This window comes from Lathamus discolor, chromosome 2, assembly GCF_037157495.1.
Source record: "Lathamus discolor isolate bLatDis1 chromosome 2, bLatDis1.hap1, whole genome shotgun sequence".
Lineage (NCBI taxonomy): Eukaryota > Metazoa > Chordata > Aves > Psittaciformes > Psittacidae > Lathamus > Lathamus discolor.
Window position 1 is genome coordinate 44089060 of NC_088885.1, and position 72089 is coordinate 44161148.

The window sequence follows — 72089 nt, forward strand, 5'->3', positions numbered from 1 at the left end:
AAATATTCAACTCCTCAGAACAACAATATTTAGCAGCTCTAAGACCATAGTATGAACTTCCCCAGGAAACACCTCGTCACCTTCTGCCCTCAGTATAAACTCTGTTTCTTTGATGTTACCTTCTCTTAAATGTATAATAACATGTGTGTATTGTTAGAAAATTCAAATCATTGTATGCATTGGAAGAGAGAGTAAAAGAAAGCAAGCATATGAGAAGCTAATCCCAGCAGGGCATCGGGAGAGAGGCATGCTCAGATGTGGTGATGGAGTGTCTAAGTTTCAGTGTAGGAAGGACAGAGCAGCAGAAGGGCTTGCCAGGATGAAGAATGACTTTGTACTGATGTGGGACTGGACCCCAGAAACTCTGACTCCAGGCTCTTGGCTTGAGAGGGTTTTGCAATTAAGAAAAGATACCCCATATCTTCCTGCTATAACAAGCATTATTCAGGATAAGACAGTAATAACAAATGCAATAGCATGTGCCACAGCCTAATCCGAAGGTAAGGGAAGAGGTAATACTATTCCTGCAGTACTTCGTGGTCAGCTCTTGGCCAAGTGCAAGGCTCCTTAATGATGACAGTGGTAACTCCAGGACTTGAAAAATTGTCTTTATCTGTGAAGTCAGAGCATGTTATTAGCAAGTGTTTATGAATTCCGCATTCTGCTACAGCACATGTGTGCATAGCGTTTTCTGACAGTTAAAGATCTGCTAAGTTTCCTTGACAGAAAACAGACATTTTAATAAAAAGGCTGCCATTTAACTAGAAACTCCTGGGCAGAACTATATAGGAAACAGTTCCCATGACCTTCAGGGGGAAAAAATTTTTTGTCTTTTAATAGGTCTCCATACTGCAAAAGAAATCCTTACTCTGCAGTATAGAGGCTTTTTTAACACAACCCTAATGATGCAAGTCCTGAGGAACTGCATATGCTGTTTGCAGAAACATATTGCAGATTGCACTCTACTGTCAGAAAAAGAAACTTTGAAATGTTGTTTCAGAACAATGAGCTTGGAAAAGAGTAAGGCTGAAGGAGGATCTTCTGTAATTTCATTACATTACACATTTTAATCCTGAAATGACAATTGCTTATTTATTTAGTTATCCTGTTTAAGCAGCTGACTGCTAGTCTTGTGTTTCTGGGAATTCATACTTCTACTCAACATGGGCTTTGTTCTGGATCATATCTAAGTTTACATTTAATATATATGTATTTTAATTTAAAGCATGTTTTGTGAAAGTAGCAAAACCTATAACCCAGCTGTCTTTATTCAGTATATTCAGTTCATGCTTAAGGGTCAGCAGTTTGAATTAGCCCCTTATTCAACATTGCTGGATTGTTTATAGGCCGCACATGTCACTGAGCAATTGTAGGGAAAGATTTATTTATGAGCTGCCCTACCTGGGAGTGCTCCCCAGCGGCAAGACTAGAAGCGAGCAATGGGAACTGTAGCTGCAAAGGAAGTTGCACCATCTGTCTTAGAACAAGACATGGGTGAGGGACGCAAGAGGGATGAAAAGAAGCATTCATAAAAAGCTGATTCATCATTAATCTGATTGCACTCAAACAGACAATAGGTTGGTTTATGATAAGGTGCTGCCTTTCCAAAGCTGCAGTCCACTCTGGGTGTGAGAGTATACTGTATGCCGTGAACTTGGGGTGATTGGCTTAATTTCACCAAAGAGCTTGTGTTGAAACTCCACTTCTCGTTTGTGGTTGACAGACGAACAAAATGTGTCTTCTGGGGCAGGCAAGAAAGGAGAGAAACTCTGCATCATCCACCTAGCCTGAAGGTTGTTCGTTGGCTGAGCTGAATGGATGGGGTGCCCACCCCAGCCCTGCTCAAGCCACCTGGATGTGAAATCCATGTATTTGCTGTAGGCGGTGTTGGCTCTGAGTCCACCAAGGGTCCCTGCTCACCCCTTCAGCACTGACACTGCCTCTCCACATCTCACACTCAGTCCCACAGCCTTATTTATGTATATGTTGTAGGGCCTGTGGTTTTGTGCTGCGTGTCGTGCACCCACACTTTACAACTAAAAGTTGATCAGGGTTATAAATAACAGCAGATTTCTGTCCCTTTCTTGCATACCTACAAATAAAAAGTTTTGAGGTAAAAGTACAGCATGGTCCCTCCTGCCTGGGAAGGGCGAAGCCCCTCTGGCAGGTCGTTTTGCAAGCAGTATGCAATACCCTGGCATTTGTGGCAACAGCCTTTGGTTTTCTGAAGAAGCAGCAGCTTTTCTTACAGTTTTCATGAGCCGGGTGGTAGGCTGGGCCCTGGGCACAGACCCTAGATGGGGTACTGATGCGCTGCTGCACCCAAGGACAGGGAGCCCATCACTCCAGCAAAGGCAAACACCTTCACAGCTGCTGTCCTGTCAGAGCAGCATCCAACCACATTTCAGTCCTGAATTCCTGGTTCAAGCCAGCACATAATGCCTATGTATAATGAGACTTGAATATGCACAGAAGTGCTCAAATGGTAAAGAGGAGTCCGAAAGAGCTGAAGTTTTCTTTAAGCTTCTAGCCGCTGCACAAAAAAATATCTCCACAAAAAACAAAACAAGGTCTGTACTCTTTTGGCCGAGCCTGCTTTACAAAGGAAATGAGGCTCATGTGGTTGCACTCTGCCTGTCAGACTCCCTTCCTCTCTTCCAGCCAGTGCCTTTTCCAGCTTGTGTGCCAATTCAGTAGATCGGGGCAGCATGAGGGTTCCAGAAAGGCTCTGCCTCATCATCCCCTAAGACTTAGGGGCTGCACAAAGGATGGAGACCCAGGTCAGTGCTCCAGCAGTTATCTGCTCTGTTTAGGTTGCTTGTTGGTGGATTAGCTTATGATTATCTCTGCAAGTGGACACCTGATATTTACACCAGAGAACATCTATTTCAGTCATGGGTCATAAGAGGGGAACAGGGGGTTGACTGGACTTCACAGGGTGACACCAGGCTGCTCAGCTGTTGTATTTTCTGTATTAGAGTTAAACATGGGGAAAATCCCAGCATTTTAATGGATTTTAGTTGCTGAGCAAAGCACAAAACCAAACAAGGGTCTCAATTTTTCATCACACTTTTCCCATCTGAAATGAGTTTCAGTGGGGCTTGAGGATTTGCTAGTTAAAACATGATAATATTGCAGAACTTTGTTTTTAGAGAAGGAAGTCAGGTAGGAAAATGGCATGCATGAGAGAAAATTTCTTGCTGGGTGTGTAAATAGAAAATGCTTCATACATTTGGTGACAGGTTTTCTTGCAAAGGCTGCATGAATCTTCTGTGCAGGGAGTTGTAAGGATATGCAACATGGGGACGTTCTGGTGTCTCAAGACACCAAAGCCAAAAGCTAAAAGCTATCAGTATGGAACAGATAGTGGGAGCCGTGATGCCAGTCACACAAGCAGTGCAGAGGAAACAGAGCCATGACAAGAGGAAAATTACCCAAGACTGGGTCTAAGCACCTTGGGTTACTCAAGTTACCTCTCATGTAAATTGTTGTCATGATAGTGACTGCTGCCATAACATCCTGGACCTGTCAAGAGACATACAAGTCTCTTGACAGTTCTTTTGTCTGTCTGCTCTCGAAAACAGGCAAAAGAAATTTGCACTGCTGAAAATAAGTGAAGAAATAATTTTGTATGGATAATGAAGGATAGTAACAATTGTCATTTGGCTTATTTTTAGTATTACGGGAGAGGCTCTTAAAGAGCTATTAGTGAACTGTCATGTTTCACACTATATGTACAAGGAACAGAGACCAAAAATTGTCAGCAGATTCTTTCATCTTGATTTTAATTCTTATTTTTCAAGTATAATGTCAAGACACAGAAGATGAAAAGCAATATCATCCCATGTAAATATTAGCTTTCAAACACCTGGCTGTACATTTTCATTTCAGCAAACAAAATTTTATTCATCAATTCAACCACTTTCATGGAAAAAATGTTGACAAAAGATTGAAAGTGAATTACCAAGCAGGCTTTGCATGTTTAAGGAGAGTTGTACTAGGAAGTGGATTAAGCTCTATCTTCAGAGTCATATTCTTCAATTTGTTAAAATGCACTGAGTTTATTGTGCCCTTTTCCTCTTCATATACAGAAATGAAAAGAATATTTTCCTTGCCTAAACAGGCTGAAGTAGATATCTACATACAAGGTTTTATGAACTGATTTGGAAAAAAACCCAACCAAACCCATGAACTAAAACTATCTATAAGTAACTATCTATAAGTGCTATCTTAAATAAGAAAACTCAAATTAGCTATTGAAGGGCAGTACCAATGTATACTTAAGAGGAAAATGCATTATTTCAGTAAGGCATTTGATACTGTCTCCCACAGCATCCTCATAGATAAGCTAAGGAAGTGTGGGCTTGATGATCAAGTAGTGAGGTGGATCGAGAACTGGTTGAAAGGAAGAAGGCAGAGAGTTGTGGTCAATGGCGCAGAATCTAGCTGGAGGTCTGTGACTAGTGGAGTCCCTCAGGGGTCGGTGCTGGGACCGGTGCTGTTTAATATTTTCATCAATGACCTGGATGAGGGAACTGAGTGCACCCTCAGCAAGTTTGCTGATGACACAAAACTGGGAGGAGTGGCTGACACACCAGAGGACTGTGCTGCCATTCAGCGAGACCTGGACAGGCTGGAGAGTTGGGCGGGGAGAAACTTGATGAAATTTAACAAGGGCAAGTGTAGAGTCTTGCATCTGGGGAAGAACAACCCCATGTACCAGTACAGGTTGGGGGTTGACCTGCTGGAAAGTAGCGAAGGGGAAAGGGACCTGGGGGTCCTGGTGGATAGGAGGATGACCATGAGCCAGCAATGTGCTCTTGTGGCCAAGAAGGCAAATGGCATCTTAGGGTGCATTAGAAAGGGAGTGGTTAGTAGGTCAAGAGAGGTTCTCCTCCCCCTCTACTCAGCCTTGGTGAGGCCGCATCTGGAATATTGCGTCCAGTTCTGGGCCCCTCTGTTCAAGAAGGACATGGAATTGCTTGAAGGAGTCCAGCGCAGAGCCACAAAGATGATTAAGGGAGTGGAACATCTCCCTTATGAGGAGAGGCTGAGGGAGCTGGGTCTCTTTAGCTTGCAAAAGAGGAGACTGAGGGGTGACCTCATCAATGTTTACAAATATGTGAAGGGTAGGTGTCAGGATGATGGAGCTAGGCTTTTTTCAGTGATACCCAGTGATAGGACAAGGGGCAATGGGTGTAAACTGGAGCATAGGAAGTTCCACGTTAACATCAGGAAGAACTTCTTTACTGTAAGAGTGACAGAGCACTGGAACAGGTTGCCCAGGGGGGTTGTGGAGTCTCCTACACTGGAGATATTCAAGGCCCGCCTGGACAAGTTCCTGTGTGATGTACTGTAGGTTACCCTGCTCTTGCAGGGGGGTTGGACTAGATGATCTTTTTAGGTCCCTTCCAACCCTTGGGATTCTGTGATTCTGTGATTCTGTGATTCTGTGATTATCTCTGACGGAAACAACTGCTCCATTTTACAAAGAATTGTTCCACATTTGTGTCTATTTGCAACCAATACAAGCTGTGGTACCAACCACTTTGTTGCCAGATACAAACCTTCACAGCAGCTACAAAAGGTATTTGCTTGCTGACAGCCACAGTCACCCCAGCCTGTATCTGGGGAACATGGGTAGGAAGTGAGGGGCCCAAAGGTGGTCCAGAGGGTGGTGGGCTGCGGGGCTGGGAGGCATGATAGAAAGAACAAAATTCAGGAAAAGGGAAGTATGAGGGGATAGAAGAAATAAAGACCACAGCTCAGGAAAAGAGATCCCGTAAGCAGCTAAAGGGAGTAAAATAGATAGATAGATAGATAGATAGATAGATAGATAGATAGATAGATAGATAGATAGATAGAATGAAAGGAAAGTGGAAGAAAAAGAGAAAGCTGGTATATGGGACGGCTAAGTAGTGGGCCGTGAATGTACCATGGGATGCTGCAAACCAGCAGACCATGTGTAATTCAGCCAGTTAGTCTGATATTTCTCGTGTCTCACCCTAATACACTGCAAATCACAACGTTTGCCAACTGCAATGCTAAGTACCAAGTACCAGTGGTTATCAGCCTATGGATTACAGACCCGGGGCTTGTAGAAAGTAACAAAGGAAGATTGTTATAAGAGGTTTCACCTATCTAGAAGGTTCCTCTCTTCAAAAATATTAGAGCAAAACAAGCCAAAAAGGGTTCAAAGACAGTGCAACGTATAATATCCAGTGGTGGTGTCACCTGTTCAGTGTCAGAGTGTTCAGTAGTCTGCTGGATTTTAAATCACTAGTAAAAACGGATGTGCAATTTCCATGCAGCCAGAGATGAGATTTTCCAATGACCATCTTAACCGCAAACATGAGGGAAGAGAAGAGGCTGCTTCAGAAGTTGCTGCCATGCCAATTTTGTGTTGTCAGTCTTCATCTTTCAGTGCAGGCATTGCAGGAGATTTTGTGCTCACATGCAATAGCAACACCTGGATGATGATGATGGTGCCAAAGTGAAAGGAGGATATATATGAGGCACAGTCCACTTACTGGGGTCTGTTCTCTTCCAGTTGAAGTATTTCTGAAACTCATTCAACAGCCTAACATCAGCGGGTATAGTTTCATTTTCCACAATCAGATGTAGTTCACTGACATTACTAGCAGTGTTGTATCATTGTACAAAAGAAAATTCAGCAGTCTCGATGACAATTAGACAAGCTGTAACCTCTTTAAGCCTCTGTGGTATGAAGGCTCGTTATACTGTCTATAGCTGTAGAATATCTCCCTCTTCCTTTCGCTGGTCGTGACTCCATCAGGTTCTTGTGAATAGCTTCACACAGTGAATACCTCCACACAGTGAATAGCTCAGCTGGCCACTTCATGGAGATACAACTGCAGCTGCAGGACTGAAGAAACCCGACAAACCCTTATCTGATTATTGCTGTACTATGAATGTTGCTTCTGGATAACAATTATCTCCCTAATATCTTTTTAGCTTCCATTTTAAGTCTTGCTCTAAGTGTGTTTGTAAACTTAAAAGGAAACTCTTGAAAAGGTTAAAAAAGCGCTTTGATTACACCCTGAGGTGCCAATACAAGAAGATGAGGTACCAGACGCCTTGGGCATTTATTACATGCCTTTACCTCCCTTTAGGAACATGCATTTTCTCAGATTCATCCAGATAGTATAAGGAAGGACTTTGGAATAACTTGCTATGTTTCTAGTCATATCCCTGGGGCTTTACAGTAGCATCAGTGTCCCAGCACCAAAACTAGAGGATGAGACACAGAGAACAGAGCAAACAGGGGAGTTCCAGTCCAATTAAACCCCTATCTCAGTGATAGCTGTCCCAGCCAGATCACATGTAGAGTATATGTGCACAGCTGAGTCCCACAGCACGCCAGCTTACAGCCATGCTCAGATACCACATATCCTACACAGCTGGTTCACGTGCTCCATCACTGACCCACTGCATCTGTAAGGCTGGGTCATGAAACAGAAAAGGCTGTGGTGGCAATGCCACAGCCTGGAGTTCTGCTGCACAGCAGATACTTTGCTCAAAACCAGCAACCACCTTCTGTTGCTTCAGTATAGTTACACAGGCTCCCATCATGTCGTAAAACATTTCCCCCATGGGATCCAACATGGGCATGTCCCATGTGTCAGAGAAATGACTATTAGTGTGGCTCATAGCCTAGTATTCCATGTTGATAAAGCCCAGGACTAAAATACATGCTTCATCCTTCTCAAGTCCCCATGCAGCACCTCGGGATGCAACAAACTTAATCCCTACCACAGCTCTAGCTAGAGAAGTCTCTTTTTTTTCCAAAGAGCAGAACCCTGCTGCTGGCGCTGAGGAGCTGATGCAAGAGTTGGCCATAGCAATGGGAGCATGTGTCCCCATGGCTCCTCTCAGCTGCCTTCAGCAGCTCCAGAACCCTATGAGGAAGGAAGTGAGGCAAGAGCAGGAGCAATGAGACTCCATTTTTCAAAATCCAGGTTAATCTTCATAAACAGTGGTGAAAAAAAACAACAAAGTAGCTTCCAACTCATGTGCTAACTGAGAATCATATGCAGCCCATCATGTAGGGGCTTATTTCTTTTACTCTAGCTGCTCTTCACTGAGGAAGGAACGTCCATCCAGAGGACTTGTGCTTTGATAATATACTCTGTTGTGTTCCCCCAAATCCCCTTCTCTCTGTAGTCAGACTGTCGGTCACTACAAAGGATCAAAACTGCTACATTTAAATGCTATTCTGCTTGTAAGAAACTAACATCTGATCAAAGTTTAACAGTGTGAAATAAGTTTCTTGTTTTTGCAGTAAACTTTCGTGTCCCTTGTTGTTGGTCCAAGTTCATGGAGGTTTATTTTCAAAGCAAATCTCCTGTTTTCATTCCACCACAGAGCTGTTATAAAGCCAACTATTGTCACTGTAGAGTATAACTTAATTTTTTTTTCAGTCTAACTGCTAGAAGCAAATGGTTTTCATCAGGTAAAATGTCACTGTATACATGTATTATATAGACAAGTCTTGGACACAGCAAGCAGTTGATGGTTTCTAATTAAGTAGAGTGAGACAGGACACTGAAGGAGTGACCGAGTGTAGAGGAAGTTTCTCTCATGACTAGTAGTGACTACAGACAAGATGGGGTATTACAATAAAATTCTACTGCTGACAAAAATATTAACAGTAAACGACGACAGAGCTTTCTTCTGGCCATAGGAGAACATCTGGAACATATTAAGACTCTAAAAATTCCCTTTGAGTATGGATGGCTAAAGTTAAAGCCAGCCACCCAGAAACCATGGCACTCAGAGTAACTCAATATGTTTTTTCATTAAAAATTACTTAGAGAGATTTACATCTTCCCTTGGTTGACATCGTGATGTTCTGCTTGCCCAGGCTTTGAGTCCTGAAAATGTGTATGTGAGGAGAAGGAATGGAGAGAAAATGGTCTCGAGTATGTCCTGCCTATGTCCATCTGGGAAAGCAACTCCAGTTCCAGGCATTCTTCTGCAATGCAATCTGTCAGATGCTCTTTGTGACCACTCTGTGCAGATACCCCCTGCTTATTAATGCCATATGTGAAGTTGATGCGTTATGTATCTAGCGATGCAATGTAAGTACCAGATATTGACAGAGATAAACAGGAGAGAAGTGGGATGTACTGGGAGATCATTCCAGAAAACAGGAAAGTTTGCTTTAAACAAAAAGGCAGTATGCTAAAAAAGGATGAGATTGCAGGAAGGTTCTTATTTCCCATCCTCCTTTCTCCTGGCTGCCAGTTCTCATGACGTCTCTCACTGCAATCTTGTCTTCATTTAGAGTGAGTTCCTGCAGACAGAAATTAACCTGTAACTTGCATATACTACATGCAGTACAAGTGCTCTTGGCTGGATCCTCAAATGGTGCGTGGGAGATAGCCACAGCATAAACATGGGAGCTGGATGTCTCCATGGCTGGACTCCAGAGCATGCAGAGTGCACAGCAGGTGTGGTCCTGGGACAGGACTCGGCATCCTGCTCCTGTAGAGCTGCATCAGCTGGTCTTGAGCCACGAGGAATAAGGAATTACTAGCTCTTGCATACAGCCCCCATCTTCAGAATGAAGACCAGGAGATGACATCAGTTTTGGCTTCCTTGGGAGTTCCCAAAAGGCAAGCCAAGGCCTGTAGAACAAACAGAGGGACAAAGGCTGGTTCTTGCTCTCAGCAAACTGGACTGAAACCCTCAAAGCTCCTCAGGGTGGGATTCATCTCATCTCCCAAAAGGCCCCAGGTTATGAAGATCCAGGGCAAATAATTCTTCTTCCATTTTCCTTCACTTGCTCTAGTGGGAATGTAAATAAGAGGGACTAGTTGCTCAGCAGCTACCTACCATCATACTGATGAGCAAGATGAAGCCCATCCACTGTTCCAGAAACCAGCGCTGCCAAAGGTTTCCTCTCCTATGTATTCCACCCTGAGGAGCTTCCTGACTGTTTCTGGAGGAGACTTGGTGAGATGAGTGCAGCAAAGCTCAGCACATGAAGCACAGGAGGCCTCACACTGCCATTGGCATAGCAGTGGTAGATTGTGGTCTCCCTTGGAGCCAAGCACCCCACACAAATGTTTGAAAGACACACAAATATAGAACAGAAAGATGATCTAGAACAAAAGCCAACTCACTGTGTGGCCTTGGTAAGCATCTGATGTCTCAGCTGAATATTTATGTATTTATTTTCACTTATGCATGTTTTCCTCGTAATAGGGGAGGGGTTTTGCATGTCTTCACTATAAACCTTCTGCCCAAATCCTAATGCTGGGGTAATAACCCATATTCACAGATCTAAGAACTGTGTTGAGAAGAAGAGATCAATCTTCTCTCTCCCTCCCACATCCTTCCAGCTCCAATTTCCTCTTTCTTCTGGCCGTGTATTTGAGTGGCTGAAACATTCAAAAGTAGCTATAGAAATAAGTTTTTCAGAAACTGGCAGGGAGCAGCTGTTATACCCACTGAGGCACTTACAGACGGGCAGCACACAGGATCTGAACTCTGATGAGACAGTAGCTACTTTTTTGGCATTACAGGGAGAGTTTTGAAATGTCAGCCTGCAGTGTTAAGGACAAAAGCGCTGTACATGTCTCCCATTAGGGAAACTTGAACCTCTTGATCTACCCCACATCTCATCCTACCGAGAAGCTGGTGAACATTATTAAAAAAGATAACAAAACACAGAGAGAAAGCCTGATCTGGAAGTGTTCTGCAAGGTGGAAAATACAGATGTATAAAGCCCTGAGCACCAGTCCTTACCACCTGGCCCCATTTCTGGGCATGGTAGTAAGGGGGTGGCATGTATGTACGTAAGAGACAGAGCAGGGGAGCCGGAATAAGCTGCCAGTGTCCTCAGACTTTCCTTCCTATCAGTAAGCCAATGCTGCTAAAGGCAGTGAAGGAGACCTGCCAAATACAACAGCTAAAACCAACACCCTAAGAAGCATAATATTTAGGGAAAGATGTGTGTGGGGGCCAGCTTGTGCCAGCTGCCAAGTCTGCAACCACAAGAGGCCTGGGGCATGGGAGGTCTCCAGGAGGGTGGCTGCTGGTGGCCAGGCCCAGGGCAACCCCCCCTGCTCCTGTGCAGGTATGAGACTGTGACCGCCCCCCCCCAGCTGATGGGTGGTCCCACTGATGGCATGAGCGGTTCAGCTTCCCCTGCCGTCAGAGCAGTCGCTCTTTCCAATGGAAATGGAGATAAGTACTGAGGACAACCCCAGGGTGGGATGCGTGGGCTTGGGGAGCAGTGACTCATATGAGGGCTGAGGTCATCACTCCAGCAGCAGCTCCCAGGACTGAAGCAAAGTAGGGGCTTAAAGAGATCTTGGACCTACCAGGGTCTATCCTGGAGGTCCATCAAAGAGAAACTGTGAAGAAGTCCTCCTCCAACACAGCTCTGGTAGGATCTCTGCAATACAATTTCCTTGTCTGACCTTTTAGAGGGATGTTGGGAGGGATCCACAGCACAACGCAGGGATGAGGAAAACCTTGTAAGTCTTGAGGAGATGGGATGTGAAATGGGCAGAGAATTCACTGTCTTTCCTGTTCACATACCTGGGGTCTAATTTAGAGCAACGGTGAAGCTCTGTTTTGGCCAAGTCAGGATGATATTGCCTGGTTCCCCTACCAGGAGATTTTGTCCCAGGAATTAGGTATGGCTGATAGCAGGGTGAGTCCTGTTCTTTGCTGGTGACAATTAGAAGCTCTGTTCCCTGAGAATTCATGTGTTTTTGTCTAATTTGTGTCTATGTGTTCAAGTGACAAGTAACCAGGCAAAACTTTACCAGCTAAATGCCTATTCTGCAGGCAGTTTGGCCTTCTTCTACCCTTAAACTCAATGAAATCCACGGCTTTGGGTCTATATGATGTCATCATCAGCTGCTTCTCTCAGCCAGCCTTGCTGTCCTTGGCATTAGAATCTGCTGAGAAGACTGCAAACCCATTAGTGGTTTTGGGGTAACTAGTGGGGCTGTCTTGCAAAAGATGTGGACTTTGGAGTGCTTGTTCTCTGCAGTCGTGCTGTTCACGCACATTTCATGAGAGCACTGCCGGGCTGCTGCCCCACACGACAGACCCTGTGGTCGTACAGCAGCTCCTTTTGGTGAAAGTGGTGCTACAGCAACAACGCTGTTCACTGCACCTCTGAAGAAACATTTACTTGTTCATTTTTGATGGCCATCTCAGTCCTAAGAGTCATAAACCAGAATTTACCGACTCCACAGCAAGTTCTTCCTGAGAGGTCTCCTGAATTTCCCAGTATCTTGAAGGCCTCTTCCCCACCATGGGGCTCCTGAGAGCCACTGCAATTGTTCCTGGCCCTGCTCCTCCTTGCTACTTCTATTATACACATGCTCTTGCTTGCCTGCTATTCCTGTATTCATTTTTATCCTCATGGCAGGCTGGAGCTCCGGCTCATTGTAACAATATTTCCTCATAAGGCCGTGCTTAGTAAGTGAAGAGCTTGTATTTGTTGGTGCTGGGCTGGTGGCATGTGAGGCTGCACAAAGGAAAACAAATGTTTGAGATGTTTGTGAAGGTGCTGTCATGAGACAAAACAGGGCACTTGGGCCTGACACTGCTACGTTTACTTGTGTTTGGATGTTCCAGAGCCTGCTCAGTCTCTTTAATACCCCCCCCCCCCCCGGGATGTTTCCATCACCTCCCTCCCTTCCCTGTCCTCCTGACAGCTCTGCTTGTAATCAGGACTGAAAGATGATGGGGAGACTCACCCCCACCTTCGAAAGAGCCTGAGCAGCCATTGCCACCTTGCAAAATCCATTTCTTCAGCCTTGTTTGTCACAGTCAGGAGCACCCCATGCAGCCACAGCGGGGACACATTTGCCTTCCTCCAGCAAAGTGATCCACCCAAACCCCGCAGCTCTAAACATTACAGAGACTTTGTCCTGGCTCTGAGCAATTGTAACATCCACGCAAATGAGGAGACAAACCTCCTATTTACTCAGTTCAGGGTGAGCTGTAAGCACTAAGCCCTGTCTCTCAAGGGCCAGGGAGGAGTGGATGCAGAGGAAGGGGCAATGAATTGGCCACTGCACCTTATTGAGCTCACTTACTCCTTATCAAGCCTGAGTTGGAAGCAGAGCTTAAAACCTGTTTGCTTAGAGGTTTGTTATAGTTATAGAAGCTAACACTGGAGCTATGCTTAGCAGCAGGGCAGAGAGTAAAACAATGTATTATCCTTAAGGTAAAGGACTTTCACAAGGGTAAAATGAGTATTCTGCTGTATCTGTGACTTGTGTAAGCCAGGAGTACCTGTGGGGTCAGTATGCAGGGTGGGCACGCTGCACCTTTGTGCCATGAAACCACCCAGGGAACTGCATCCCACACTTTCCCAGGCCTCTGGAGACCCCTGGAAATGTTTGCTACTTCTGTGACCAGCTGTGCTCTTCTGCTTTGAAATAAGTGAAAACCCTCTCAGACTTTTAGTTGTAGGGTTTGATATTTCTTAGGGTTTCCTTCGTGTTTTTTCCTTTGTAAAACTTCAGTACTAATTCCCCCTGGAAATGAGACATGCAAAGGAAATATGTTTGGGGAAGAACTGTACTCTGAACTTGGGAAAGCGAGGTCCTAGGAGGTGAAGGGACTTGCCCCTAGCCCCAGAGGAAGCACATCCCACACTTTAGAACCAAAGGACCTTTCAACCTCAATCCTTTGTCTCAGTTGCAGTTTTCTTGAAAATATTTGGGACTCGGATTTCAAAGTTCAAGATGGGTTAATCACAAAGAATGCAGTTCTTCCTGCTCTCCATGCACGGGTGTAGGGTAACAGGGGCTGCGGTGCCCTCCCGGACACCCCACACATCTGCACAGGTTTCAAGTAACATCTGGTCTTTAAACTCAATATCACACATACAGATTAATGAATACCTGCCTGCTGTCCTGGCTTCCAATCAGTTCCACTTTATTGACTTAGCCTGGGCTCAACAATGGTTTATTAATCTTGCCTTTGTGTATATGTAACAGCCTTATTGTGATTATATACTTCCTCCGGTTTTATTAACCAAGGTTACTGCAGTAAGGCACTAAGGACTTTGTTAATTTGAGCTACTGTTAACAGTCTGCAGACTGGAGCCTAGGTGAGATAATTATGAGAGCTGGATCAAACTCCACTGCGTGGGAAGTTTCCCACAGGGAAAGGTTTGCTAATGAGATGCTGTCATATCCCAAGGAGAACACGGGAATAGAGCCGGGAGACTGTCAGAACCTGTGAGGTGCCCATTCCATGGGTTGTCCTCAAAGACTGTGCTGCTGCCTGGCTCTGACACACTGCCACAGTGCTTGGGATTGCAGCCCACAGGGTCCTGCCTCTGCTCCATGCCTGTGCCTACCCTGGGCATCACCCCAGCACACCATGCCCCTGCCCTCACTGCCTGCTCCATCTTGCCTCCATCCCTGTGGAAAGGTGTGAGTGCAGGCAGCGAGGGAAGGGTATGAGGGCAGGGGTTTACCTGTGTGGCAGAGCTATACAGGCTCAAGGTAGCTGACATGTTTAGGAAAGCTGCTCTGGGCTGTTCCTGAGAGCTTGTTCCTGGAAACTGATAATTCAAAACATTTGTCTGGAGGATGATGGCTCGTGGGATAACCACAAGCATCCCTATCATGGGGCAAATATTTGAGGCGCATCCAGATCAGCTATTACCCGTGTTATTGCTTTCGGTCATCTTTCAGAGGAGTCCCTGGGGTTGGCTATGATGGGAAGTGGTAAGGAGGAGGGCTGGATGCGAGGTGCATCCTGGGCTTATGGCTCATCTGCTCTTTCGAGACGCAATGCCCACTGTGAGCACGCATGTGAGAGCTGCGGACTGTGCGTCAGATCCTCCAAAGGCTCCTTTCTGGGGAAGGAACCTGCATGTGAGCAGGAACAAGAGCCTTTTATAAAAAGTAGAGGGATTCAAATAGCAGCTGTAAAAACGAGAGCCTCCAACACTGCAACAAACAGAAAATTACATTTCCCCTCATTGTGCTGAAGGGGCCGAGCTTCCAGCCAGCTGTGGAGGAAATAAGGAGTTTATGTTATTTGCAGTGTCAGTCAGGACCAATGTACAAATTTCCTGTCTGGCTCCCTCTGCAGATTAACAAGACTTCAGCAAAGCGTATATTTTTGTTTCATTTCGTTTTCCTGTTTCTTTGAGGAGAAGCTGCACCCCAAGCACAGCGGTCACAGAAGCTGTGACTGAGGAGGTGCCATGGGAAACTGAGTGCACAGGAGACAAAAGAAGAGGCAGAAATGCCTGCGGTGCCGGAGCAGCACAGCTCTGGGCCCAGACCGAGCCACAGCTTGCAGGCACATGTTGACATTTGTGGTCTCGCAGATAAGCATATGCCATTTATTCACAAGCCCAAAATTTTTACAGTATGTGTAAAATTGCCTCCCCACAGTGTTTGTTCTAATTTTGAAAGCATTGACATGTAAACTTACATTACCGAAAGAAAAATGCCATATTCTCTCTCCATGTTTGCTTGTGCAGTCTGTGTAAGCAGGAAGCAGAGCCAATCTGTGCAGGACCTTTCTCACTGTCTTCCTGCACTCCAGCACGGGGTTTTTCAGCCAGCTGTGAGCAGAAACAGACCCCACAAGGCCTTTGGCCCTGAGTGATGGCTGATGTTCATGGTGCTTTTCCAGCTGCTTCCAGCATCCTGTGACTGAGGGCACTGGCCAGGGAGCAAGTGAACACAGACATTCGTCAGATTTCAAGTCAGGTATATGTAAAATGAAGCATGAACATATGTCATGAACGTAAATGGTCATGAACAAACTGCTCAGCACAGGCTGAGCTGGAACATTTCCTAGAGCACTGCGAGGAACAGTCAGGGGTGCAAGAAAAGCCTCAGGCAAAGGACCCTAGCACCATGAACATTGCTTTCTCTCTGGTTTTCAGACAATCCCACCACCATTAAAACTGGTATTACCAGTTCCATCTTCCTGTCCAAAATTACAACTTTTGGGTTCCTAACTTCAGGGCTGCTCCTGCCTGTCCTTCCCATATGTTTGGGGCATGCTAGCTGCTGGATTTCTTAGTGTCTTGTAATAAATGGCAGAGCAGTCAGCTACCCTGATCCTGGGTTGTTTGGAATCATCAGGGAACATTTCAGGCTACAGAAGGAAGAATATTTCAGGCTTCTTCACTTGAAAGAAGGGAAGCAGCATGAAGGAAACTCTGAATGAAAAGAGCTGGATTTCATGTATTGTAAATTGACCTAACACAACTGCTCTCACTTCTGTAACCAGACAGATCCTCTCCTCTGTCTGAACTATGCTGTGTGTTCCCAGGAGTCCTGTCCCTCTGCCATTGTGTGTTTGCACATCTATCGCTCCTGTGCAATGGGCTTTTCCCTGCACCTCCCGGGAGAGCCCTCAGAGGGGACCCCCAGAGCCACCGTTGCATGGAGGTGGTGGGTGATGGTGAGGAGTTGAGGGGATGGGGCCAGGATGAGGGACATACTCCAGGAGATGTAGGGAGGAGAGTGCACTAGCTGAAAACCAGTCACCAGGAAGGAGTCAGGGGTCTGCTTTGGGAATGGCTACGAGGTTTGTCGGCTCCAGGGTCTGCCAAGCCAATTAACTTCTGGTGTGGAGCGGGCTCATTTGTTTACCTTCCCGGGAGATGAAAAACAGAGTGAGATTTTGCAGCACTCAGATTCCCTGAATTTTTTAAGATTTTGATTAATCGTGAGGCATTTTGGCAGCCTCTTTGTATGCTCCATAACCCCTATTTAATCAGTCACCGTCTAAATGCTTACTCTGTATGGTGTCAACCAGAATGGCTCGACTGCATGGGGGAGACTGGTGGGCCTCAAGGTGCTGGTGGGGCAGGAAGCTGTTTCTGCTCAGGGTCTGTGCTGATATCCCCTTGGTTTCTGCGAGGGGAGACCTCATGACAAATGTCCTTACAAGGATGTTGAACACAGAATAACCTTAATTTGTATTCTCTGCAGTCACATTTGGCTTGTAGGGCTCAAGGGATAAAAAGATCCAGACTTCATGGATCTGGAGACCGTCATGGTTAAAACTGGGAAATTATGTTGTTGGTACTGCAACTGTGAGAATTGCGGAACTGTTGCCAGATGGGCTATAAAAGTGGGGATTCACTGTCCCCTTCAGGTCCCAAAGGGTTCATGTCAGGTAAACAGATAGTGGGAGACCCCTGAGCTGGCTGTGTCTCCATGAGCAACCTCATGCAGATCAGAATGGGACTTTTGAAACAAGTATCTCCGTGTGCTATGCTTTGACTGTGATCTTAGAGGAGTTTTGGAGGATGTGAATTGGATCCCTTTCAAACAAATGGGAATGCACTCCAGTCATGCAGTCAATGGTGCAGGGGCATTCGGTGCATGGGACCACATCTCAGTAATGGTCCCCCTGAAGCATGACCCCCTTGAAGGGTTTAGTGTGCCGGCATGGCCATCAACACCAACATTTGCAACTCTACAGTTTCACTCACTGGGTGACACTGAATAAAGTTACACAGCCTGTACTGAACTGGTCAAAAAGATAGCTACTTTTTCTTGTCCCTTCTGCACAGTGGATATCCTGTATAGTGCAAGAAGGTAATGATTGGTACTTCTTGTTAGCAAAACACCTTTCTAGTGTTTTAGTGAGATGGCAAAGCTGCTTCACTAATGTGGGCAGAAAGTGCAAACATGATTTGCAAAGAGATCTTTTTTCTTACACAGAATGGATGCTGTGCTTCATTTTCCCTTCTAACCCTTCACTTGTCTAAATCAGGAAAATTTAACATTCTTCCTTACAAAAAGTGAATCCCAGGAATATGCCTAAAGGTGTAGCTTTACAGAGTTAGACAATAATATAGGCCACTAATAAACTGAATAAAGTAAAACCAAGCAGGTATGGAAAATCTGTATAAGCAAAAATTGGCACAAGACTAAAAAAAGAGCTTCTACAAACAAAGAAATATAAGTGCCATTTATTTTTTCTCTTACAGTGTAGCAGCATTAAAAAATGTACAATTCACTGATGCTTCCAAGTCCATATGGAATTGCCACATTTGGGAGCATCAGGTTTCTACCATCACCTTGTATTCATTTCTCAATTTACTTCTGTGGGTTACATCATCTTAAGTCTTGAGCCATTCCATCAGAGGATGATATGGACATGGCTCAGAACAAGCACAGCTCTTGTTCAGTAGATACTATTCGTAGATTTCCAGAGCAAGCCCATTAAAACGAATACCTTAATAGAATGCAGTATCCGTGTAAACATGTTTTTGTTACAATAAATGACAAAGTTTACTGTCATGTATGGTTCAGACGGTGAGTCTGAAGGCAGCCTATGCACTGCACAGGTATTTGTAGGTATCAACAGATCGAGTTGTTCCTTGCCTATCTTTCAACCAGAGACATGGATTTCCCCTTGAAGTGCAGGTATCTTTCAGTAAGGCAAGGATTTTTCAGATAGGTCTTCTTGTATAAGGTTTCAGCATGTTATCATCTTCAGACACCAACTTTCCTAAAAAGAAGTGCTAACCTTCCTGATGATAGCCTGATAGTCACTCAAAGATTTAACCCAGAAGTCATGACATAACTTGAATTTATTCTGCCATCCTGTATGCATCCCAAGCCTTTGGTCACTGTTATGGGTCTTGGTTTATTTCTGTAGTTTCTGCTGCTCATGTGTTAGAAATGAGTTTCCCAGAGTAAGGTCTATGGCAGTGCCATGCAAGATCATTTTGCTGTCATTCATTTGGGAATTCTCCAGCAAGCTGTGTGTGAAAGAAAGTCTTCTGCTTCCTTATTTCTGTGTTTCTCTCTCAGGCAGTAAGCAGTCACATCTACACATTTGTCATCAAATTTTAGGTGCGCTACAATCACTCTTTCTGCCAGTGATAAAACAGTTTGTCTCTCATTCATGGTTACAACTGAATGACATGAGAATAGTAAAGATGCAGTCGATGAATGAGCAGCTGAGACAGTTGCAAATTTCATATTAAATGGCACTTGGTTAGTCATAAAAAACCCTTGTTCAGTTAGCCAAACATTCAGTTAACTGCATGCAGAGAGCTTGCAGTGGGTGTCCTGGGATCCCATTTTCCTACAATTGCTGAGTAACCAAACAGGTAAAGGACTGTTTTCTTTTAAGATTTCCTTTATGGAGGTATTTATTAGTTAAAAAAAAAAAATAGTAATAGGGGAACATTAACCTTTAACTGGCACCAAACTATTATGCAAGGGAATGCTCTCCTCTGTGAAACCCTGTGTTTATTGTGTGTCTGTTTGAAGTAGTGTAGGCATACGTGATGTGAAAGATGCTGAAAGGGTGATCACTCAGCTTTACAGATCAGACATGGAACTGGTCCAGACAGATGTGTAGAGAGGCTCTTTGTAGCCAGGAGTCATACAGATGGCACTGATTTTTCTTGGAGAACTCTCTAGTTGTCCACATGTGAATTCAGCAACTGAAATAGAAGAAAATATTCCCCTTGTCTTACTTGCTGCTCGTTCAGATGGCAGATAGTTCAGCAATTTTCATGTATTCATATTCAGACTAGAGAGACATCAAAACTGGGCTAAGCCAGTGCCACTTCAAGTCTCTGAGGAGCCAGTGGAAAATCCCTGATGAGTAACTGTACATATGTGAATTTGGCATTTTGATGCTGCCATCCTCCTTCTACTGCTGATAGCACAGAACAGTAATTGCACTGCCTGGTAAGGGGAAAGAAAGTCACACCAGTGAGTACAAGAAGTAAGAAATCATACACTATCGAGCCCTCTTGCGTCTCCTGCTATACAACTACTGCTGTGTCCTCTGTTTAAAGGTTGATAACATTTTAAAGCATGCAGCAGCCTGAGTTCCCTCATGTGCTGTACTATTACTTTCTATCTCCAATGACAAAATGATATGAAGAGAGAGTAATGATCCTCAAGCCTTCAAAGACAGGAAGTATCAAATTTAATATGTCATTAAAGTCTGCGACTTCCCTGAAACTTTTCTTGAGCCAGCTCTAACTCTTCAGTCCTCAGTTCCGATTTGTACCTTTGGTGGAACTATTGCAACAAATGAGCACAACAGAGTGTCTCAGCAGCTCCAATCTTGGTTAATGCATTCAATAAAGGAGTTGGAAAAGAGTAGGGTTTTACTCATTTTTTAGATTCTTGGAAGGCTTTATGTCATTTTGTTGGAGGCGGGGGCAGGGAGGCGGAAGTCTGCAGTGGAACAATAGATCCGTAACTCCTAGCTCATAGGATCACAGAATGGTTAGGTTTGGAAGGAACCTTAAAGCTCATCCAGTTCCACCCCCTCTGCCAGGTGTTATGCAGGAACATCTTCAGCTAGACCAGGTTGCTCCAAGCCACATCCAACCTGGCCTTAAACGCTGCTAGGGATAAGGCAGCCACAACTTCTCTGGGAAACCTGTGCCAGTGTCTTACCACCCTAACAGGGAAGATCCAACCACTTCATTAAGGGACTAGAGGGAGGATTCAGGTCATGGATCAGGACACTTGTGCCACAGACTATCTCGGCATCTAAGCCCCATTATGGTTCTTATCAATCCGGCCAATACACCATCTGAGTTTTGAGACATTTCAACTAGATGCCTACCTGTGACCACCAAAGGTTTTCCAACTCCTTTGATGTACTGACCAGACTGATGCTGACAATAGTAAGAGGATCTCAGACACCTTCATCTGTAGAGACCTTTTTAGATGTCTGGGTCTGGGGGTTGAATTTGACCTCAGGGTTGACAACCAGATCTTGCTGTCTTTTGTGGACAGTCACCAAGAGAAGCTCAAGAGGGCCTAGAGGCTGGATGCACACTGGCCACCATGTAGCATCTTGATGCATGAGCACCCATGTTCTCATAGTCCAGATTAGCTGCCTATGTGCATGCTGCCACCCCAACAGATTTGTATTTACAAGCATCAGGTAGTTCATGCTGCAAGAACAAGAGCATCAAAATCTGAATCACAGGTTGTGGGTAATAACTGTGAAATTCCACTGAGAAAATTGAAAACAAGAAATTGCCCTTTAAAATTAATAAAATATGTCACCCACATTAAACAGGCAGCGTAATATAGGTTTAAATGCATCTGGTAGACTATTATTAGATGGAAAACACCAATTATATGCTCTACAGAATTGAAATGGAGACCTAGCTGGAAGTCTTCCAATGGAAAGGTTTTTCTTGCAAAATGCTGACTACAGTGAACTGTCTGGAGGATACTTTTGGCCTTAAATTAAAAAAACCCCAAAAATCAACTAAAGAAAAAAAGTTGGAAATATAATTTTAATACCATTGAAAATTTTTTTATTTGGATATCATAATTCTTTTTCTTTCTATTATAAACTATAACCTCTTCCCAAAAGCTTATTTCAGTCAAAGTCTTAACTTTTGTTAGCAGAAGATGTTTTAACCATCTTGGATTTGTTTGCAATATTCATTCTGGAATGAAAGAAACTTCCAAGTGGTCAAATGCTTTCTGCAATTAAAAATCTAACTGCTGGATTAGTTGTTACTTTCCTCCACTCAACTAACCTTCACTTACTGGCTTGTTCTTTTATTTATATAAAGAAATTTTATTATTTATTTATATTTCAGCTTTTGAAAGCAAAAGAAAGTTGTTGACTAGGAAATTATTCTCACACCTTACAATATGTCTCTACAGGAATGCAAGCCAATTTTACTTTTTTGATATATACCATGTTCCTACAAATAGTCATATGATAAACATGTGTCTAAGTAACTCAGATTTATTAAACTTTGCCAGAAGGTTTAAAAAGCTATTGAACTTATATTTAAATTTAAAAATTTGTTTGTCCCTAAGATGCAGGCTGAAAAATTCCCCAGTCTATATGGCATCCCTAATGAAGACAAGCAAAAAAATTACATTTTTTTAATTATGTGTCTGGATTTTCTCTTTAATTTATAGGAATAGTAATGAAAAAATATGCCCCCGGGACATGTACAGGACTTATCTGACAGTGCATCAACTGGGACTGCATATCTGAGGATAAATAAATGGAGAAAAATGACTGCCTGACAGACTCCAGTGGAGGGAAGAAAGGGAGAAGCCAAGGAGAGCTGGCATCTCAAAGAAGTGATACAAGGATGCAAGGACAGACATCCCAATCAGGGTAGTGTCTAGCTTGGCTAAAACAATGGCTTCAGGCACTACAGGGAAACAAAAGAAATGGAAACTAGAATGTGTGAATTTAGCATAAAAGTCTGAAAAAGAGAGGCAAGGCTGAAACAAGAAGAAACAGGAACATCTCAAAAAGGAGCATGACCACAGTGGCTTTGCAAGTGTTGGCAGCCAACAGTGCTTGGGGCACTGAGCTCATACAGAGAAATAGCATCTTTGTTAAAAAAGCTGATATGGCTGGCAGAATGCATAAGCTGATAGACATGCAGGTCCTTCCTGAGAAGACAACAAAGAAGAACACAGCTTACATCAAGTAGCGGCTACCAAGAAACATCTAGAGGAAGAGGAAGCCGTTTGATAGGGTGCATTCACAGAAATAAGGACAAGGAACGCCCTGCTTCAAAGCTCAGCAAGTTTGCAACTGTTGGCAAAAGGCAGATTTATTGTACATTTTTTATATCAGTCTTTGCTGCAACCAGGTAACCAGCATGCTCCGTATTAGCAAAAAAGGGACAAGACTTGGTCTCAGTAGTTAATTTTAATCCTCTGGAGCTTTTTTTATCAGTAGCAAGAAAATAAATAGCGCTCACCATGGATCTGTCAAGAACAAATTTATGAAATAAAGTGAATTTCATCCTGTGGTGGCCAAGCACCTTGACATTAGCCACGCACTGAATGCTGCATCTTGCCATTTTCATAAGCTAGGCGTGGAGATGTGGTATCAAAGGAGGAGTGGACATCTTTGGGAGCAGGCTAGACAAATACCTGTAGGGAACAGCAAGGGCTAAGGGATTATTGGGGTACCTTCCCCTTTATTTTTCTACATTTCAGTGACTTTGTATGCAAATTAATTATTATTACCTGGGTTTGCATTCTGTTCTTGTCCTGCCCTGAATCCCACAATGCTTTTCCTTGTCTAATTGACACTGAGTTCTCCATAGTGCCTGTTGAATTATATTGCATTTCTTCATTCCAAGTGGTACTGAGATCCAACAGTCTCTTTTGTCAGATGAGTTGTATTGGTTTTGTTTTTCTTTGAAGTCATTAAATTCAATGACACAAGGCAGAGAAAGGGAATTGTTGTTTCTTCCTACTTTGCACACAAGAGAAACCAGATTCTACAGAATCCATAGCAAAGATAGCAACTGAGCCCAAATGTCTGGGATCCCCAGAGTACCTTATGTACACAACTACCCTATTAATCCTGAGGGCAGGACAGGCTGTCATGGACCGCAGACTAGCCTCACATCAGCAATTGCCATCTTTTCTCTTTCTCTAGGTAAGCAACTACAGGAGCGATTGGGCTGAGTCTGAATTGTGAAAGCCCAGGAAATACTCCTGGGGCTCAAACAGCCCAACAAATCCAAAGTTTGTATCTCAGCATTGCAAGCCAATGAGTCTTCCAAAGCTCCCCTCAGGTCATCTGGAGCTGCTCCCCAGCCACAGATCTAATTCTCCCTAGGCACTCTGAAAAATGTAGTCTATTTAATCATTTCACCCACAGCTTGGCTTGAGTTTACCTGAAGCTATTGTTTGGGGTTTTTTTCTGGTCTGTTAATTATACCTACAATTGGCAAACCACCATTTCTGATGTAAAGCTACATGTGATGTATCCCCAAGCTAAGTCACATATGAACTTCATCTAGAAAGATAGAGCTAGCAGCCAAATGCAGCAAAAGCTGAGCTCTGGAGGTATCCCCTGAGCATGTGCAGGCAGCAGCCAAGATGAGAAGTTGCCAGAAGGGCAAATCCTGAAGTACGTGTTCATTTTTTTGATGTCAATCCTTCACTTGGGCAAAGTTCTCATTGTTTTCAGGGAAGTGAAAGCTTTGGAGCTTGGATTTGAAGTGTTTATAAGCAGATGACTGTGAATCCAGAAGCCTCCCTCAGGAAAGACCCACTCTGTGCTTTCAAACAAGCTTCTCTCATGGCAGCAGAAAAGGCAGAGTTACATGTTTGCAGGTCTTTCCTCCAGCAGTTGCTGGAGGTGTGTTAGCTGGTGGTGTTAGCTTCGATGCCCAGTGATGCTGAGCCAAGCCCTCTGCACAGTTCCTCCTTACACACTGCATCAGCAGCCCTGCTGGGCTGGGGAGCTGAGAGGTCCTAAATGCAAACAGCCAGGCACACGGAGACCCAGCTCACAGAGGAGATCTGTCCCTGCAGGACAAGCAGGGATCTGCTTGGAAGGGCTCCATACCTCTGCAAAGTTCAATTCAAAGGCAAACAAGGCTCTCAAAGGCAGCGCAGAGCCTTGACCTCCTGCTGTTCCTGAATCACACATGAAGAACAACCCAAGGTGACAGGGAATTTTCACTCAGTGCTTCCCCATGATGCCACGGCAACAGATGAAGTGAAGGCCACCACTGTTGCAGGTCCTTGCTAATCATGCTTCACCGTGGTTGGATGGACCAGAGGAGAGGAAAAGGACATGGACTGAGCTGCTCATGAGGTAAAGGACAGGCCAAGTCCACAAATTCCTACTGAATGTATACACTTCCTGGGAAGCCACCAGGTTTGCCCATCAAGGCCTTTCCCACGGAAGAGAGACAAACAGCAGTATCCCTTCTCCCAAGTGACCACCAGCCAGAAAAGCCCACAAAGATGTATGAGAACCTTTCTCTTGCAGCCCACACCAGTAGGGACAATTCAGGCCTAAACTAGTATGACTTTTAGCAAATGCAATAAGAAACCAGAATGGAATAAAAAATATTTTCATTTGCAAGTCTGAGGTGAACTTCTTTTTTTTACATTTTTTTTCACATTTTGTGGAATGTTTTCAAAGTATTTCAACTTTCTGCTACTTTAGCTTTGAGTTTCTTATTTGCTGCCAAATATAATAAACGAAGTGGTGGCAACAGGGTAGCACTACTTTTTCACTTTCCACTTTGTTGCCCTGAACTTTCATGACATTATAAAAATGTGGAAGTCCTGAAAATTTAGAGAGTGCCAGAAGGAAAATGAAAAGCGATGAGTGGGGAGAAGAACAGGGGTTGCTCAAGAAGAAAGGATCAGTAGGTTCTGATCTGGCAGAGAGGCCTTTTCTCAGAAATCTGAACAGACCAAATGGAAATCACAGAGCCACCCTCAGTCAGCTTGTGTAGCCTCTGACTCCACTGGCATACCTGCTGTACAGCGGCATGAAATGATTTTGTGCCACAACATTTGTGCCATACTTCCAAGTGCCTTTCATGCCATACATTGAAGAAAGCTGAGGCAACTTTATTTGGCCAATTAGTCTGAGATCAGGGCAGAGAAGTGTCTTACATAAACACTTCAGAGCCAGTGCAATCCATTTCCTACTTTGCACAAATAAGCCTCCCTTCTCCATAAAATTCTGAACACAGAACATAAAGCTGGCTAGACCAAGTCCTTTGGTAGACAGGCTGCTTTCTACAGCTACTCAAAAGAAGGTTTTTTACAAGCAAAACTGTAAAGTCATATAAAACAACACTCTAGCCCCAACAAAGGGTGCACTGGCTTGTGCTTGTGCAATGGCAAGTCAAGATGGGGAAGCCCAGCAAAGACTGGATCAGCAGCAGCCAGCATGGTGGTGGTGCTGCTCTTGGTGGTCACTGGTGGGTTTGGGACAGGTTGGACAGGTTTGTAGAAAATAACAGAAACTTGACCACTGATTTATACTAAAAACTTGTCCACCATGGTCTGGCAAACAGCAAGGCGAGGGGAAGAGGAAAAACACAATGAAGGGTCGGCATATTTGAGCCTCTTGACGAATGAATCTGGAACAGCAGTGTTGCTGGGAAATAATGTATGGGAATTTATAGGGCAACATCTGTTTCAGTGCCAGAATTCATTAGTGAAGAAAAGGGGAACACAGGTACACCAGGGGGATTTGGAAAATCTGAGATTACAAGCAAATGTGTCATTCAATGTCTGTTATTTTCCATATCTTGCAACTTTGCTCAACAGATCAAAAGAATTTGAATCCAGCTAAAGACTGTATGTGAGGCTTAAAAGTATTATGGTACTCGTTATCCTTCATGCAATCCTCTTTAATGATTTGTTCCGTGGCCATACACAGGATCACAAATGCAATAAAAGTGGGAAATGTTGAGTTACAGCAATGGCCTGGTGTGGTGATGTCATCTATACAATAAACAAATGTCAACGCAGAGCTATAAATAACCTTTTTGTCATAATCTTGAATTGATCCAATACCAGATGTGTACACACTTCATGAAAATTCCTTAGCTTTGAAGAAAGAGGACAATAATCTGTAATATAAGGTTGGATATTTTTATATGTGTGCTTCTCATGGGTAATATGTGTTACAGGCAAGAGGGCACAGGGCCCTTGTCCTTCCTGCAGACAATGCCTGTACCTCTGTGCCAAGCATGACACGCTCCTGTGAGCATGCAGGGTAAAAGAATCACTCTGGGCTGTAAATATCTCCCCAATGGCAGGCAGGTCCTTAAAGGCTTAGAAAAATCTTCGTAAAGAACATTTCATTTACTGCATGAGACAGATCTGTTCTAGCTTACACAGGGAAACTCCCAGGTTCAAAATGCTAACTGTTCCCCAGCACACCTGAGCTTCCCCTCTGTACAATGGAAAGAGTGAAGTATGCTGTTGCGAAGCATCACATAAAAATACATCCATGCTGAAACAGCAGTTTTGGGCAGCTAAATCTGTCCTTTTGTTCTGGGACTTTTTAATTCTGTTTCTACGAGATATTTCTGTCCAACAAAAGCTTTTACATTGTAACAATTGCATTTAAAAAAAAATCAAGATCCCGTTGCATCAGTCAAGCCGTGTCTTGGGGCTGGCTCAAGCCAATGAGAATCTTTCCATTGACGTCATGAAGCTTTTATTCCTGCTCTTAATCTGCAATCAATCAACCCTTAATATTATTCTGTGCAGAACTCCATGCCTTCTTTTGGCGATAGAAAAAAAGAGACTAAATGCTTGTCCCTGCTACCAGTGCTGGCAAAATTGCCTGGGTCATGATTACATTCTTAGTGAGCCTTAGTCAGGAGTTATCCTGAAATGCACTGTTTTGCCTTTCCTCCCTTGTGTACATTCCTCTTTCTTTATGGTTTGGCTTCAGTGTTACACTGCTCTGTCCCTGCTGATCTAATCTGGGGAGCCCAATCCTGTGGCATCGTGGGTGCTGCTGGGGACAGACAGCCTGAGCCACAGGCTGGCTCCAGGGGCACACAGCGCTTTCCAGAAGCAGGCTCTGGGATGTTAAATCCTCCTGCAGTAGCACGAGGTATTTACTAATGGCTTTTGGAAGCTGTATGAGATTGTCAGGAAAAAAAGATATATAAACCCTAATCTTCCTCAGCCTCTCCCAGCACTGCATTCAGTACATCTCGTTAACCTTTCCTTCCCTGATGGCTACAGCAGTGTCTGCATTTACTCATGGGACAGTGACTGCACAGGCTGCCACAAGCAGAAGCAACTGTCTGGGGGTCAGATGATAGGGACTTTATCTCTTGTTATGTCCCAGTGGTCTTTCTGGTCTATCTTCATCAAGTGTCTTCTGTTAAAGCAAATGGGTGCCTGGCTCTGCCCCTACAGGGGCAGTTGCATGGGCTATATACATCTCAATAAATGCCACACCGACACACCACAACCAGGACTATGATGTGGCTGTAACTGGGGGGAAACAAGTTTCCTTATTTAGCAGCAAAAAAGAACAGGCAGAAAAGGGGAACCAGAACATAGGGCATTATCAGAGGCATCTGAAATGTGGTTTGGGTACTCCAGATACTGAGAGGTCACTTGGAAGAGGAGTGACAGAAGGGAAGGCTGCACACCACAAATAAGTTCAAACACAGGCAGTATGGAAACACACACAACAGCTACCGCAGAGGTGCCGGAGACTGCAAGGTCACTGGTGGGAATGGTGGCCTGCTGCTTCCTATTGCAACTACATCACTTTTGGAAATCATTCAAAAAGGCCTCGACTATAATTGCTTCAGTGCGTAAGTGTCCCTGAAAGAATAAAAATTAACCAACAACCCCATGAAGTCAGAGAATGGGAAGAATGATTTTAACCTTAGACTTTAAAGGGCAGGTTATTCAGAAATGCTCCTGGGGCTTAGGACAGCAGAGCTACAGTTACCCACCTACATACCTGAAGGTGTCAGAGTCTTTGCTCAGTGTCTAAGCTGGAGGCCAAAGGAGCAGATTTAGAGGAGTACAGAGCACCCAGGTCCAATGGATGCCCACATATCTGAAGTAGACCAGGAGCAGGGCAAGCACCATATCCAAGTCACTCAGATCTTGGTCCTACATCTTATTCACATGACTCCCTCATTCATGCCATAGACTGATGGGTGAAGTGTGCAGAACGGCATCTACTGTGGGACAGAGATATGCTCTGCCCTGCTAGCAGACAGCAGCCTTCTCTCAAACCGGTGAGCACACGCTGCCCATCACTGTTTTTGTGGACTCGAGAGGCAGGAGTGCCCCAAGGGCTGAGCGGGGGTCAGAGAGAAAGGAGAGAAGCAGCTAAGCTCAGAAGCATGTTTAAACTGCTGGCACATCTGGGTGAGTGTAGAGATGGCTTGGACTCCCTCACAGGAGGCTTTCTTTTTCTCTAGGCAGTGTATAGGAAATGGGGCATGGGTCTGTCCAGCCCTTCACTGGGGAGAAGTGCTGCAGGCACTCAGAAGTAAACACCAGTTCTTTCAGTTCCATAAAGAACATTGCTGCATGAGTAGCTCTGTTACAACACTAAGGATTACATACTTGCAACGTAAGACTTAATTTGGGGTGAGACCATAAATTAAATTATTCCCATCTTTCATTATTCATAATTCCTGGAAAGATATAAGCAGATACAAGTCGCAGGTAGAAGATGAGGAGTAACTGATGGATCAGCCAAAGGGCTTTGTTGTAGCTACATTAATTGTGTGCTTGTGAATAATGCCAACAATAGCAAACATATTTACACACATTAGTAGCACATTCAGGATAATCTCTTGGTGGGTAAAGTATGTGCAGGTACTCTGATATTCTGCAGTGATATGCTGCATCAACCACATGAGTCTGTTTCTGAATTACTGCTAAATAGTCCAGGTGCTCTGTAAGCCCGAAGGCCTTTGCACTGTAAATCACAGGAGAGCAATAATTTCAGCCCTTCACAATGAGAAAGCTTGTTCTGGGAAATCTTTCCCTCTCGAAAGTCCCCTCTTGACTTTGGGTGGTTTGAGCTCGCAGGACTCCCCAGTTTTTTACGTTAGAATTTACAGATAGAAACTAAAAACCAGATTCTGTCTTCAATATTTATTACAGGTGTGAATATAATATAACACTAAGGCAATGGTGCCTGGCCTGGAGGAGTGAGACCTTTCCCTGTGTGACTTATGGCCGCAGGAAATTAGGAAGTTTAAGCTGAGGAGGGACAAAATATGTTAGATGCAGAATTGTTTCTTGTTCACTATTGCTAACCCCTGGCCTCAGGGGACACGCTGACAGGCCAGCTGCTGTCACAAGGGTCCTGCCTTTTCAGGTGTCTTTAGAGACTTAACATCTGGATGAACAAGAAATGCAAAATGTCAGTTCACAAGACGCAATTTTCTTGCTCTCAGCACTGCAGAACAGAAAAAAAAGCACCTGGAAAATGTGAAATGAATGCAATTAATGACTCTCAGAAGTTGAAAGGAAAAAGTATCCAAAGTTATTGTACAAAGTATGATGATTTTTACATCAGACTGGCTCTGACTGACCTGCCTGTATGTGTGGCAGTCTACAGTGAGAGAGGCCAGTCTTTCTCCGGCATCGTAAAACTGTTAAAAATGGATGATACCCTGGTTTTCCACCCTCATAACACAGCTTGGACAACTTCTATTGAATGAATCTTCTAAGTAAACAGCTGTAAAGGGATGCCAGTTGTGTTGCCGCTCCAACCTCCCTGCTCAGGCCATGTGAACCAGAGCTCCAACAGGGGAGGTAAAGGACAGCAACCTGCCTATGAAATGCAGGAGGGCTGTGATGGATGGCTGGGCAGCCCAGCATGGGGAGAAAGCTGCTCTGCCTGTTCTGAGCCTCCTGCCCTCCGTAGGTCTGCCCCAGTTTGCATTAGCAAGCAGCAGTTGCTGCAGTCAGCTGTACCATGCAAAAGCTTTTGAGGAAAGCCATGGCTGGACGTTTGCAGACAGCTGCCTTGTCCCTGAACCGCTCAGTGCCTAGAAAAGAAGAAGAATCAAAAAATAACCATCCACCTGGGTCAAATGAAGGAGGAGGATTAAGAAGCAGTGCCTAAGGCCCTGAGGTACCTGGACAACCATTTCCACAGAGGGGATGAGCACAGCCGGGCTCATGAGCTGTTTCCAGCTGCATTTCTTTCCCTGTCTCTGCCCCTTCCCAGGTCAGGACACCTGCAGAAAGCTCCCAGAGCACCACAACCAAGTTCCCACTCTCTGGCTCCCAGCAGGGCTTCTGCCTCTGGGCAGAGGAGCGCACTGACCTGGGGCAAGCTGCAACTCTCCTTGACCCAAAAACTGATGTTCGGGACAGAGATAAGCTTTTTAACTGATGCTGTCCAGCCTTCTGTTCCCGGCCACCAGGAGGTATATTAAGGAGGATTGGGGCTGTGCTGCTATTATTCTGGGTAAATGCTGCTGATGTCTGGGCATCCTCGGCTGGCAGGACTTTCAGATTTCTACTGTGATATTTCTGTATTTTAAGCTCAAGAAAAGCAGCTGAGGCCACAGGCTAGGTACTTCCAGCAAATCCCAGGGAAAACGAAAACCAAACCACAAATCCAGCACAAGCCTGTGTAATAGAAGTTCTCTTAGAAGGCAGCTATCTCAGCACACTGCCCTGCTGCCCACCTCCAGCACACTGGCGCTGGGCAATGCTTGGTGAGGAGGAGCTCACTGGGATGGAGACTGGCACTGCTCCTGCGGGGTGGGCTTCTGCCTCCTGCAAAAGGAGATGGGAAAGTGGGGCCAGACCTGAAGAGCCATGCTGTTCCTGTAGCGACTGCAGCCGGAGGCTGCTTGCTGACCCCCGCCAAGCTGTGCCTTAGGTGAGCTTCTAGTTTCGCCTTCACAACAACACACTATAAACTCAGCGAGCATGTCAGCGCAGCCTGAAGGCAGCCAGCAGCAAAACAACCCCAGGTCTGTTTTTTTCACTCTTTCTAAATATATGGGCAGTGACAGGTGTAAAATTACACCAACCAGGCAATAACTCAGACCTCTTTGAGTGCCAATTATGTGTCTTTTACAACATTGGGCCTCTGCCTGAACACATCATTTAGGAGAAAAAAACATTGTAAAAGTATATTCATTCGAAAGAACGCTATAAAAAATTATTCTTAATACTGGCGTCACTTGTTTAATCTTCATCCTTTTTCTCTGCTCCTCCCCATCCTGGGATAAAGGAACTCTGGATGCCCTGTGTTGCAAGCACAATCTTCTAGAGTTAGCGAATAGGCCATCAAAAATAAATCCGTGTAAATCTTAGCCATGTATGGTCTCCAGCTGGGAAAAGGCTTACAGAACCCAGAAAGGTGAGCACCCAGTGAAAAAATGCTGGACATGATTATTTTGATGGCAGGGACTCAAGCTATGCAGCGTACAGCACAGTTTACAGAAGAGTCTGCTAATTTAACACCATGGCTTGGCAGACAGAGCAGCTTGCCACCCAGGGAACATGGTCAGTCTGGGTTATGCACTGGTGCCAGTGGTTGCCACCAGAAGTAAGAGTTTAGCCTAAGTTATCTGGTTACTAGCAACTAAAACTAGGTGAACATGGTGGGAGCCTGCCTCTAGAGCTTACAAATGTGAATAATGTCCTTTGCTAACAGGAATGTTGTATGTATGAATTCATTTGCCCACTTCATGGGTGGAACCACTGCCTGCTCTGAAGTCTGGGGGACTTCTGTGGCTGACCAACAAACCCCTTCGGTGGAAGAAGGCTCAAAGATGTGCTCATGAAGCTCAGAAAAGCATGTAGGAAGTGACCACAGCTGTCATAAAGGAAGCTGACCTTATCTCAACACAAAGGGGTCTTTGTATTAGCCAAACAACTGTATCTGTTGAGTGGGTCAACTGGTTGTATAAGTGGCCTATCCCTAAAATAACTGATGGGGAGTATTATCTTCCCTAGCCAGCCAGGCCAGCATGGGGGAAGTGTATTTGTGGCTCAGCCCAACACAAAGTGTAAACATTAACCGACCAAATGAACCCTGAAGAGAGCAAGGGGCCTGAGCTGCCCTGAGCCAGTAGTAGGAATCCTGTTTATATTTGTGACCCAACTGTATGTTGCAATTGTTATATAGTGTTTGTGTTGTGATTTCAGTATGTTGCTGTAACACTGTTAAATTAGAACCCCAAGCAATGTCACATACCTGCAAACAAGTAAATCTGATACCAAGTCTCAAACCCTCCTTGTGTGAAACATTTAAAGAACCTGGTCAGGGGGTATTGAACTTAAAACAATTTCACACCTTAACCTTACCAAGAGACAGGCTTAGGAATCAATTTCCTGACCCCTTGGAGCACATTACTACTGTCAGTAAAGCTAATTGCATATTTTCTGTAGAGGTTATCACACTTGGTGTCACTGCAGCTTCCAGTATTTCCCTGTCATTTCCCAAACTGCCGACAAGTAAGAGAACCACTGGGAAAACAACTCCTTGCACACTTCCCAAAGGGTCACACAAGCCTCACCTTCATCCCCCCAGGTTTCTACCCAGGCTCTCTACCGCATTTTCTTACCCCTCAGGTCACTCACACTCAGGTATTGGGACTCAGATGAGCAGAAAAATGTATGCTTATTATTTGTCCCTGTTCTGTTCATCTGAAAGGGAAATGCTCAGCCCTTGTTCTTGAACAGAAGTATGCAGAATGATTAAAATCTTGCACATGCTTCTATTTACACATTTCTGTTACACAGTATAGCAACATCTTATAATGTGGTATTATAATAATATCTTTGAGTACTTTCTATTATTACATATAATGTATATTTTTATATTTAAATGTCTGTGTTTATCTTTTTTAGCCAGCCAATGGAAACACTAGACTAGAATGTGGAAGCCCTGAAAAAGCTGAAATGTGTCAGATGTACATGGAAGTGCTTCTTCTTGTGGCACACACACAGTTGTGCTGCCATAGACATAGCTTTCTTTTGCTGACACTGTATTCCTCAGTCTGTGGAAGCTGTTTCTTTCCTTACAAGCCTTGTTTCAATTACACTTGAAGCCATTGAAAAATCTGCAGTGCAAGCACAGCCAAGAGGTGTAGAGCAGGGCAGAAATCAGGACAAGAAGAATGCAGCCAAGTCTGGGGGCTCACACAGATGTTTCTGTGCGCAGCTATGTGCACTGCTATGAAGAAGAGGTACCTCTTTCAGTAAAGGAGCTGCAAAGCAAGACTCACGTGTTGCACATTCCCATGTACGGGAGAAAATGTGCATTTGTTAACATGAAGGAATAATCTGCACCAAGTTTCAGACACATGTTCCCCGGGCTGCTAGGTTCAGCTCACTCTTTTTAAACTAAGGTGTCTTACCATAGAGTTATTGCATGTGAACTCATGATGAAGCCTGAGCTACCAGCTCCACTTTGACCTTATCAGTATCCTCCTAGCCTGGTGCCACCTTTACCCTTTCTTAATTTATCCCAAAGCCCCTGTTCACAGCAACCTCCTCCTAGCTGGGGATAACAAATGCTTCCTGAACTCTTGGGTCATCTCTGAGCATCATCATAACCCTTCGTTCCCTCCCACCACCATTGCCAAAGACTGAGCTGGACGCTTATCTTTTTAGACCAATTTATATTCCAAACTGAGATCAACAAAAGCAACAAGGTAAAACAGATTCATTGGAGCAATCAAGCACGGAAAGAGGTTGCCTTTCTCCATGGGAGGAGCCTGCCTGTGAGGCTCATTTGCTCTCTCAGGCATTGCAGAGGGAGGTAGGGGGAGAGCTGGTCCTTGGGACTCCAAGAGGGTTCAGGTGTAGCAACTAGTTGGGCAGTGGTACTGACCACCCTTTAGAAACCCAAACCAGTGGTTCTAAGGCAGTCAGCAATTACTGGCCCTCTGGGGGAAAGCCTCTGGCTAACTGCTTTATAGAACTGATCAAACTGGATACAACATAAAAAACAAGATCAGGAGAAGGAAGCAAATTGCGCTTGTGCAAGGAGATTTTAATTACTATAAGAGGGCAGAAAAATGATGGCATTAGCTCCTTGTCTTATCTGTCTGCCTTGAAAAGGCCAAATAATGCAAATACATCTCCACAGATCTATTTTGTAGGATGCTCTGGCACCCTCTTGGGTGTATTTGCTGGACACCCCATGAAATGATTATGTACTTTGGATCTGTAGAGAATACTAGTGGTGGAGGCAGTAAAATCTCTGAGGAAAAATAACTTTTGTTCAAAAGGGTTTGGCTTGTTAGTGAGATTGGGCCAGCAGATGGTAAATACCAGCTTGTAAGAGACAGTGTAATGCAGTTTGCTGCAGAAAAATGTAGCATAATTTAATATAAGGGCAAGGAACCAATCACTCGAAGCAATGAGCAGGGAAGGGATTGAGACTATTATGGAAAAATCATTGAAACCATGAGGCCAGTGCACAGCTGCAGTAATAAAGTGTGTCATAAAGTAGAAGAGACCATAAGAGAGGAGGGCTTAGTGTAGAAGGTATTAGTCAGAGCCCCATCTGCTCTAAGCCCCATACCATGTAAGGGGGCTGTTAATGACTCAGGGGAGTATAGTGCAGCTCAGGGCAAGGGCATCTATTTTATACTACCAGGTTTCCAGGAAGGAGGTGATCTACATGATGATTCCAGCATCCTGCAGGATGCTCTCCTACAACAGAGAGGGAAGTAGGCATGGAGCTGAACCCAGGTTCATAACTGTTAGGCCTTCAAGTCCTTACATAGACAAAATTCCTTATATTTTTCATGTGTTTTCTGTTTGCTTATCTCTGAAAGAGGCCCAAACAGATATTTTGCTATTTGTGTGAGCAGCCTGCAACTCTAGGAGTCCCTGGTGCTGAGCGAGCATTGTACACAGGTACACCGGGTAGCCAGCACTCCTGAAAACTTCCCACCATTCTTTTCTGAAACCCGCCTGGCCCCAGCAAGCTTTTCCAGAGAAAACAATAATTTTCCTCAAACTCCACAAAACCTGGGCTAGATTTTTCCAGAGAAATATGGGAAAATCTCCGAATTATTTAATATCATTATTCTGATTTTTTTTGGCAACATTCTTTCTCGCGCAACCATGATTTTTTGATTTGTTTAACAAGAAGATTCATTTTAGATCTGGAAGTCAAGCTGAGATACCCCTCCTTGTGTCTCATTCCCAGACCCAAACAACCTACAGACCAGGCTACACTGTGTTACCCCCACATGGTGCACGCCATTGTACCCCAGCCCTCCGCAACAGGAATTCTGTCTTCCATAGAATTGCAGAGTGATGAATCAGCACAGAATCTGACTGAGCGGGAATTAATGAAGTTTAATACTGTCTTTGGCCAGCCACAGCGACCACCACTTGATAGCTGAAGAAACTATTACATTCCACAAGAAACCATATAATTAAACCTACAGGAACCTCCACATCAAACGCAAGTATGTGTCACTACCCCAGATGAAAGTACACATGAGGCATAGAAGGGGGAAGAGCTTTTACTACCTCTCCTTTACAAAGGCTTATTTATGTGTTTGAGAAAGAGGCCAAGCAGCAAGGGGACCTAGAAGGAAAGAAGTGAAAGAAGTCCTTGAAACAAAAAGACCCCAACAGTGTGACATAAAAAGCTACGCAAGAAAGGAAGGGTGTCTGACTGGGTTAGAGGTGTGAAGAAAAAAGATTGTCCCCTTTTTTCTGATTTTTCCTGTGATTTGTCACCAGTGCATACCCTTAGTGCATTAACAGAGGTGCATCAAAAGAAGTACCTTCTTCATCGCCACTATGCCTTTTAAAGGAGCTAGTGCGCCAGTCCTTTGTTTGGCTAAAAGCTTAGGGTCAAAAGGGAAAAGCAGCGCTGCTGCCTGAGATGTGAGAGAGCAACTAAGCCTCTGCATCATCAACATGAAAAAGGAGCATGTGAAAAAAGTTCTTGCCATTGAAGTCACTAGGCCAATATTCTGATTTCGCACATGGAATATATCTGCTAAGGAAGCAGATGCCAATTTTATACAGGCAATCTTTAGAATAAAACCATACTTTAAATAATGAGGGAGTGGGGAAGTGTATCAAAGGTTGGAATGAAACTTTACCAGGAATAAAGGCTAACAGTGCTCTGGATGCCTTCAGAGATGAATCTGTGTGATTTTCTCATAAATAAGCGGAGTGAGCCCAGTGGAGTTTTGCACACATTAATTCATTTCCCACAAAGTCAGAAACATGAGGCATCCCTAATCCTCTCCCTCTTCTGGACCCAGGCCCAGTTACCCAAGCGCATGTCCTTGTTGTGTGCCTAACAGCTCAATCTCAGAGCCACTCTCAGCCAAACTCCCCATCTTTGTTCACATGCTCAGCATCCCTATGCCCACTGCAACAAGCCCAAGTCCACTTGTTGACCCCCAGAAAGGCTAGCCAGGAGTGTCCATAGTGGTACCTTCTGGACCTGAAAAGAACAAATGCAACTGTTCTCAAACCATGCCAGAGCAAGGCTGAAGGTCAAGGTCCCAGTTTGCCCAGCAATGTGGCCTCCCCTCTTCTCTCTCTCTTCACTACAGGCTCGATCGGCAGCAGGGTTACAGCACTGAGTTGAATGATTGTGTTTTCACCAGAGCTGTGCTACTTCTCTGTGTCTCTTTGACATCCTGGAGCATACTCCTCATCTTTTCGGGTGGCAGAAGTGGAGTCACATCATGGCTTCGTAGCCACAGGGTGTGACTGAGGGTCCTGTCCGAGAGGAGTGCTTGGGAACAGTGCCATGAGAAGGCTGGATGCACTAGCCTGCTCCCTGAGCATTTTGGATTTGCACCCCTTTCCAGGCCAGCCATACCTGGTGTAAAATGGCACTTACTTTGTATGAGCAAGATCTCCACAGGAGAGGGGAGAGGTGAGGGATAAAGCATGCCAGAAATTATGATCAAAATTGTGAGCCAGTGTGGGTCCGGACAATTTCAACTGGAGACACCCTGAGCTAGGAAATACAGCCCTAATGTGTGCTCAGTTGTAGCTGCCCCAACTTTGTTATTAGTATTGCCCTGAAAAGGGAAGTGGGACAGCATAAACGAACTCCTTCTCTGTGATTTTGTGATGACCACAAAAGAATACTTTTACTGCTGTATTTTTACTTTATGCTGTACTAGTGACTTCCTCTAAAATAATCAAGCAATAACAACACTCAAGGAAGTATAAAATATGATTTTTTAAAACTGTATTTAAAAAAAAAACTTTTTGTAGGTGGATTTCTTCTGAATTCCCCTTGTACAGATAATCTTGCAAATAGCTGGTTTCATTTGTGTTCAGAATGCTCGTTTTTAAACACCCATATTTCCTTTTAAAACAGGAATGTGCTGTTTGCGGAGTCAGGCTCTGAGTGACAGCTCAGGCTTTGCCATGGGGCAGCATCCGTCTCTGTAGCCTTGCTCAAGACATCAGTCATGAAAGCTCCATGGAGTCAAGGCGTGGTTAAGGGGCTAGTTTGGAGGGATGCATGCTGAAGGGATGTCTCCCCACCTCATGCTGTCTGAGTATATAATGGGTCCTCTCTCCTCATTAACTATGGAAGAAATCCATGGGTGTCTCCACAAAAGCCCATCACAGCTGCCAGAGGCAACAGCAGCGGTCTTTCTATAAGTAGTTAGAGCCGTTTAGCTTCCCTCTGCCATCATCATGTCCCGATCAGATATCCAACAGCAATGTGCAGCTTAATGGGATCCTTACAGAATTGGCAGCCCCTAAGGGACTTTCATTTTCTTCATGTATTTTGGGATAATTACTCCAAACAATTTTAAATGAGGCTAAGAAAAATACCTCCACCCTTTATTTTAACTGCAGCTGCTAATTTGTAGCAGTTCTTGAAACAATGGATCCTTGTGTGTGCTAAGAAGCTTTGATCTGGCGTGGGTCCTTTCCTGAGGAGGCTCCAGGAGGAAAGAAGCCCAGCTCACTCCGGGACAAAACAAAAAGCTATGTTCTTAAAAACACTTAGCATTACATTTAGACTCATTCTGAAACATCTGCATAACCCAAGTACAGATCAAAGCCTGGATGCCTGGAAATATTCCCCTGACGATGAATGTAGGATTACAGTGACTCCATACATCACACAACAGGTGGCGGGATACCGACGGATCACATTTCTGGAGCCACTTAGGATGCATGCCAGGAAGAATTTCACACATGAAACAGATCAAGCAAAAGTGGTCTTGAGCTCTGCTTTGAGTGATGTAGAAACCCCCTGTCCTCACCTGACTGCTGCTGCTGCTGCTGCAGGCCAGAGATGGAAGGGCCTCTCTAGAGCCTGGAGCTGGGTCTTGGTGCTGTGCTCCCAGTGAGGCACAGACCTGGCTCTGAATCAAAGTATCCCGTGCTCATTTGGGCAAAGCACTTGAGTCAGGGAGCTCTCAGGCACACTCTGTATGGACCTTACCTGGGGCACTGTGCTGGCTGATCTGCATGTTACAACAGTTCAGGTAACTAAACTGTTACTTGTCAGTGAACTATAAATACCTTTAGGCTGCTGCTGTCAATGATGAGAGATAGTGATTACAGTTAATGGAGCCAAGGTGGGTGACAAGCTGCCATCCAAGGAAAATTACACTTTGAGGGCAGATTATTTTAGGGAATGTTCAAAAAAGAGATTTTCTTTACGTGGGACAGAAATTCTAGTGTCATCACAGTACATGAAATAGTACATCCATATATACACATACATTCGTACACATGCATAGAAATAAGTATCTTATATATACTATACATGCTTACATATATTTGCATTTATTTATATAGGGCTTTTCCCACTAAACAAGTTCAGTGCAAAAGATGTCCTGGGTAATGCTCTTTGCATTTGATTTAGCTTTCACAGCAGATACAATAGGTTTCTTCAAAATTTTAACATGTTTTGAAGGCTTGTTTGATTTTCCTTTCGTGGTCCACCCAAGATGGTAGGAATGGGACTCTGTCAAAGCAGGATGTTAAAGGGCACGGTCCTCATCAATCACAATTCCAGCACATTGCCCTGGAGAAGAATGTGTAAGCATTGTACTGCGTAAGCATAAACCAGTATAAGCAGATGTAATGGGATCTTCCCCTGGCATGAATACATGCTCCTTCATCATGTGCTGTAAATACAATGCTACCTATTTAGTTTTCCTAACTCTTATCAAGGAGTTTGGAGATTGCAGTGAAACTGTGACCACTGTGTGTAGAAATCTTGGATGAAGAATTTATCTTGTCCCAGGAAACAAACAAAAGTGTGTGTCCTCCTTTATTTTGATGGGATGGCCCTGCCTCACAGCTGACCTCCCACACTCAGCTGTCAATGGAAAACACAGCTGGGAATTCATGCTGATGTGTACCTGGACCTTGGGAAGCATTACTGAATGCTATGCGCTGGACATAACCATTACTAGGTGACTAAATGCAGGTTTAGGGACCCAGGCTTAAAACTGGCCTTGGGACTGCATGTTACTTCAGTTAGAAACAAGAAGTTGGTGTCATTAAAAAGAGATGAAAAGGAAGAATGCTCACGAATTAAATAACGCCCTTCAATAAATGAGGAAAGTGTGCTGGCTCCCAGCCAGCAGCACTCACTCTGCAGCAATTTCAGGATAATGGCTCATTCATTAACAAGTACTGCTCAGCAGCAAAGCAGCAAGGGTGATTGCAGAAGTCAGAACGTGCTTTGGGCTGGGGCTGGGAACATGCCACCCCTTTGCAGAGTGCTACCGGCTGCCTTCCCATTGATCAAGGCAGAGCATGGGGTACAGTACAACCTCACAGTATTTTGGGATGCAATGCCGCTACTAAGTCAGGCCTAAAATCTGCAGCCTGAACAACCCTACATTTTAGTGTAATATAAACCAAAGTGCTTTTCAGAGGGATCCGCACAGAACTCACTTTGACTGCATGTTGCACTGCCTCTGATTTCCTGCTTTGTATTTTTGAACAGAAATTCTTCATACCAGGACAATATGCAAGAGACTGATTTAGTTGTAAAACTTTGTACAAATGATTATGTATTAGACAAACACAATTATCTCTCTATCAGCTTATAAATAGATGACTCAGTTACTGCACTGCATTCCAGGCCCCAGGGACATAGATAGATCTCATTAGACAGCCTTACCAGCCAATGTGGACAACCTTATTAGGAAAGAGGATTGCCATGGTCCTGCTTGTGATTTCACTTAGTTGAAGGAATTTTTGACAACTTATTCTTGAGGAAGAGTTGCCAACAAATTATTTAAGATGTACTTGAAATAAAAGAGCAAAGGGAAAGGGAGGGGAGGGGAGGGAAGGGGATCGTTGAGTATTCTCCCTTTATTTACGTAAGTAATTCGTGAGCAAAAAGTTTAACCAGACAAATATCATTGGGACAGATTTTGGGAGATAGAGCCCTATCTAATATCAGCCACATTGGGTGGGGCCTCTTCTGATCCTATCACAATCAGGAAGTAGCAACACTTTGCCTGACCCAGCAGAAATGGAAAGTAGCCCTCACAGAGGGAAGCATGGACTTCCCTCCTTTGGAGGGTTTCAGAAGCTAGGAAGTTCATCTCTCTCTGTGGATTGGTTCAACAAAGTGCAAACTATTTCCGTTGTTTTAAAATCTTTCTCCTGTTTTTGCACCTAAAGGCCATAGCAAGGCCTGAAGCTCCTTTTTTGAGAAAAGCTTCACAAACGTAGGTGAGAGGGGGCCTCATTTTGTTTCTAAAAGATCTGCAGCAACGAAGTGGGGCATGGTTACAGCCATATTTATTGGCATTCCAGCACCATGACTCACATGGAATTATCTCTGGAAGCAGAACAATGTGAGCTGAAGAGGTTTACACTCAAGGGATAAACAGACAAAAGAGATAGATTGAGGATCCAACCTGCAAGAGATCAAACGTAGGAGGGGATTGGTGCAGTACAACTTTCTTACTTTGCTAGTTACTGGGCTTTTTCTTTTCTTTTTGCTAACCCTTAAGAGTTAATTGTTGAGTTGAATGGGTAATAGCAGTTTACCAAGCCTTTGTACACACCAGGTGAATGCAGTTCTTCTTTTAACTCGCCACTAAGTCAAAATGTGAATATTCAGTGACTAAACCAGGCAAAGGATCAGGCCATGAATTACGGTTTCTCCTAGAGGATTTTATCAAGGGTTTAGTCAGAGCTCACCACCATATTCACAAAATCCCCTAGAGATCAGGCTCATACGAATTCTACACATGGGACTGATTGCCTTATTGGGCCAATTGATTATACTCCAGGTTTTCATGTAAGAAAGCTTCTGGTCCACTTATTTTATTGTTGGGGTTAATTTAAAGTCTGGGGAGCAGATGCTGCCTTTTGAGAGTCCTACAATAACTTCCCACATTTCCTTGAGCCTGCATTCCCAAGTGTATCTTCCATTTGCATTCACCTCCTACCAACTGGAGCCACTGGCAAGTTTATATACATCTCACATACAGCCTGCTTAATTTCTTCAGGATTCAGCTCATTGCAGTTAAACAGTGCTAGAAACTGGTGGCTTAGTGTGCTGCTAATGGGGCAGAGCTCCAATTGGCTGCTGGTGCAAGTGCAGAACAAACCAGCCTCCTGTGAAACGCACAGCTGGATGCCAGTGACACCCAAAACGTGCTGGAGATAGAGCAGATGTCAGTGGCAGGAGGAGCAGTAAGGCCAGAAATCTGGATGATGGATCCAAGGGCCACAGCCCCAGGGTCTGTCTGAGTAGGATTGATAAAAGAAAAGAACTCAGAGAAGAGCCAGAAGTGGGACTGCAGTGGGGTGAGCAATGGCCTTTCTGTTTTGCTGTTACAGGGTGAAGTGCACATTAATATAGTTGCTGTGGGGAGCAGTGCATTAAATGGGATCATTCTGCTTCAGTTAATGGCAGGAGGCATTTCACTTCTTGGAGCTCCCTTTCTCTCCTCCCCCTGCACCATCTCTGGGCATGATCCAGACTGGATTCCAAGTGGGAGGAAGAAAAGAAACACACAATTATTGATCTGCTCTGCTAAAGTTTGAACAGATTCCTTCTATGACAAATGAAAGCTTGTTTAACTGGCCCGGAAAACATGAATGTGCGCGACGTTATGTACTGCCCTCTTTGTAACTTTATCTCACTGGGGGATCGTTACAGCATAAGACAGAACAACATTATCCCAAGCAGCCTGAATTATAAATCCCAAAGGCTGTATTACACTGAAAAATCCCTGGGTGCTGGCAAACGTTGGTGCCTTTCCCATATCTAGGCAGGGGACACCAGGCTCCTAGCTCAGCATCTCATTAATTTTTGAGCGGCTGTCTTTCCGTCTTTGCCCAACTCCCAGCTGGTGGCTGAGGCCTCAAAACATTTAATGCAGGAGAAATTCAAGGCAGTTGATCAGAATCTGGAGTAGAACAAAATTCCTGTCACCCTGCTTGTAATTTGCCCGTCCTTTCCACTCCCAGTCTGGCTGGTAAATTAGTAGGTGTTGAAAATTCTCCTCCTCACAAAGAAATGATCTAGCAGTGGAAGATCTGCCACCAGTAGACCAGAAGCTGCTTTTCAAGATGTGCATTTCCACACCAAATGAATTTAAATTCGCTTTTAGAACCAGTTCTTGATCTGATTGTCCTAAACATCCCAAATTTCTCAATTTTTTACAAAGGCACTGAACATTAAATGCCCATGATATTGAGCCTGTGGGGTAACAGCAGCTTCTGCACAGAGCAATGGGCAAGGGCAGAAAGGTGGCTACAAACCATCTTTGCCATCTTTGCTAATGCTTTAGCTTATTTCTCAGCCTAGTTTGGCTATGTTTGACTCTTCACTAGCTTGGGAGAGTAAAATAGTTTGCTAACTGAGACTCCATGAAATAACTTACATACACTTCACTTACAGTGAAGTTTCAGTGAACTCATACAAGACAAATGGGGCCTTGCTACAGTGGCAAGGCATAGAAAATGCCCTGAAAAGCTGAGAAGTAATATGGCTTTACTGAAGACAAGCCACGCTCCCCAGAGTATGTACGTAGGCAAGGGCATACCAGTTACTCTGTTGGTACTGACCAGTAGTTATTTCTGTCTTCATGGTGTCCTCAGACGTGATCCTCTAAAGGCTATTTTAGCATTGTAAGACTGGAAATCATTGTCGTAAAATATGTGAAAATGACTGAAAACATGAGAAAGGGCATTTCTTTTTTAATTCTGTCTTCAGGAATATATTGACCAAGAACATATAAGTGTGGCTGATGTCTGTTTTAAGACAGATGCAAACTATGAAGGAGCAAACAAACCCTAATGGTTAGAATGAAAACGTTTTAAACAAAATTTAACCTGGATTTTATCCTCTTTTATCAAATGCATGGAGAGACTTCAGTCAGCCGCAGGCAGTAGCAACCAGCTGAAGAGAGCTACACTGTCCAGAAGATACACCCCAGGATCTGCAAGTGCCATCAGCTAAGGATGTTTCTAGAGAAGGACCATGTTTTGGAGGTTGACTGTATCTACCTGAGATGCTTTCATGAATCAGTTTTTATATGTTTTTTACACTTCCCATTTCCTCTGGGACCAGGACCAAGAAGGCTGAAATATCACAAGAAAAGATGATTTTTCAGGGGATTTGGCCACTGCCAGAAGTCAGAGAGCTGGATGTTTTTGTGTGAGAGAATGTTCAGGGTTTTTTTACTGGTTCCTTATCTGTTGAAATACGGGGTATATGTAAATGCCAAATAAACTGACTGAACGCAGACTCTGAAAACTATGAAGATTACCCAAACCTTCTTCTGATTATTTGCTTTCTTTTGATGGGGGAGCATGCAGAGCATAGAGGCCTGGCCCCTAAAATGACACTACAGACACTACTTTCAAACCTCACTCTTTTACAATACCCTTTGAAGAACACTTAAAATAATTCTCCAGTGCTTTGGTTCATCTGGGTAGGGTATAAACCAAGATGGTTCAAAACATTCCTTCCTGTTCTGTTTCTAATAACTTGTACTTTGGAATAACAAATAATTCAGTGCGGTGATTAGGTAATCTACAGAATCAGTGTATCTTTGCATCTTTATTTGAACCATGACTGTGAGGAAACAAAGCTGCATGGGCCAGGCCGTCAGCCAGCTACCTGGCTTTAGGAAGAAACTTACCTTGGGCAGGATAACACTAGACTACCTACTTACAAAGTTACTTGCATATTTTTCTGAAACACCTGGTATTAACCACTGTCAAAGAAGAAACTAAGTACGATGAATCATGTATCAAATGTGGAAAATGCCATGTGATTAGGGTCCTTCCCTTTACTCAATTGTCTTTTCCAAAAGAGAGACACTCTTTTGGAGTGTCTTGCCTGGCTGAATGCTGACCCTGCCCCTTGTGACAGCAAGATCCTTTTTCCTTCTCTCTCTGGTTCTCAATCTAACATTTCCCTCAGGCCGATTCTACCTATGACAGCAGATTTAGGTAAAGGATACAGTCTTCTGAGAACACGTCTAGAAATGAAAATCACCAGCTTTCTATTCTCTGACTTGATTTGCCACATCGCCTTGTGAAATCACTCAGAGAAAGATCTCATCTGAGTTAGGCAGGTAAGAGTGTGGGAATGGCATTTCCATAAAAACTTTTCAGACCAGTCTTCACCCTCCCTGTGAATGGATTTTATATTTGAAAAATAAGTTAACCTAATGGAATTCTACGGGGATTGAGCAAAAAGGGCTGGTTATTTACAGAACAAACATGGGCAGGAGGTAAAACAGGGAAGTGAAATCTCCTGCCCAAGCTCATGTACTGCGGCAGTGGCAGGGAGATAAGAATAAGCCAGGTCTTGAGAATTCAAGGTTAGTCCACAGCCGTACTCTAAGAAAGTGTGTGCAAGCTAATGAACCTGCTAGCTGTTTCTGCATTCCCATCATCTTAGCTCTCTGTCTTGATACTTTTTGCCTTGTTAAAATGGCTTGACAGCTTGACAGCCCCAGCCTTGAAGCTGGAAATGGAGTGAAGCCAGTGACTGTGAGCATTAAACACGTCTTAAAATGCTTCCCTATCATTACAGAGAAAAGAAGCTGCCACTCACTGCTCAAGCAGTTCTGCCATATACATGGATACAAATGACCAGTGCCAGTGTACAAAGGTAGATGTCACCTAATACATCTTATACTGCAAGGTGCAGGCTTCAGATAGCTGCCTAGCAGAGCAATAGATGCATCACTCCTGACAAAAGTTACACAAGTATACGGACAAAATAATTTATTTGCTTAAACACTGATTCCAGTCAGTGTAAAAGTGCCTTGGAGGCAAGGCTCTTAAAAGCAGCAGAAATTCCAGTTGCACCTGGATGTGTAGTCAAAATACAAAGGAATTACAGGACCCCCATTTGGGGTTAAAAGCTCTCTGAAGAAGCTGGGTGGGTATAACGTGGGCTTACTGAGGTACTCTGCCTGGAGAGTGAGGTCTGGGACTGACAAAACCTCTGGCTGCAGGTGGGCCAAGCAGGGCATTGGGTTAGAGAGTTCTCGGCAAATGGTTTTCACCCTGGTATGCCAGGAGGGATGTATGAATTTGTTCATAGGGCATTTCTCAGCTCTGTGCCCAGCTCACTAAGGAAAAGCTTGGGCTAGAACTCCTGGGCTTTCTTACAGGGAATTTCCTGTACTGTTTCAGGAAAGAAAAATATAAACCGTTATTCCATCTTTGGCAAAAGTGAGGAACTTGATTGTCAGGGCTGAGTAAGCTTCTCCTTCTCCTTTCTTACAGTCTACAGGCTTGCTTTTTGTTATGGTTCAACTCCAGCCAAAGCACACCTGAGATTCTCAATTACTGTAATTAATATTATAGCAATGCCCCAAGCAGAAATTGAGTCCCCACAGAATGGCGTGCTGCCCAAGTGCTTGCACAGAGTTCCTGGCCTTAATAAGTTGCGAGTTGAAAGGACAAACAACGGTCAAGTTTGTGGGATATAATAGCAGAGACAAATTGGGGGGGTGGGGGGAGGTGTGATGAGAGATGCATGGCTTGTTAGCTCCATTCCTTTCTGACTCATTTGCTTTACTTATATTACATAAACCTGGATTCAGGGGATGTCATGGGGAAAATATTATTGAAATAGGAGATGAGAGGGGCTATTGGAACAGGAGAAAAGGTGGGGGCAATTTGAGCCTGTCAGTGCACTCAGGACCCTGACTGGGATGTGGGGAGAGGGAAAACAAAGAAACAAAAGAAGAGCAAGAGGAAAAGTGGAGCTCACTCACCCAATAGCAACAGAGCAGGAAACTGATGGCTTCTCTTTGTTCTGAGAGATCTTTACTCAAAACAGTGCTGGGTACCAGCCTTTCCAGTTTCCTTCTTTGCACAGCTGCTACAAGGGATCTGTGTTCACTCTTCTGGCCTGGGAAAAGAACCAGCCAGGGAGCTGTGCAGCTTGCTTCCTCCAAGCAGCCCCTGCTGAGCCTTGGACCAGACTATCCTTGAATGTGCTATAGTAGCTGCCATAGACACTTTTGGTACAGAAAATCAAGTAATCTCATTACCTTCAGGCAGAGAAGCCAGGCCTTTCTCTAACCTAAAAGTCAAGCTAGCCTGAGAAAGCCAAAAGTCTTTCAATAGGGAAAAATAGCAGAGAACCAGAAGGTCAAAGTCTTCTACCTACCCAGTTTATTAACTACCTGTCCAAAGACTTGCTGTAAGCTTTCCAGGCCTCAGAGCTGCTGCTGTCCCAAAGCCACAAGTGCTGTTGGCTCTCTTCTTCCCATCGCTCTACTGCCTAATGTTTTAAACATACCAGGAAAAGCATACATGATACTAATAATGCAACTGTTGTTTATGTGTAGGATCACTGCCTGGGTAAGAAGTATCTATCCTTCTCCAGGGACAACAATGCACTGCAAATCATCTTCAGCAAAAGTATTCTTTACATCTGATTCCTTTTCTCACCCTCCTCTAATTTCAAGGTATCCTTTTATGCTGAACAGGTGGCAAGCATCATTTGTTACTTTGCTCAGTACACCACTTTTGTATAGTAAAGGTCTTTTACATGACACCATCTGCTTTCCTTCACTAAGTGGCTATGAGATGTTTCTAGAGTCTTCCCAGAACATGGCTCATCTGAGTGTCTGATGCTCCAACTCAACATTTCAGTTTCCAGACTGTTTAGCAGTGTCCCTTTATAATTATGAGATTTATTTGGTGGCTGTCACCATGATAAATACTGCTTTACAAGATTTAGTGTCTTGTAAACCACAAACCACATGAATAGCTTCCTAGCTTTATCAGGGTTTTATTGACAAATATTTTCCAGAGCTTGTTTCTGACCCTTGTCTCACAGCAAATAGTGGTGCCTCCTTAAGGCAAAGTTTACCCTATGTTAAAGTTTGTCTGTAGCTACAAACCTAAAATAAGCAGATAAAAAAATAGAAATGAGCTAATCTGCCAGTGTTTCTGTATTTAAATTTTCCTCTCCTTTGAAGTAAATCCACAGGTATTTAATGAGACTGGCTTCCAAAGAACACAAGTATTTCCCCATATTATTATCCTTTGGGAAATTCTGCAGTAACTCTTTTTTAAAACAAAACAGGCAGAATGGCAAGGCTAATGGGAGAGAAAGAAAGATCAAAAATGTTGCCAACTTGACAGCAAGGAACTAACAGAATCCGACAGCAAGGAACTAACAGAATTATGCAGGAAGAGCCTTGAGGCTCTTTTTCCAAATAAACTAAATGGCTGGAGCCACAGTTGCTTTGCCTTTGTCTTGGGTGTGGGTCATGTAAATCTGAAATGTTTGGGACATAATGGACTTCCTGCACATATCCACTTCAATAGCATACTACATACGTAGTAGGGCAGATGCTAACTATAACTAGACTTGCTGCTTGCTCACCAGAGCAGGATAAAAGTCCTGCCTTCGTGCAGTGCACACAGGAAGAATTTCTGGGCATTAGCAGCCTAACTAGCTACATATATTTGTCTACATATTCAGTTCTAAAAAAATAATGATTGATATTATTATAATTTCTATATGATTTTATAATAGTACTTACCTTAATCACTTATATATTGGGTTTGCATTCTGGGCGTAAATCCAGAAATCCTAGAAATGTAGTCAGATTAAGCCACTACTAAGCCAGCTCAACTATGAGGTTGTGCTTGTTCCTGTTTGTGCCCGTTGACCCAGTAGTTGCACCTGAATTGAATGGATGGGAAAGGATACTTTCCCCCTGGTCCCTTTAGGGCAGGAGTCCGGTGACAGGATTAATCAACTCCGCTTCCTTCAGTAAACAAGTGAAATCCTGCTACGTATGAAAAAACAACCCCATACCTGGCAGAGGTTTCCTGCCCCCCTGCAGCTGCTGTTGCAGTTGGTGGTGTCACAGATTACGAGGATGAGATAAAAATATACCAGCATATGGGCACTGTCAGCCTCAGAGCATGGCTGAAGCTTTTGGGGTCGGGGAAGTTGTTCAGCCCTCCCTCTCAGAAGCACAGCAGCGAGCAGTAGGCAGCCAAGACTGCCAGTCCCAAGCTGTCCCTCAGAAACAAGCACCCACCCCTGGGCTCCCTGGAGAGCATGGTTAACTTTCTCCCCACTGCAGGGTGGGGGGGAAGCATTTAGAGAAGGAAACCAGCACTGACCGCAAGCTTGTGCAGGGCTACTGCAGCCCAGCTGACTCACTCCCCGCTGGCAGCCAGCGCTCGCGGCCAGGCGGAGAGCACAAATTGGCCACTGACCTATTTGCAGAAGGGCTGGTGGGAGCAGCAGGCTCTCACGTCAGCCCTCAGGACAGCGCTTACTCCTCGCTAAGGTTCATAACTTGCTTGATTTTGGATTGACACTAACTCTGGGGCTTCCCCATGCAGAAGCAAGTGATGGATAAAGCCAGGAGCACAGGCACAGATTCTGGCATGGTACTTTAAATACTTCCTATGAACATGGAAGTAGGACTGGGCTCAGAGGGTGTCCTCTGGGTTGAACGTGCAGTTAACGATTCTTTGGGAAGAGAAATCTGCCAGTCTTCCTTGGTGCCGTTCTACTGAAATCAAAGACAAATTGCCATTTTAATTCCAGTCATGCCGTTTATACGCGATGTTAACTCTTGACATTTTTGGGCAAGAAGAAGTTCAGTGCCCTAAGTTTGATCACACTGTCATTGCCTTTCCGTGGCATGGCTCCAGAACTGGATGTGTAATTTTTAACCCTATATACACACTCATTACTATTTTTGGATTATAAGCAGTTTTAGATAAGAAATACATTCTCCATCTACATTTAAATAGCGAGTTAGGAATTTGTGTTATCTGCCTGGGCTGGTATCTGGATGGAATAGGAGTCTTGAGTCTCTTGAAATGATGTCTGCTTTTGAAATGGTTGCTAAATCTAGTTCTTTTCCTTGTTAAATTTGGCTGCCTTGAGGGAGTAAGCCACTCTTCCACAGACCAGATGACTAGAAAAGATGGTTGCATTTTTCAAGCAGTGCTTTTTCGGGATGATCAAGTTACAGAAAATGCATTGGCAATTACACAAATAAAAATGTATTTTAACTTCAAGGGCTTAGAATTTTTTAAGGTAGCAAGACTAAGAAATTGCAGAAAATGTGAAAATTGTAACATATATTAGTAGATACCCACTACAATGGTAAGAGGCTAGAATGCATGACCTAAAAGGAGAGGTTAAGGCAATTTTGTTCATTCAGCTTGGAGAAGAGAAGGCCAAAAGTGGGGATCTAATTGCTGTCTTAACCACTATTGGGTAAATACAAAGATGGAGACACAGTCTTCTTCGAGGTCAGCAACCAAAGAAGCAACATAGGCAAACTGCAAGAAAGGCCACAAGGACGATAAGGGTGCTCAAGCACCTCCCATACAAAGACAGGCTAAGAAAACCGGTGCTGTTCAGCCTGGAGAAGAGAAGGCTGTGTGGAGACCTCAGAGCAGCCTTCCAGTATCTGAAGGGGGCCTACAAGGATGCCAAAGAGGGACTCTTCATCAGGGACTGTAGTGGTAGGACAAGGGGGAATCTTAAACAGGGGAAGTTCAAGTTAGATATAAAGAAGAAGTTCCTTACTGTGAGAGCAGTGAGGCACTGGCACAGGTTGCCCCAGGAAGTGGTAAATGCCTCATTCCTGGCAGTGTTCAAGGCCAGGTTGGACAGAGCCTTAGATGACATGGTCTACTGTGAGGTGTCCCTGCCCATGGCGGGGGGGTTGGAACTAGAATGATCTTGAGGTCCTTTCCAATCCAAACCATTCTGTGATACTATGATTCTAAGGAAATTCTGATCAGAAAAAAACATTTCTGGAGGGTAGCCAAACACCAGAACAAGTTGTCCAAAGAGCTTGCAGAGACTTACAGGTACTCAAAACTCAACTGGACAAGACCCTGAACAACCTGATCTAATATTGAAATTAGTCCTGTGTTAAGCAAGGGATTAGATCAGGTAACTTCCAGCAGCTCTTTCTAACCTGAATTGTCCTTTAATTTAATGAAAAATACTGTAACTAGTTACTAAATCAGATACAAGGTGACAGGTACAACACAACTTGCGCAAGGAAAAAGAAACTGAATTAGTCTTCATTGCATCAAGAAGTAGTTCTGACAGTACAGGAATATAGCCTACAAACTTTATTAAAGTTGTTGTATCTCTACTGTTTGTGTCTGAGGTACTATGACAGCCTGTGCCTGAGGCTTGTGAGGTCCAGCAGCTTTCCAGTGAAGCCAAGATCTTCACTATATTCTCCTTACCAAATATCAGAATAATTTCTCAGCTCTGTATCACACTGGTCACAGAAGATGCTCCTGAAGGACGTGTTTTTGATTGTCTTTCATTCTGGAATGTGCAGATCTCTATTTAATCAATCACAGAACTGCAAGCCTGGAAATTCACTGGGCTGTTTCTGTTCAGACTTCTAGTGATACTCCTGGTGAAGTGAATATTTTGCTTGCATACACACAAAAACAGTGACTGCTTTCATGAAAGAAATGTGGAGAATAAGAGACACATTAGTCTTGATTAGCAGAGTAAAGGGTAACTCTGTAACACACCCTGCAGCTATGATAAAAGAGATATAATCGGGATGAAATAAGAGAACTGAAATCTTTATTGACGTGGAGCATTAAATACCATATGATCATTTCTCTCTCTCTGGGGCATGCTTTCATAAGTAAGGTTGGACCAAATATGTGAAATAATTCAAGTTTGAACTGACAAGTAATCACAAATTTAAGAGCTCAATATATGAAGTAATTTCAAACCAACTCCAAAAAAGACAGGTTTGAGAGGGGTGGGGTATTTTGGGGAAAATACTTGTCTGTAGCCAAATCTGAGTTAAGCATTTTGTCTAGCTCCATAGTTATAGTCAACCCAGAGAAACAGACATGTCTGGATGTCAATTCACTTTACTCAAAGGTATGTATGTAAGACTGTGATACTTCCATCTGGTGAAATTAATGCCACCGAAAGTTTTTTGTTTCAGAATGTTGAAAATCAAATACTTACTTTGGAAGTAAAGAAATTATTTTTACCTTTTTTCTTAAAAAAAGTGGTTATTTCCATAAACAAGAAAGTGTTTTGATACTAATTACAAAATTAAAAAACTCTGTTCCCGGGGAGGGGAAAAGGGGGAAGGGGGAAACCCCACAAATAATTATTTTGCTTTTATTTTTTTTTGTTTTCTCTACGAAGTAGGAAAGTCGTACCTCACTGATTTCCATTCTACAGGTCCAGTTCCACATACACTGGGGTAGGGTTGAGTCATTATTTACAAAGCAAGACAAAAAAATCCCTTTTAAAGTAGTAAATGTGGCTGTTGAAAGGTGATGAATGTGATTTGTTAATAAGCATTGTTATTAATCTGCTGCCTAATCTAGCATTTCCTACTAATGCCTGTGGTTACACATATCATATGTTTTAGGCAAATGATTATCCTCTTGAAACAGAATATGATACAGTTAGGTATTTTTATTCCCTGATTCATGATTCTATTTTAAATTTAAGAGTCATCCGTTCAGGGAAAAACAATACTTGAAAGTACAAACACACAACACAGATAAATGCTCTGAAATGCTCGAAGGAAGCTGTTTTGAAGAGCTGAAGGACTGAAAATTATTTGTGCAATATATTCCATAAAGCAAGTATGTAAAAAGCAGAATTAAAAACATTTAAAAGCTCAATTCAGAACTTTTCTCTCTCCAAGAATAATGGCAAATCCTTAACAAACAGTTTAGCTAGCTCTAGACTCAACTGGGGTCTGATCCAGTCATTATTTTTATACTTGAAATCAAAAGAGATTTGATGGGAATGTATGATAGATTATTTTCTGCACCGTTTTAATTGGGTTATTTCTCCCCTTAAAGGGTTCCTAATTTTTCACACATGTCCCCAAACATCCTCTGCCAATACTAAATTCTGCTCAGATGGATTTTCTGTTAAAAAAAAATTTGGCAGTTACAACTCTTTGGCTGTAATCCAGTAAATCCAGATGGGCGGAGCCAGCAAATGGAAATGTTTTATGTAGAGTATGTTATGGCTTTATGCACCCAGATTTACACATCCCTGGAATAAATACAGTAACGAACTTTCTTTTGGCTCCTTTTTGACTTAAAAAAGAAAGAAAAAAGAAAAAAGAAAAAAAAAGCTGCAGTAGCAGTGAGCCTTCTTAATCTTTGCAGTTCTCTCTCCTGTCTTTAGTCTACCAGAAGTTACGTGGCTGTATCTGCTATTGCCTACACATCCCTCTTCCTTTGTCCATCTCACTGCACACAACCTGACCAACACATTTTTAGAAATTTAAAGTGATTTGGTCAGATGGCTTGAATTATCTTCTTGTTTTAGCCTTCTTTTACTGTGAGGGTGGTGAGGCACTGGAATGCGCTGCCCAGGGAAGCTGTGAATGCTCCATCCCTGGTGGTGTTCAAGGCGAGGCTGGACAGAGCCTTTAGTGACGTAATTTGGTGTGAGGTGTCCCTGCCCGTGGCAGGGGGGTTGGAACTACATGATCTTAAGGTCCTTTCCAACCCTAACTATTCTATGATTCTATGATTCTTAGGCAAGATCAATCTTATTAAGTAGGTTTATGCCTTACAGCATTATATTCTCTTTAGATATTCCCTCTTTTAATCTTCTGAAAAGGGATTTGAGAGAAAGAGAGAGAAAGCATTTGTTAAATGTACTTGAAAAACAAAACTCTCAGACTTTGGATGAATAAATTAGACACTCAGTTCAGAAACAGAACTGGGATTTCCAAGTTTTCAGATGAATATTTAAGTATGCCAATAATGAGCAGTTAAAATAGTACAGTTGAGCAAAGCAAGACAGCTTTAAAAGGCCCCAAATGGTTACATTCAGATTCCATGATTTTATGAGTGATTGTTTTTGAGACAGATTTAAACAAAGTCCTTCTTCTGATTCCAGTCTGCTGAAAAAGTGACTAGAAAAATGGCTTATACATACCACTGTTGTCTCCTTCATACAACAGTGTCAGAGGGCAGACAGAGGTTTATTGCTAGAAAAATCCTGTATTTAAATAAAACTAATTCTGTAAAAGGGCAGTTGCATATATGCTTGAATTATTGAGGACATGTTCACTACATATTCGCATGAATTATTTCTCTCTTTTTTTCTTTTCCTTACTTTTTTCCCTCTTCTGTAAGTTTGCATTTATTAGGGTGATTACAGAGATTAACAGTCGTTCCCCATTCTAAAGGCTCCACAGGCAGGACTATGGTAAAACTGGAACTTCAGCTTCACAGGAAATTCTGACATTTTGAAACATATCCAGATTTGGAGGTGGAGTTAAAAAAAAAAAAGAATAAAAAAAATTAAATGTTTGTAAAGTCCTGTAAAAAAAAAATGTTGCAAAAAAAGTCATGTCAATAGAAATAGGTAACTTTGTTAAAAAGTATAATCCATTTAGGTTTTTGCTTGTTTGGTGGGTTTTTTTTAATGAATAAGAGCTCTTCTGAAAAAGGAGTAAAACCCAAGAAACATACTATTCCAAAAACTTTACAATGAGCCTTAACCAAACTTCCTTGCACTAAATCTTGACATATTCCCACTGATTTATCAGCATTTTCAAAATGGAAAACACTAATTTAAAAAATGTTTGCCCAGCACCAGGAATAGATTGGGAAGCAGCTTCAGAGGATTCCTTGGTTACTATTCTGTACTAAACTTTCCCAAAAAACCACCATAAATGTTTTACAAGTGTTCTCCACATCTTGTACTTCGCATACTTGGCTCATAAGGTAGCAGTACAGTCACCTGAGGGTTATCTGCCTCTGTGGGACTGGAAAGAAATCTGCCCTAGAATCAGCTCCTGGGCTCCAACTATAACATCTTCACCCGAGAGGCTGTTAGCAGCAGGCTGCTGCTTCCCCAATTTGTGGGGGTTTTTGTGCCACTTTTGTAGCATAAAAAGGCCACACAATAGCAAAAAAATAGAACTTCAAGTTTCCACCAACTTTCACAACTGCTCACGTTCACTCAAGTTCAAATGGTAACAAAGGAGCAGGAGGTATGACAACAATGGATGTCTGAAGAACAAATTTACACCGCCATTGTCCCCATCAGTGAGATGTTTATCTGTATACTTTTTCTCACCTTTGGCATTATTTCCACTGGGAAAAAATAACTTGGTGACCCTGCAGAAGTATTCTCATTATGGTTGTTCAGTCTCTCCCAAGTTGTCTGAACTTTCATGCTTCTGTATTTGATGATCTGCACACATGCAGCACCATGATCCCTTTCTGCTGATAGATGCCAGCGCTGTCAAGGAGAAGTATTATTCCCCACTGCTTCTAGTGTAAAATGTAACATTTTATGGCTCTTTCGTGGCCCAGTTGTGAAGTAACGCAATATAATTATACTCACATCAGATGGGGGAGGGTTATTTGCTTTAGTGAAAATTATTTAAAAGAATACAGGGAGTTGGACCTGGGTATAAAGACAGCTGATGATTATGCTTAGTAGAAAACCAGAGAAGCACAGGAAGAAAATCCAACATTAATGTAACAGGTTGCAGTTTCCAATAAAGTGAGCTAAGCCTGCTCAAGCCAAGCCAAATCTGTGAACCTACAAGCAATCCCACCCAAATGTGTTCATTATATAGACCTGTGCAGCATGTGTAATGTTCCTTGACTTGTGACATCATTGTTGCAGGTACTCACTTTATTTATTGGTTTTGGTCAGGCTTCAAGATCATGGATTTGCAGATTATTTGAACACGCTGAGATATTTTAATTGGCTAAAATGTAAACACTTTGCATTTAATGAAAGATAGCTTTATAGCCTGATTTTCCACTGCCTTGTACCTTACATAGCCATTAGTTCACAGTAGGAGAAAGGTCTCAGAGTGCAGTTTAGCAGCTCACTGCTCATGACCTTCCCATGACATTAAGCCCACTGAGCTTTTAAAAACCTTCTACTGTGTGACTAGTTCTGCTCTGGCTCTTCCGTACTGTCACAGTGACATGATGGGGTTCGGAGTTAATGCAACTAGTCTCCAGTGATTTCCCCAAGCAAAATGCTGCCTCCAACTCACCTCCAACTTCAGTACCCAGACTTTGGAGGATATCAGGAGATATTTGTTGTCAGATACTGCTGTATTCCAGCTTTTTCTGATTTTTTTTTTTTTTTTGCTTTCCCCAGCTATTATAGTACTTTGTAGGACCTCAAATAACTGAAGAAAATGAGATGCAAAACCAGAGCTCAAAGTACCAACATCTTTTGCCACAAGTCTCTATAAATCACAGCTTATGAGCTGTGAGCTCACTCCGCAGCACAGATCTGACAAATCATTTCAGCATATGCTTAACTTAAAATCTTCAACTATTAAGTATTTTATTCTAAGTATTACTACTGTATTCTTTCGAGAATTCTCAAGTACTTCACTGATACGTTTGACTGCAGCCTAAATAAATAAATAATAAATACAAGGCAGAGAATAATTTGCCCTTGATTTCAGGTGCATTCACTCTTTGCTTGGACAATGTGTTTTACCACTAAATGATTTCTAATCTTTGCAAAATTACCATTGTTACAGAAATTGCTCCTTGAAACAGTGTCAGAGCTGGGATTGTCATGTTTTCATGTTCTGATGTTGCTTTCTGCCAGACACAAATCTTTGCCAACAGTATATTCAGGGCTGAGGGAAATGTGTGTGAACTTGTGTCAGCATTGCAAATAAACTTACAAAGATGTCTTTTAAAACCTTGTTTGTACATTCTGCCTTACAGCCTATAATGTATTTTAATGACAAACAATATTCTGGATAGTTTTGGAAATGTATGCAGTGGTTCTCACACGAATTGTATATATCCAGAGACTGACTTTTCAGCTGAATGACACCTTAGCCTCCATTTTTGTGGTTGTGAGTTGTAGCTGATGGCCCACACTGTGTTTTCTAGCTCATCTTGCTATCTGAATCATGCTGTAAATAATCAGTGAATATATAAAAGCATTAGTGCTATCAGTTATACTAAAGACGGTATTTCCATCACACAACATATTGACACTGCCGATGTGTTATGAAAGATCACAACACAATCTGCAACAAAGAATAACTGCTAGGTCACCAAACTCCTCGCCGTATCACTTGGTAGAAAACAAGAACTTGCTTCATAAAATGTCTTCCTATTAAAATCCTGCCTTGAAAGTTTTATTTAGACCTAAAAGAGGTTGGGGGTTTCAATTAGTAGACAAAACTTCTCTGTTTAGTCTTTTTGTTCCTTCATGAATCCAGTTTGTTGAAAAAGCTCCGAGTTGTACAGAGTGTTACTTGTTTAAATTAGAGCTTTCCTATTCAAATAACCTTATTCTATTTCTCTGAAAAGTTGCCTTAGGCAAGCCAAAAATGGCATCTTTATTTCACACAGATGAGCTGTGAATACACTGGCGTGGAGGAGGATGGGTTCCATGTAGCTTTTCTGACTACAAACATGGCAAGTGAGACTGCAAATAGTTTCATTCTTGTAAACAGAAGTCACTCTAAGCTCCAGTTTCACCTTCTAGTCTTACATCTTTTGATGTGGATTGCCTGTAAGAAGTGTCACCACTTCATTGCTTTCTGGTTTTTGTTCTTTTTTTTTTTTCCTAGCCCCTCTCAGATCTGTTGATAACACATTAGTATAAGAGGGACAATAAATAATGCATAAGCTATTAAACTGCAGGAACCGAGTGAAAGATTGCAAGAAATGCAGGCTTTTCCTGGTAGTGATAACATGATTCATACTGTATGTTTGTACTACCTTGGCAGCTATAAGACTTGGGAAGGATTATTTTACAAAGGTTGCTCTTTTCACATGCTTTTTAAGTATTTGGAATTGTGGGTCTTCATGGAAAGTCTGTGTTTAAGCACAAGAGTGCGCCAGACAAACCATCATTGCTGGTGGATGATACAGGACCATCCACTTCCATCTTACAGCTTCAACCACAATGACTCTAGCTTCAGTGCATGAGACCAAGACACAGCTTCTTGCAGAGAATAATCCTGGATCTTTGAGTAGTGGCCAGAGCTAGCCGACGAAGACAATGGGTCATGGATTTTTCATTCAGTGTGCCACAATAAAAACAAAAAGAAAATGTAAAAACTTTCACAGTTGTGACTTTTCAATGTGCTTTGTTTCATGCTTAAAGTTTTACAGCCTGCAAAAACTAAGCTGAATTGAACTGCCAAGTCAAAACATCTCACTTAAAAATATCAAAACTTAACATTTAATGATTCTGATTTTCTTCTCTTATTTTTCCAGTTTAAACAATTAAGAAAATCTGATTGATGTCCCCAAATATTCTTTTCCTCTTGAATGCACTTGTTTAATGACTTGACTATGTAAAACAAAATCCTTTTACTCCAAAGTAGTGCAAAGCAATTATTTCCCTAAACCCAAGAACTTCTGCAGCAAAAGGACTCCCAGTGGGCTGACTGTTTTCTCACTAACCCTACAGCAATCAAATGCTGAGCACACTGAAGTAGTTAAACTGCAGATGTATGCAAGTACACACCTTGATTTCATACAAGGCTTTTATAAAGACTAATGTATGCTAAGACTTTGTGTCTGAAAGTACTTATATTTTTATTTACATCATTGCTTATAACTTGAATACTCCCTCAAAGTGTTGTAAACACAAACACACCCATACATGACACTCCTGTGGAAACAGAAGCTGGAAGGGCATAGGAACAAAACAATAGTGTGGTAAGCCCAATTACACAATTACGGGGACTTTAAATAAGGATTGCAACCTGCAGGGTTTTCCATGTGAGAAGAGCCCTGAATGTGAATGGGCTGACCCTGATTTTGCTTCATGTCTTCTTTACGTATGTTATTCCAGACAGCAACAGCAGAGTACAGTCTTGTGGCACAGTTACATAGCCCTCTGAGGCTTGGAAGTCTGAGGAATTCCTTTTATGCTCCTTGCATATACTTGTATTTAAAAACTGTTAACATTGTAGATGATAGTATTCATTGTGCCACAGTCACATCACAGGTAGATGACTGTGTCACTGTCTGCACAGATGTGTACCTTTTTGAAGTCACTGGCATACACTTGAGTGCAGTCTAGCATTCTCAAGGGAAGGCAGTACTTCTGGAATATCAAGTTCCTTTTAGACACTATAGACTGTGCATACTTGATTCCAATAACTCTCAAAATTCTCATAAACAGCAAAGGGGGGTTACTAATGGTGACATTCCTTGTATGAATATATATATTCATACAGATTTATTAGTTCTGTTCCTCTTGCATGTTGGCTGTTTCACATTTTAATACCTGCCATGAAACCGTTAGATGGTACTGGAAGCCAAAATTGAGGAATGGAGTTCAAAATCCTACATATAATTCTAGAAGCACTACTTATTTTAATAACTATGAGCTCCCTGCGAGGACTGTTACACCAAATAACATGAGGAAAACTGGCAGACAGGCCCACTGCCTTTGCTGAAATCCATAAGGCAGTGCCAGCTATTTTCTAAAGGATATTTACTGAGGCTTTCAGCTTTTTCCTGGTGTTTTTCAGATGCCATCAGTAGCTGAAAGCTTCATTCAGTGTGACCCTGTGCTCCAACACTCCAGCAAGTTCAGTGGCTTGGATGCAACCTCTGCTGACCAACTACAACAGAGTCTTGCTGAATTTTATGCATTGATGCTAAACAAAAATAAGTTTTTTTCCAGGTAACAGTGTCTCATCATTGAAAGACATGCAAACAAGTAAAGAAAGTCAGTTGATTTGCACCCACAAAATTCCACATAGAAATGTATGAGCATGTGCAGAGTTCAAATTAACTGTAAGCCCAGCATGTCAAAGTATCAGATGTACAGTGCATAAATTATATAGTTACTCTGACTTTGCACAGTAAGTGGATTTACTACGGGTTGTGCAGTTCATCTGGGCAACATATGCTCAGAAGGTCTAACACTGAAGCACTGCATACTTTGTGAAGCTGATCTGCAATGCACACTAAATGTGTCTAGGATTTCCAGATATCCAGCAGCCCAGGCAGAGTTGCTATTCTGGAAAGGCTGGTTCCAGACTATTGTTATCATTCTTAAATTCTGCCCCAACAAAATTACCAGGAAACAGAAAAAGGATATGTCTGGTGAAAACAACATGTATGGTAGGTAAGGAAAATACCCCAGAAATTCCATTTGTATATATTGGACTCTTATTATTGACCTTACACCAGTGCCTCAGACTGCTAAGTCACCTCCTCAAGACGTATATTTATAGATGAAAGTATCAAGGCACACAGAAATAATACAATAACCTTAAGTGTTAAATAAATGTCAAATAAAGAAGTTAAATGACGTTAAATAAAAAAACAAATTAAAATTCCCCAAATTTAAGTAACACAGAACTCCAGTTCTACATATAATTTCTAAGCATGAATACAAGATATCATTGTCAGATCAAGGAGAATGGGCTAAACTACTTCAATGTGTGTGATTCTCATGCACTTAACCTGAAGTGTATATTCACTGGATATCTGAGAACTGAGTTTGTTCTGTATACTGCTGTGACCATGCCTTTTTCAATATTCTTTTTCCTTCAGACTGGCGTTACTCACTCCAGTTGCCAATAGGAAGTTCCTGAGAAGTTAGGTGAGCATGGTAAAACCAGGTCACTTGAAGACGACATGTTCTGGGCCAGTAACCCCTTCATCCACCTGGGATTCCTTTTCTTTCAGACACTGTATAGTATTACCATGCTCAGTATTGATTGCCAGGGCAGTTGACGTTTGGTTGCTGTTCTTTGCAAAAAGCAGCTAATTGGAATGCTTCCTCTGCAGAAATCCATTTAAATGTATGGACTCCTTTGTACCTGTGCATATGTAGGTGACATGTTCTGAAACCTACGTAAGGAAAACTTATAATATGCTGTTTAAGGGTAGCATAAATGTAACTAACTGCTCTTGCTTTGCTAAACATTCACTCACAACTTGCAATTCAATTCCATCACCTGAAATAAAATACACGAGACAACTGTAAACTAACTGTCAGACCTCTTTCTTGTCAGAAAAGATGCCTTTTCCATTCAGCAGAATTAATCAACTTATCTTACTTGAAAAATATTTTTTTCTGGAAAACTCCCAGAGAGTTGGGTTTTTAAAGCAATCTTACAGAAATTCAATAGAAAATAATACGGAGTGATTCAAATGGAAAGGATTGAACAATGGAATACAAATCCTGCAGATGTTTTAAGTACAAAGATTTTTAACCCCAATATTCATCCGTGTTATACCAGTGATATGAACAAGCAGAATTGGAGACCTGCAGCAAAGTACAAAAAGTGTATTTCTATACTGGGCATGAGATTGAAAGCAAATCATATGCTACAGCACAGATTCTTCAAACAAGTTTTTCCAAAGCCATCTTTTTTATGGTAATATAATTTAGGTGATGAGCACACTTGGATAAATGCCATATAGGCCACAAACTATCTATCTGCTCTACCAAAAGAAACTGCTGTCCCAACTTATGCCAGCTTCCTTTGCAACCCCCCTCTTCATTCTTTCCAGTGCAGTAATTGCAATAACACTGACATGAGTCAGGACTTACTCCAAAATTCTCCACAGCTCCTTTTAGAAAATACATAGGGGCATATACTGAAAGTATCTCCTGACAAACACGAGATCTTTTGGGGATTATGTTGCTGTACCCTCTCCCCACCTGCCCTCTCTCTTCCCTTTATTTTTTGGTGCTTATGAGATGGATGGTTAGTATCAGTTTATTATTACTAGTTTTCCATAGACTTTCTCAAATGTCAAGTGAATCTGATCCGGAGTTCGGGACCATAATTACACTGGACTGACTCCAGGAACTCGTAAATAAACTGGTGGTGACTGCAATGGCTGCCAGAGCTCTGTCATTCTGCTCTTCTGAGGGTGGACAGAGGCTTTGGCTCTTTTCTAAAATTCTACACTTGCCCCAGAGTTTTTCACACCTCCTTTTAAAAGACCCTAGGCTTCCCCACTCCAGTTTGGCAGAGTCCTATACAGGAAGAGAAAGCTACTAGCCTGCTACATTGTTGAATACACTCATTTAGAAAAGCAGTTGAAATGTAGATTCTTACTTCTTCCACACCATACCACCCCCCCACCCCCCCGTTGCTTTCTCCATATGTGAAAACCTGGCAGGAACAGACATGTTTCTGTCTCTCTACTCTGGCCTCTTTGTTGACATTAATAGTTTACACTGGGCTCTACAGTGAGGTACATCTTTGTATATCGACTGTGCTGAGCTACAGAGGTCAGTTCCAAAGCCTGGCAAGAAAGTCCCTTTAAGTGTAGAGATGACTGGATTCAAGATCATGGATTTAAAAGGAGTGGGCACACCACTCATTCACAGGCTTGGCTTACTGAAGTCTGAGAAGTTTACTGGTAAATTTAAATGTTACCTTCAAGCCTGTTTCGAATCATATCAATGCATATACAGCACAGCATCTGGTTACAGAATAGAATCTCCACCCAAGGCAGGCTTGAATGTAAAACAACGCTACAGATGTTTATTTACTGATACCTTCAACACTTTTTGCTCCTGAAAAACTTCAAATAAACTACTCAAGCACATCACGTGAGCTGATTCAGGATATGTAACTGTTTGGGAACTGTTTCCTTTCCTTCAGCCTCATCTGCAGTTAGAACTAGTCCCCACATGAAATGGTACAGACAGCAGTGAATATCACAATTTGCACAACTTTATCTATGGTGGGTTTGTACCAGAAGCTAAAACAATTCCTGAAATCAGAGCTAATCCTGAGCACAGACAAGATCTCAGACTGCCAACTAGTTCCAAATCTTTTTACAGCGTGAATACTTTCATGCTGCCAATGAGAATGAGATGACCATTTTTTTCCCGCAGGTCACTCTAAGGCAAGCAAAGAGTAACAGTATTTCATCAGTGCTATCCTGGTTCATATTCATACCAGTCATATAAAGGTGAAAGTTGCTGGACTCCTCTTTAATAGGCTTAGTCATTATGCCTTCTGCAGAGTACTTTTCAAAACAAAGCAAAATACTTCACAGAGTGAAAAACACTGAATTCTCTGCAAAAGAATGTCATTTCTTTCCTATATTCTCTCCCCCCCCCCCCCCCAGGGATCCCCATTGTTTAAATAAGCATTTGCTTGTGCCCCAAAGTACAGATGTTTTTGACTTACATCATAAATCAAAGATGCTTGTGTCTAACACATTAAAAAAGTGGGGAAAAACATCTTTTTAACTGACATGGATTAATATGGTTGGTCTGACCCAGATTATACTTCTTTAGTAATCTTAATTCTTTGCTGGTTCTCCTGGGAACAAAAGATTCAACAATGTAATTGTGCTTCCCTTTACTCCCTTGGAATTCAAATAAATCTTTTATTCCTTTTTAAATGTAAATTTGAAATAATCATGTATCTGGATCATGCATTAAGTTTGCAGGAGATGGCAAGGACTGTACCTAAAGTTAAATCCAGACAGAAAGATCAGTTCTGAATGAGGGTGAAAACAGAGGTTTTGCTGAATACATTGCAGGTTTCCAGCTGTAAAAGTTCCATCAAGAAACCATTCTGATATTTGAAAAGAAATAGGGACAGCATCATGTCAATCACAACAAAAGCAAATTTAACATCTTAATTACTTTTTTCTCCCCTCCACTCAGCCAATTCTCCCAGGCCTGTGTTAAATGACATTTTTTTGCAGGAATTCCATTCTAAACTTCAACAATTCTAGTAAGAAGGTGCTGCCTTTTTTTCCTTAAGGAAAGGCAAGGCCTTGGATAGTTTCAAGCAGGGATGCTGGACAGCAGGACAAATTTTGTTGCAAGACAGCAGCACACATTATACTTCAGAGACCACTTTTTCATCCAAGGTTTTTAACCTTGCTATGGTTTATGCCTCCTTTCCATGCTAGCTTTCTTTGTTTTCTCCCTCAATCAGACTGGAAGGACATGTCTACACTTTCTATTTGATGTGGGCTTCATGTATCTGCACAAAGTAATTCATAACCACTAGGCAAAAGGCATGCACCCACACCACATCATTATCCTGCAATTAAGAAACCTCTGCCTGCCACAAAGCTACAAACCCCAGCAACATTTCAAGCTAAGCCCTCAATATTCAGTTCTGAACTCATCTAGAGCACAAAGCAAAGCCACTGTAGCCCTGCAGACTTTGCAGTGTGCCTTGGGAAATAATTTGTCGGGTGTTGATTTGAAAGTTTTTAGGTTTGCCTCATCTTAGCATGTTTCCACACCTTAAAATTTTTTCCTGTTTCTCTGCACAGACTTCACATACATATGGAGAAGATGGGTCTGCTCTTGCATATGCAACTGAGTAGAACAGAAACATGTATTCTATTCACTTCCTATATGCTTTCTACCTAAGATCTCAGATTTAAAATATCCTTCAAATGAGTCCCCCTTTGGTGATTCTCTATGAGTTATGTGCTGTGGTCACGTTTCGTAAGATCTCATCAAGTGAAGCAGGAATTGAATTCTCCCCGTAATTCACTTAGAAAATGTTTGTCTAAGCAAAAGATTAAAGTGAAAGGAAGATAAAAGAAAGGATAATTCAACCTTCTGTTAAGCGTCATAAAATCTAAATGCTGTTTCCCTTCTACCGTGTGGACAAATACCTTTACTGCACCACTGAGGTGAGGTCTACAACATCATAATCTCATTTCCTCCACCTTCCTAATAATGCCTTGATTTTAAACGTGCATCTCAGAAAAACAAACAAACCAACAAAAAACAAACTTCTCCCTTTGAAAAGTGGTGATGACTTTCTGCTTCCCTCAGCTTTTGCACCATGTGGTCCCAGTAGTAGGGAGAAAGCAGGACAATCACTGAGTTGCTTCTCGCTCCAGGATCTGCTCCAGCCCAGCAGGAGCAAACTCTGCAATTTGGTTGTGATAACCTGGAAGGGTTGTACGAGTCAATAAAGAGACAAAGTCTAGGTAGACAAAGTTTACATCTATGAATGAACACTACAGAGAAACATCGTCCAGAAGCGTTGCTAGTGTAGGGATTCATCCCCATACTTATGCTAGCGCAAGAGAGATGCTGTTGAGCCCTGTCTAGCTCTTTTGTTGCACTGGAGCTCTCTCGTTGGAGCCTTATCCCCTTTAAATAAATAATTAAATATTCTTTCAACCAAGCATGATGGAAGGGACCCAAATGCTCCCACCACACTTCAACATGTTCCCCAGAGAGGCTGCCATGGTTCAGTGAAGGGGAAAGTCAGGTGCTGGGTATCCTCACACCTGAGCAAGGGGTCCGGTGCATGACGCCTCCCTGTGCTCCCGGCAGGTGAGGCTGCCGGTCTGAAGTCCATGTGCCACCAACTTGTTCTCCAAAGAATGGCTGTGCTAGGACATCCACCTTGACACCCAGCGCCCCGAGGCATTCACCCGCAGCATCCCCGGCTCACTTCGGCGCTCACTCGAGGAGTGGCACTCCGAGGCCTGCGTGGACGCCGTCTGGGGCGCTTCCCTCGGGCCTCCGTCGAACCTCGGCCTTACATGGTCGCCGGCTGCAGCACGCCGGGACGAGAAGGAGCTGGTGCCCCTGCGTTACCTCGATCTCCACGCCAGGGCTTCACCCCAGCGCCGCTGGCTTTCGGCAGGTGACCCCGCAGAGGCCATACGTGCCCCTGGCGGGGCTGCCAGCGCGGGCCAGCCGGCGAGACCCCCGGCCTTGCCCCCGGCCCGCCGGGCGCGGCCCCTTTAAGGAGTGGAGCAGCGCCTCCAGGAGGCGCGCGGAAGCGGGGCGAGCCGGGCAGGGGGCGTGGGGGCGTGGCCGGCGTGAGGGGCGCATCCCGCCCCGTCCCGCGTGGGGCAGCGTACCGCCGCGCGGGCGGTGCTTCCCCGTGGTCCCTCGGGGCGCGCCCGCGTCCCCTTCCGCCGGGCGCTGAGGTGAGGAGAGGGGCTCGGCCCCGCCCCGCCCCGCCCCGCCGAGGAGGCGGCCCCCTCCCGCGGGGGGCCGCGCCGCTTCCCCCGCCCCACTCCGCCCCGCCGGCCGGCAGGAGGGACGGACCGACCGAGGGAGGGAGGCCGCTGGAGGCTGTGGCTGTCCCTGAGCCGCCGGCTGTGAGGTGAGTGGTGTCGGCCGTCGCGCTCGCCGCCCCTTCCCTGTGGCAGGGAATTCCACGCGGGGCCACGGCAGGCGCTGCTCCGGGGCACGGCCGCCGCCTTTGAGGAGTCGCCGCGGGCGCCCCGCTAGCCTGGGGAGCGGGTTTCCGTCGCGAAGGTGCTGCACGAAACTTCCCCGCGTTGTTCCCGCCCGGAGCCGAGCTGTCAGTCGGCTCTGGGCGCTCTCCCTCAGCGCGGCGGCAGCATGGGGAGGGATGAAGGGCTGGCGCCCTGCCGGCCGGCCGCGGCTCCCCGCCGCTGCTTCCCGCACCTGCTGCCCAGCGGCAGCGCGCACCGCGGGAGCCTCCGCACGGTCTGCCCCGGTCCCGCCGGAGGGGAGCAGCGGGACGGGCTCGGGGCTGGCGGGAGCAGTGAGCTGGAGGCGCTGCAGGGGGGGCTCGCCCGTTGCTGCCCTCGGAGCAAGGGCTGCTCTGCGGCGGGGCTGAGGCGTTTGTGAGGGAGTTTTGTCTCTTCTTTCAGCGCGGAACAAAAACCAGAACGGCATCGGCGGCAGCAGCGTGCACGTGTGGTGTAAAGAAAGAGGGGGCTTATGATGCTGGTTGGTTATAGCACAGTGGGATAGCGGGAAAGACTGGGGAAATCAACAGGGTGCTTGTTTACTGATGCACGGAACCTCTTTGGCCCAGAGCCCAGTAGCTGGTCTGGAGAGGTTGAGTACTTACCTTCCCTGGCTTAAATGGGTCAGTAGTGGGGTTGCAGGTTGCTCGGACTCTTGTCCAAACTCCAGAAAACAATTATATGCTTAGAAAGGGAGGAAACAATGAAGTATTGTGATTGATAGGAAAGAAATGAGTAGGGTTTGCTGATAGTTACGAGTGCAGTGCTTGTAGGATTTTACATAGAGTATGGATACCCAGTGCTGCAGAGCTGACTACTTAGTGACACCTTTGGATCTGTTTTACTAATAATGCTTCTTAAAAGTCTGCACGTGATGGTGGATTATGACTCTTAAGAGAAACTTACGTGGTCTTGCACAGTGTGAGTGTACTCGAGTTTATTACTTGGCAGGGGGCAGCAGCATGAGGCATGGGAAGCAAATAGGAAGTGAAAATTATTCATTTAGTGTTTATACTGTTTCTGGGTCTCCACCAGTTGTTAGTGTCATCACAGACTGATCTTAGGTCAGATAGCATCTCATGCTGAAAGACAGCACTCTTATCCTGGTAGGTACATAGTTCTGGGTATGCAAACAGCCCTCTCATAGCTTATGGAAAATGTTCTGAACAAGTCTGGTTATTTTTATTGTGGCAAGTGTGTCTCTTTAAGAGTAAACCAAACTATATCATACTGAAAAATGTTCCCAGCCTGTAATTATCTTAATCTCTTGCATTCAAAATGAAAACAAAAGCCACTTGAAAATGGAAAGCTCTCTTGACTGATTCACACGATTAATGAGGTTTATGACAACAGAATGGTGTGCAGTGTTACTACGTTGAGGTGTCATTACCTCTGACCTGAAAGTGCACTTCAAGATGAGGATATGCTGACCTCTGGCTGTGTGCTGCCCTTTGTAAACTTCGGCGGTAGAGGCGCAGCCTGTGTTTTCAGAGAAACATCCTGGGTTCTTGATGGTCTGCACCAAGCTTCCACGAGATGGAGGTGCCTGTCGTGGAGGCAAGAGGAAGGAACAGTGGTAATGTGGTCAGCTCCTACACAGGCCTTACAGCTTCCCTGGTGGGACGTTTACAGGTTTGATGTGTCATCCTGTTTTCCTGTGGCTCTTGAAACATCAGTGAAAGGGCACATCGTGCCATAGGTAACAGCATGGTGGGGTGCACTACAGTGGTTTGCTCTTTTTAACTTCTGCTTTGCTTACTTGTCTGAAGACTTTGCTGGATCTTACTGTATTAAGAGAGATGTATTCAAAATTCTTTTCTTTGCTATCCTGATATGAAATATGCTTCAGCTTTCACTTTAAATGAGCTGAGTGTTAATTGTAAGACTTGAAGAGCTGTATCCTAGTATGGAGGTACGTGCCTGTAAATTTATCTGGCCATAATATCGTAAATAACCTCTCTGATACAGGCAAGACCAAAGTACCTGTCCTGTCTAGAAACTTATGAAAGTACCACAGAAAAATTCAGGCTTTTCAGCAGTAAAGTTCTGAACAGAATTCCTGTCTTCAGATGAATGTTAGCTCCTGCTTGGTGCAGCCTGACTGTAATCCCCTGGGGGAATCATTTCACGCTCTTTGTTTCCCTGGAAAATTTATAGTTCCCAACTGCACCGCTCAGTTCTGTGTGGATGCAAACCATGCTGACTCATATGTTGAACTGTTGCAGCCTTGCTCCATGTAAACACAAGCACACTTCTAAAATATTTAATTTGCAATGTCCTCTGTGGAGAGCTATCCCACAGCTCCTGGCGAAATTCCCAGAAGCAGCCAGATTCTGGGGTACTGGGAGTTTCAAAGGCCATTGGTGCCCAGCGGGATAACCGTCTGAACTAGTTTAGTGTAGTTTATCCTGGCACTGGGACAGTTCGAACTGAACAGGTATTTAATCTTGCTTAAAGCAAGTCTGCTTTGAACAATACTTGGTATGTGTGTAAACGATTTGGAGCCTGTTGGGACATGGCTGTCAGGAGATCTACATGGTGGGGAAATTTCTGTTATGACAAATAAACTTTGGTGTAGATGTACTTCCTAAAAAGATTTTTGAAAACCTCATCTGTGTGCAGTTAGAGTAAAACCGGGAATGAACTTTTAGAAGATTAGTTTTCTAAGTCCCTCTGTGGCAAATAACACCAGTAATTCTTTTGTGAAAGAGATGAGTTTGTATCCATATGTAAAATGCTTGTTTGAAAGAGCTCAGAAAGATGGAAACTAACCATGCACACAAATACCCTGGTAGATCTTTTAATTGAAAATAAACTACAATATATAATTTGACTACAAAGAAAGGGAGCGGAACAAAATAATTATTTCCAAGTGCGTTTATTTTGTCTGTACCTGCTAAGTACATCATTGGAATTTTAAGATAAATACTTTCTCCTTTAAAGCAGTAATTAGTTTATTGGGCACTAATTAATGAGAAATTAGAGTTCCTTGGCTTTTTGTGGGTTTTTTATTTGGTTTTGGATTTGCTTAATTTATTATTGTAATCTTGATTGAAAGAGTAATCATTATGGTAAGTAGGGAGAGTAATATGGGAGAGGTTCAGTGCAGCTTATAGATGATCCAGATCATTTACATCTTACTTGGTCATGTAGGTTGACTGCCAGTGCGTTACCTGTAACTGTTAGAAACAATCTGTTTGCTTCACTGGTGTCATAACTCATCCCAAAGTCCTACACTTGTTTTGAGCTTCCAGTCTTACCGTTGTTTATTTTGAGAACAAGACTTTAAGGACGCTAGAGTAGTGAGATATGCTCAAACCTGGATAAATCTGGGTAGCAGAACTGACTCAAAACTCTGGAGAAAAAGTTCCTGGTGGGCCTCTAAAGCTCGTATTGAGGTCCCTTTTGGATACAAGCCATGGCTCCCTCTGCCACAATGTGGCAGCACTTGTAGCGGTTCGTAACAAATGCAGCTCAAGAGCAGATCTGTGCTCTTAACCTGTACTGATAGTAGGCACTCCTGTTACTGCTTTGCCTGTAGGAGTGCTTAGAATAATATTGTTTTGGTACCAGAAGAATCTCTTCTGGAAGATATGATTCAAATCTCTACTTATTTTTCTTCTTTAAGAGTACATATATTCCCTTTATACGGGGAATTTCTTAGAAAGCTTAATTCCCAAATGGATTGCAGTAGAAAGTCTGTATCAGAAACCCGAAATTGAAGTGTACAGATGTGGCATTTCTGTTGCCTAGGTGTGCTGAGAGATATGCTTACCATTGACAGAACCCCATTAATTACAAGACAGAATCTTACAATTGGTATTTCAAAATTCTTCCTTTTACAGTGGCTATTAGTGGCATTTTTCTTTGTAAAAATGAAGGCGATAAAAAATTGTGCCTACATCTGTTATTGTTGCTATGACGGCTGTCTTTGTCCAGTTTTAGCTATCATATTCTGAATAGCTCTTAGCTGGGATTGTAACATTAATGGCTACGTGCAGAGGAGGTAGAAGAGGAAATCTTTCAATGCCATCTCCTTCTCTCAGTCAAAAAAATGTTTCTTTTGAATTACGCTATTTTTGAACAAGATGCAGTGGGTTGAAATGTTCCATTGCTATCTCTGCTTTGGTTCCTAGCAAAATTAGGGGTGGTACAGTTGCAGTATAAAGTAGTAGCCAGTTTGTTAGCACTATTTAATCATGGTTTGTTTTGAGCAAGACAGATGGTACTACTGATATTGTTTGTCCAAGACTTGAAGACTTGTAAGATCACTTGAAGTAAGGTGATGCAATTTTTGTGCAAGGTCATATGCAAAACTGTGTTGTTTTCAGCTGTCAGTTGTGAAACAAGCACGTGCTCCTTGCAACATGCTCTCAGTCACTGCATAAGCAGCAGCAAACAAGGGCTGTCCCCCTTCCTCTGTATAAGCGGGGGGATGTATTGTCTTCCAAGTGCCAACTGACTTTTACATCAATGTGCAACACTGCTGTAAAAAAAGCTGTAAAGTAGCCCATGTTTATTCAAACCCTCCTTTCCAGTGCACTGAACACTGACTTCTGTGTAGTCAGTATCTATATTAAGAGCTTATATATGGCAGTCTTCCTCATGCTAGCTGGTAAATACTGTCACAAGAGAAGTTTTTTTTGTATGCTAGATGTCAACCTGTTTGTCTGAATAATGCGTTGTTGGAAACTGTTGGTGGTAAACTAGAAGCAGTTTGAAAAGCTCTATGATCCTAATCCAGACCTGTTATAAACGGTAACTTCTAATACAGAATATTGTACGGTTTAGTGCAGTTGGAGGGCCAGCTGTCTATTTTGGAAATCAGACTGCTGCCTTTTAAGATGAAAGCCATATTTCTGCGAATATGAACTCTTTTGTATCTCCTCACTGTGCCTCGTCTGGGGGAAGGAGCAGCTGTAGTGCATTCGCCAGACCTGCATTTGGCTGTTGCTGCCATTGTGTTGTGTGTAAACATGTACCATTATTTTGGATCACATAGCAGCCTGTTCAAAAGGGTCTCACATTCCCCAGCTGTTCTGCAACTTTTCCATCTCTGAGCTTGCCAGCTGCTTAATACAGGCAACTGTAGCTGCATTTGTTTCTGTGGTGTTAAGTATTAAGTGGAGATAAAATTGACTTCTTGTTAAATACTAGGTGCTGTGAGCCCCTCTCCTGTTTCTAACGGACCTAAAAGAAAAGCAGGCAGTTCTTATTGTATAAAAGTTCTCAAAAGTTTACTTCGCCACGAGTTGTACAGATTGTATAAAAATGTTATTTTTTTAGATTTGGCACAAGTATGAAGTACAGTTGTGTTTATATATACATGAACATTCACATCCTGTGGTAGTAGCTAATCCAGAAGAACTGGGGTATGAAAAGGTGCCCCTTAAATACATGCCAACAACTCTTTTATTTTCCCACTTGTCTGAACAATGTTCAGTTTTAACAAGGCATCCTCTGCTGTCTTGTCAGCCAACTCTTTCATTTACCAATGCTTGAAACTTGAGTTATATTTCAGTGGCAGCACTGCTCAGATCAGATGTTGAGGAAAGAACAGGGGCCCTGAAATGCCTTGTCAGTGTTAAGCCCAGGTGAAGACCATTGACTGAGCCCTTCCTTGTGGATTTGTCCATCCAGCCTGCTGCCCTGCTATGAAAGGAATAGGAAATGCCCGGAAAATGCTTTGTGTGGCTGAACACCTCTTTTCTGCAGCAGTGAATCTATAATCCATCTCCCTGCAGATACAGAACTTAAAAGGTAGACTATCTTCCTGTGGTGAACTTCAGTCAAAGTTTTGAACAGAGCAGATTCAAGCACCTTTAAAAAAGGGGAGTCATTCTGTTAATGACTAAAGTTACTGTTCTAAACACTTAACCTGTTATACAATGTCAGTTTGAAACTCTGAGTCAGAAGGAGCATATGCTTTGTTGCTGCAGGAGATTGTTAAAGATAGTGATAAAGGTAAGTTTTCAGAGGCTTGAGCTGGTTTCATTAACTAGTATTCCATACCTCCATTCAAGGGGATAAATCAGACATTTTTTTGAAACATATTTAATACAGTTTGTAGTTGAAGAACGTAAATCTGAATTTTCCTGGCTATGTGAATCATTTCATGGCAAAGGGAATGACTTGTGCATTCTTGCAGTTGATAACAGAAAAGGCTGCCTTTGCCCCAGGCTCCTAGTTATGCCTTGTAGCTGGTCT

General features: G+C 43.3%; 1 long non-coding RNA gene across 1 annotated transcript; it reads right to left on the reverse strand.

Moving 5' to 3' along the window:
- Positions 1 to 17959: 17959 nt before the first annotated feature.
- On the reverse strand, positions 17960 to 48357 carry LOC136009188 (uncharacterized). Its single transcript, XR_010610380.1, has 3 exons — positions 48245 to 48357; positions 46460 to 46596; positions 17960 to 19694 (listed from the first exon to the last, which is right to left on the reverse strand). It is a non-coding gene; the product is annotated as an uncharacterized LOC136009188 (long non-coding RNA).
- Between the last annotated feature and the right edge of the window lie 23732 nt (positions 48358 to 72089).